This window comes from Aegilops tauschii, chromosome 1, assembly GCF_002575655.3.
Source record: "Aegilops tauschii subsp. strangulata cultivar AL8/78 chromosome 1, Aet v6.0, whole genome shotgun sequence".
Lineage (NCBI taxonomy): Eukaryota > Viridiplantae > Streptophyta > Magnoliopsida > Poales > Poaceae > Aegilops > Aegilops tauschii.
The window spans coordinates 4,636,619-4,708,707 of record NC_053035.3 but is presented as its reverse complement, the minus strand read 5'-3'; the positions used below and the strand labels follow the sequence as shown (position 1 = coordinate 4,708,707).

Below are 72,089 nucleotides of genomic sequence, written 5' to 3'. Positions count from 1 at the left end.
TCGTTAGGTGACCTTGCGGTTTATAATTGATGTAGTCGTACATTTTGATCTTCCATCATATATGAACATTTTACTCCACCATGTGAACATATATATTGTCGTCTACCATATGGACTAAATTTGAATCAATTTTCCTTATTTGAATACGATTGTTGTCAAGTTATACAATAATTTAAATATTATCTTGATAACAAAAAACATACATATAGCAGTAATCATATTTCACTATGAACTACATGTACCATACGCTCTCCAATTCAAATATTTGTATCCATTTTATGTTGAATTCAAATCATAGTACATTATTGGTCTAGGTAGCGAGATGTTTGGGATAATCTAAACCCTGTTTTCATACGTATAATTTTTGGCTGAATTGGGACAAGTTTTGGTATAAGCCTCTTGCAAAACCGGAGATTCTCTCAACAAGCCTCGTGGTTCCGAGTGGGAACATGTCACCTTTGTGTGCGAAACGATATACGATGCCTCCCCCCTGATTTTATTTACAGAGGCAAAATAGAACTATATGAGTGCCCTGTTAAATTTTGGAATTATTTCGGGTTCATTTGCCTTTTTATACATTAATTGAGTTTCTGGACTTTTAATGTGCATAATCTAAATATGAATTGCATGCACATGCTCCGGTGCACCAAAGTGGGTTGAAAAATCACATGTGTGTCCTTGGTTGAATTTCTAGGTCCCATGGAAGAAATGAGAATGAAATTCAAACATCTGGGCGTCATGACTCGGCCGAGAACATCGAGAAACTTTGATTTTAAATTCATGTAAATCCAAAACTTGCCTGGAAATCATGAAACTTGGCATGGTGTCATGGCATGGCACTAACATGTTGTGGTAAAAATTGGGCCGATTTGGAAGCTCGTGGTTCTAAGAGGAAAAGTGCCATCTTTGTGTGTGAAACAATATACGCTGCCCCCCCCTTGAGTTTCTTAACAAAGGCAACATAGAACTACATTAGTGCCCTGTTAAATTTTGGAATTATTCCGGGTTCGTTTGTCGTTTTTTATACATTAATTGAGTTTCTGGTCATTTAATGTGCATAAGTCAAATTTGAACTACAAGCACATGCTCTCGTGCACTAAAGTTGGTTGAAAAATCACATTTGTGTCCTCGGGTGAATTTCTAGGTCCCATGCAAGAAATGAGAATAAAATTAAAACATCTAGGCATCGTGGCTCGGCCGAGAACATTGAGAAACTTGGTTTTAAAATTCTTGTAAATCCAAAACACGTCTGAAAATCATGAAACTTGGCATGGATGTCATGTCATGGTACTACCATGTTGTGGTAAAAAATGGCCGAATAGGAACAGATTTTGGTATAAGCTTCTTGCAAACCGAAGCTTCTCTCAAGAAGACTCGTGGTTCTGAGAGGGCGTGCCACCTTTGAGTGCGAAACGATATACGTTGTCCCCCTTGAGTTTATTTACAAAGGCAACATAGAACTACATGAGTGCCCTGTTAAATTTTGGAATTATTCCGGCTTCGTTTGGCCTTATTTACACACTAATTGAGTTTTTGGTCATTTAATGTGCATAATACAAATTTGAACTACAAGCACATGCTCCCGTGCACCAAAGTTGGTTGAAAAATTACATTTGTGTCCTCGGGTGAATTTCTACTCCCTCCTTCCATCTATATAGGTCCTAATGTGTTTTTCGAGGCTAACTTTGACCAAACGTTAGAGCAATAATATATGACATGCAACTTACACAAAGCATACCTTCAAATTTGTATGTCAAAGGAGCTTCCAATAATATAATTTTCATAGTATACATCTCATGTGCTATTAATCTTGTCAATAGTCAAAGGCTGTCTTGAAAAACACATTAGGCCCTATATAGATAGAAGGAGGGAGTAGGTCCCATGCAAAAAATCAGAATAAAATTCAAACATCTGGGCATCGTGGCTCGGTCGAGAACATTGAGAAACTTGGTTTCAAAATCATGAAACTTGGCATGGTGTCATGTCATGGTAGTACCATGCCGTGGTAAAAAAATTGGCCGAATAGGAACAAATTTTGGTATAAGCTTCTTGCAAATCGGAGCTTCTCTCAACAAGGCTCGTGGTTCTGGGAGAGAACGTGTCACCTTTGTGTGCATAATTCAAATTTGAAATACAAGCACATGTTCCAGTGCACCAAAGTTGGTTGAAAAATCACATGTGTGTCCTCGGGTAAATTTCTAGGTTCCATGCAAGATATGGGAATGAAATTCAAAATTCTGGGCGTCGTGGCTGGGTTGGAAACATTGAGAAACTTAGTTTTTTAATTCCTATAAATCCAAAACACGCATGAAAATAATGAAACTTGGCATGGTGCCATGACATGGCACCAACATGCTGTGGTAAATTTGCAGTCCAATTTGCGAAGGCGCACACATTAACAATCAACAAAGTCATTTTGGAACAAGTGTTGTCACGTTACAATCGGAAACACAAGTATTATTGAAACCGTGGGCGTTCTACTTACTAGTACCATTTACGTGCCGCCACGCGTCCCCATTTTTTATTAGTTAGGAGGCGCCGTGCAGGGCAGCTATTTGAGTACGAGAGGCGTGCGATCAGACCCCTGCGTGTGCTTATCGGGAGGAGAGCCCTTTGACCTCCATCTGCCGTCCACCTCTCTCCCAAGGTCTCCATTAATGGCGCCCGAGCCTCTGTTTAATGGCGTGACTATGTCTCACTCGACTGAGATTTAAGAGAGAAAAAAGAAAATCTGAAAGCACGGATCTTGATGTAAGATCCGACGGACCTATATAGCATCTACTGCGACTTATAGCAAGACTGATGAATATATAAGGACGATTATTTTTTTAACAAAGAAGGGCTTGCCCCTTCCGATCTTCATTACTGAAAACCACCACAATTCACAAGAAGTTCAGCACAACTCCAGCCTAACACGAAGGACTAAAAGCTACCAGATTGAAATCGCAACATCCCAAGAGGCCAACAAAGGCCAAACATCCGTGCCAGAACCCAACATTTCACAACCGACGACACAATCCACATCCTAAACCGATTATTACATCAAAGGAAACCAGGAAACTGAAGGAAGCCTAGCAGCAACGCCAGGGTCGCCACAGCAAGAGTTGTCTTCATTCCAGCCTCGCAACATTGATCTTCCACAGAAAGATAAGGAAGATTAATTGTCTTACATAATTAGAAAGATAATTAAAAAAGCCACATGCGGCTACGCCCGAAATACACAAGGGCAAAAGAAGAAGGAAGACAAGGATCTGGCTCGCTGATCTCTACTTTCTTGATGCGTTGCTGCAGGCCGCGAGAACTAGTCTCCGCGGCGAGCGGTGGTGAGCTCTTTCGTGTCCTCAAGACGCTGCTTGAGAACATCCACGGATTCCTCCACCAGCCTTTGGCGCTCGTTGCGGAGCATGTCATTCTCGTCCATAAGTTTCTTGACGATGACGCCGGTCCTCTTCAACAAGGCACTGGTCTCCTCCTGCTGGTCTGCACATCGGACGATCTTCTCCCTCAGCAGGTCGCGCTCGGCCCGGAGCCTCTCATTGCCCTCCCTTAGTTGCCGGATGACGCCGGTAGCCTGTTCAAACGAGGCTTTCATGTCGTCCTGCAACCTCGCCCAGCCGGAGATCTGATCCATCTGGCTATGGACGATCGCATGCATGGGCCTGTAACAGTCGTCGCCTGCCCGCGAGAAATTTTCCCAGGCCGCCGCGGCGCGGCGGGACATCTCTGCTGCATTCGTGGCGCGGCGGGACATCTCTGCTGCTTCCGCGGCGCGGCCGGACCAGTCTGCTGCATCGACGGCGCGGCGGGACCTCCGTGCTGCTTCAGTGGCGCGGCGGGACCTCTGTGCTGCTACTTCCGCGCGGTGGGACATGTCGGCTGCTCTCGCAGCGAGGCGGGAAATCTCTCGTGCTTCCGCTTCCATGCTCACCTCTCCCTGATGGCAATCTCTCGACCCAGAACTCACGCTGGCCAAGGCAGACGCAAGGGAAGGATGCTGAATGACTTGTTTGTTTTTGTGGATGAGGAGTTGAGGAGGAATGTGCAGTCATCTTGGCATACTAGTATTTATAACTGAGTACTAATACGCTCCTAAGTGGGAAACCGTTTAGGTTGTGATCGGTGTGAACAGGTTTGCAATTCAATATAGCTGGTACTAATACGCTCCTAAGTGTGAAACCGTTTAGGTTGTGATCGGTGTGAACATGTTTGCAATTCAGTATAGCGTGGAGTAATTTGGCATGTGACAAGACACAAGCTCAAAATTTATTGATCGGTGTGGCACTATTCCTGGATGGAGTACTTCTTTTTCTACTCCCTCCTTTCCGGTTCTATAGGACTTATCTCAAAATTTTAGTTTTTCCATTTTATAAGGCTCAATTTGGTTGTTCCCCAACACATGTTCAGATTCCAAGGTGCATTAAATCATTGCATGCAAGTAATAAGAAAATTGACCAATGCATGTATTTTATGCATGCATGCATTGCAATTAATGCATTAATAAACATAATTTTTTGAGAAAAACAAGAGCATTAATTAGGTGCTTTTGCAAACTATAAAAAATATTCCACCACTCACCATCTTGGTTGGTGAGATTTTTGAATTAAGCCCTATAAACCGGAAAGGAAGGAGTACTGCTGTGTACGTGCAATAACTGGCACCGTCGTATACATATCTTACGGTTAATGGGGCGTTCGACAGGAATAGCCGCATGGCGAGCTCTAGGCTAGTCTTTTTTTCAGACGCATTAAACCTATCTCTCGGGACTTCTCGCACGCACCATCGTGCCTCCCACAAAAACTTATACTCTGAGTTTAGTAGTACGTTATACAGGAAGAGAAGAGGTGCACGCACGCACCCGTCCTCTCACACACGCGTCTGTTTTTTCTCGAAAAGGAGGATGATGACCCCCGGCCTCTGCATCTGGGAGTCACACACGCATCTGTAGCTATGAATTGTAGTGTTCTCAACCATCCGATTGGCTCTATCATGGATGTACCTATATACTAAAACATGTCTAGATACATCTATATTTTGACAAATGGAAGGCATGTATTGTGGAACGGAGGGAGTGCTTGTCATCAAAATGGATAAAAAGGGACGTATCTAGAACTAAAATACGTCTACATACATCTCCTTTTATCCATTTTGATGACAAGTAGTACTTCTTACCCAAAGGAACTTTATATCCAACAGACACAAAATATCCGTTCGACTGTTGGAAATTACTGATCTGATGTCGAAGTAATTGCTGCATCGCCACCAAAACCCACCATTTCTTAAGCTAAAGTAGACCAAGGTAATCCCTATATTAGCATATTACTAAGATAAACAGAAGGCAGTGTAGAAACATTTAGGACGTGAGCTTGTCAATATGAATGTGGAGGGACACAAGCTTAGCCCCGGCCAGCAGCTTGGGCGGAACTGTCAAGAAGGTCAGCTCCTGCACGTCGACGTCGCCGGGATCCTTGCTGCTTGTCACGTCCATTTCCACCTTGACGGCGTCGGTCGTTCCTTTGGGCTCCCCCGGCGGGCCGTTCGCACACAGCTTGGCCACGTAGTGTGCAGTGGGGACGCCCCCGCTCTGATGCAGACGACCGACACGGCGATAGGCGCGCCGATGTCGAGCACGCCGTCGACTAAGAAAAACGCGCGGCGGTCCTCCTCCGCGAACAGCAAGAGCCGTAGCTCCCACGGTGGCACTTGCAGCTGGAGCACCTTGCCGTACTGGATCCTGTGCACGGGCATGGGATGCGCGGTGCTGATGTGGTGGTAGAGCGCCGGCGGCGGGCCTTCGTAGCCGCAGACAAGAGCGGGGCATTTGCAGGGGGCGAGCGGACACACGCTCTGGTGATCGGCGAGCTTGTGTTAAGTGACGGAGTCCACCGCGGTGTTCCGCACGTCGAAGCCACCGCCGCGCTCGCACTTCTGGCACTGCCGCTGGTTCCCGGGGCGCTCCACGCGATAGTCCGCGCAGGCCAGGTCCCCTCCCTTGCACTGCAGAAATCAATCGAACAACACATCAATCAAGAAACCTGCACCTTGCTCAATCAGCCGAACGGACGAGGTGTATTCGAACCTCATACACTGGAGGCGTCAAGGGGCGGAGGCACAAGGGGCAGTGGAGCACGGTGAGGTCCATCGAGACCTTAGAGAGCTCCATCGTCGGGTCCTGTTCGGTCTGCATGATCTCGCCCTCCTCGTGCACAACCATCTCTCGACTTGGGCCGGGGTATTACAAAGCTTTACCGTCACATATTTTATACTACTTCAAGGTGCATTAAATCAACACATGCAAGTATCAAAAGGAGAGTCATGGCATGCATGCATGCGTTGTAATTAATGCATCGGTAAACGCAAATTATTGAAATATATCGAGTGCAGTGCTTTGATGTGTCGCGTCAACTCGTACATCAACGAGAAGTTTGATTATCCTCTCCCTCGCGGACTTAACTGCACCTGCCTTTGGCTGTATGATAGTTTGGCCACACACCTGTCGGGCCCACCTGTCATACACGCAAAGGCAGGAGCGTCCCTCCCTCGCCCATGAGCGTGGTGGCTGGCAAGACTAGGAGAAGCTTTCGTTACACGCTCTCCCTCCCGCACGCGGTGGACATGCAGCAGTTCAATCGGTGTCAGATGGCCAGAAGCGTACTGTAGTACTCCTCCAGTGCAGTAGTACTCCATCATTGTTCGACTTCCCGAAGAGGCGAAGAGCCAAGCGCAGCCCGGATGCTCGTGTGGCAGTTTCATGTGTAGAGTAGTCTAGGATAGCGTGTACCGTGCCTGTAAGCTTAAAATCGTTGGGGTCGGCTCCATGCTATGTGGCCGTCTCAAAGTTTTAAAAAAAATTAAAATAGTCTTCTGGCCCTACCTGACACCCTGGTGATTGTAGTTTGCACGCTCATCTGGTCAAGACAGGAATTTATATTTTAATTTGTTTTTTTTCGAAAAGGGGGGACTCCCCGGCCTCTGCATCAGAACGATGCATACGGCCACATATATTTTAATTTATGGTGGGTAAATGTTAGAGGTTGCAGCAAATATATTGTACACTGCGGGTCTTTTAGCCAAGTTTAGAGGCAAGCATGTGGGGCCAGTGCTATGATGTGTCGCGTCAACTCGTACAATGAGGAGAAGCTTGATTTTACTACACGCCTTCTCCCTCACCCATGCGCGCGGTTGCTCGCAAACGAGGACATGCTTTTGCTTAGTAGTACTTCTACAACAAGCTATCCGTCCCGGTCACGGTGGACGGACATGCAGCAGTGGATTCGACACTGTAGAAGCAGTAGTAGTAACATCATTGTTTGTCTTCTCGAAGAGGCGAAGAGCCAAGCGCAAACCGAACATTGCAGTTGCGAACATTGGAGCACACATATAGCCAGGCTCTTGCTTGAGACAAAATTGCTATGTGAGCCCACTATTGTACTAGTACGTACAACTACTTGCTAGTATAGCCATGTAAACCAGAAAGTAGTATCTGTCCTTTTAGAGATTTCAACAAGTGACTAGACTACACCGAGACGGAGTACATATGGAGCAAAATGAGTGAATCTGCACCGTAAATAAATACGTACTAGTTCTATCGTTTTCCTCTCCGAGGTGCAAAATATTGAGTATACTGACTAGTCTCTTTTTGACACGCATTTACTTTTTTTACACAGTACAGACGCAAGCGCTCATATACACGCACATACACTCACCCCTATGAACGCACACACGCACGGCACTATCATCTTGAAATTTACGAAGTCACCATAGGCACCTCGTCATCGACGGGTCCATAGGTGCTTGAATGCCAAGGAGGGAGAGGGTAGCGGTTCCCGAGACGTTGAACGGTCAATGATGCATCCTCAATTACATGCAGAGGAAATTAATTGGAGAAGCAGAATAGAGCCAGCACGATGTGAATGCAACAGAGTTTGGACTCTCATATAATAAAGGCGCCCCACCACTCCAATCCATCTACTCCCAAGTCTCTGCGCAACACTGCTCACTCCAATCCAAGACCAAGTGACCAGAAGCCACAAGCACCTATGGAGGCGATGGACGCGAGCGGCAGTCGGCTGTGCCAAATCATCCAAGGCGCCGGCCTGCGGCCCCGCACCGCGCAGCGTTTCCAGACGGTGCTGGCGACCGCAGGCATCGTAGCCCTCGCCGACGCCGGCTTCGCCTCTCGCATGGACGACATGATGGTCAACTCCATCCGCAAGTTCACCACCGTCAAGAAGCGCGCGGACGACCTTGCCGTACTGCTCCAGCCCGCACGCCCAGGCTCCTCATTGCCTGCCACCCTCATCGGCCTCCATGGTGACGAACTCTTTCAAGCCCTGGTGGCCCTGCAGGTGCCGGAGGTCGCGACGAAGAATGTGCACCTCGAGGCCGCGCTCGCCGCGCAGTGCCTCGCCATGCAAGAAACCGTCGACCTGCACATCCACGTCTACGAAGCACGTCATTGTTCAGAAGCACGTCGACCTGGCCACGAAAGCGCTGCTACTTAGGCGCCGTTCGGTGGGCCGGCGCCCTGAGTCGAGGAGGTGGACGTCGTTGATGGATGCATCTCTTCTTGCCTCCTGTAACCAGCACTGCATCGCCTCGTGGCCTTAATGTTTTATTAGTATAGTACTCCCTCCGTTCCCAAATATAAGTCTTTCTAAAGATTACAGCAAGTGACTACTACATACGGAGCAAATTGAGTGAATCTACACTCTAAACTATGTCTACATACATCTGTATGCTGTATTCCATTTGAAATAGTATCTAAAAAGGCTTATATTTATGAACGGAGGGAGTATATGGCATTTTTATTGCAGTCGTAACGTTTTCATTGTGAGGTGGGGCCGCAGTTGAGCAAACCCACCCCGCCCGCCGGGCGTCGGCCGAGTTTAGAATTACTAGAAGAGAGAAACGAGGGAGGAGAGCTAGCTGTAGCACGGACGCTGTTGTCAGATGGGACTCGTGTTTATAGAATAGGAGTACGGAGCACTCGTGCCTCTTTTTTTTGAGGGAAAAATTAGTCGTATGTCTAGTACCACTAGTTGGGTGCGTGCGACCTATAGCTGTCATCACTTTATGTCTCCTTTTCGAACCGCGGCTACGCTTCACGGTATATATTATTTCACGCATTTATCCTCCTATATGTACTCCTAGCCTATTTCCACGTGCTCCCATTCGCCGACATGTGGGACATAGAGCATCTGGGTCGTAGTGCATGCACGACTCGGAGCATATGCCGGGGTACTTTACATTTCAGACCTCACGAATTACATGCAAACCCCCCGCAGAAGAATAAATAAATGAATGAATTACTACATGAAACCGGATTATTTTCGTGGAAACCGGAGCACGTTCATTAAATTTTGGACATAACACGTTCATAAAAAATGACCGGACCGAAACCAGTCTAAGGGCCTCTTTGATTTTTCCCACAAAAAAAGGGCCTCTTTGATTCGTAGGATACCGAAAACACAGGAATGGGGAAAGTATGATGGCGATGAACCAAGACCAGGAGAACTCTAACTCAGTTAGAGGTTAGAGTTAGATTCTAACCCTGAACTAACTCTAAACCAAAGAGGTGTATGGATGGCAGGGTTAGATTGACAATAAATGCTCTATCTCAATCATTTGACTACTTTGGACCCTATTTGCTGTCGGATTTGGAAGGTGCTTGGATACGTTTTAGTTCCATGACTAAAAGTAGTGGGACTAAAACTTGCTAGCCTCACCCTTGCTTGGATCCAAATACTAAAGAGAATAAAATCAAGTTAATGAGCATTTATTATCCTCCAAACCCTCCAATCCAGAACTCGCTTGTGTTAAAGGAGAGGAGTTAAATGAGGAGAGAGAGGACTAATCCACATTTTAGTAGGGGTACCCCTGACTAAATTTTTTACTTTGTCCATACGAATGAGATATCCCACTTAAACATACAAGTCGTCAATCAAGCTTCACAAAATAAAAAAACACTTCATGAAACAAAGAATGAGCTAACTCATCACGGAAATCATTCACGATTGGGAGGGAGCCCGGAGCCCCTCACGCACCGAGGGAGGAGCTCGCCATCGTCGCTCTGGAGGAAGGCTCTGTAGAGCCCAAGCCCCGGGAACCCCTCCGATGCCGGCCCTTGCGAGTTGAGGTCAACACCGGGATGGGTAGCAGGGCCGCTTGCCGCCGACTGGGAACTTAATCTTTGGGCCTCTAGAAATAATGCAAGCCTGTAACTAAAATACCTAGAAAGGTGAACTGAATCTTTGGGCGTCTAGAAATAATGCAAACCTGAAACTGAAATACCTAGAAAGGTGAACTGAATCTTTGGGCCTCTAGAAATAATGCAAGCCTGAAACTGAAATACCTAGAAAGGTGAACTGAATCTTTGGGCCTCTAGAAATAATGCAAGCTTGAAACTGAAATACCTAGAAAGGTGACCTGAATCTTTGGGCCTCTAGAAATAATGCAAGCCTGAAATTGAAATACCTAGAAAGGTGAACCGAATCTTTGGGCCTCTAGAAATAATGCAAGCCTGAAATTGAAATACCTAGAAAGGTGACCTGAATCTTTGGGCCTCTAGAAAGATTTATTACCTCCTCAAGCAGCATCAAACAATTCCATGCTTGCACCACAAATCTATATCAAGTTTGATCAGGATCTACTTTTCCAAATCAGAATTAGCGCTAGAGCAAGCAAGATCAATGATATGGTCGTGAGACAGAGAAGGAACGAACAAACTCACCCCTCTCGCGACCTCCCTGGTAGATGCGCCGCTGCCGCGCACGACAGAGGGAGAAAAACGACTGGTGAAGGGGGAGCGGGGCGACCTTCGAAGGCCGGAGGGAGAGGGCGGCCTGAGTAGGGCGGCGGAGGCCAGAAGGAGAGGGCGGCCGGAGGAGACAGAGGGCGAGCGGCCCTATGGGGAACAGAGAGGAGTCGTGCGAGAGGGGGGGAGCGATCTGGTGCGGGCAGGGGAGATTTTTTTAGTTCTCTTTTAGTGGGCCCGAGGATAACTAACCCAATTAGAACCTCTCCACCGGGCTAGTTTTTTTAGCTGGGTTAGAGAAAACTAGCTCAAACTAACCCCTCTTGTTTCGATAATTTGAGGCTATTTCAACCCAAACTAGCTCTAACTCAGGGATCCAAACAAAGAGGAGTGTTACTGTACATGCTATAGTGTGGACCGTAGCACATTGTTTTTTATGGCCATATCACCACATTGTTTTCTACTACTAGTTCACTGGGCTACCGTGGTTCGCTATGCTGGTTCACTGGGCTGCCGTGGTTCGCACTCCTCCGACCTGAGTAGTACTGTAGTATGGTAGTAGTATATACCGCATCATTCTTTGCTCCTTCTTACTACTCCGACATGTGGGAGAGCCAGCATCCGGGTCGACGTGTCATGCACCAGATTAGAGTGCGGAACGGAAGGGGGGCATCACCCCGGTCGGAGCGCCAGTAATTCATGACTATAGTGAGTGGTCATATCACAAGTCTTTCCAGCAGTAACGCGCCGTCAAATCGCACATCCCCACTCGCTCACCCTCCTTGCCTCTCTGTCAAACCGCCTACCCGAAAACTGCCGCGCGTACTGCCCGGGAAAAGCCCCGCCCTCAACTTTTAACTATGCGAAAATAGTTCGAGCTTGTTCGTTGTATATAAATACAGTACTTCCTGTATGTTTATTCACCCGTGGGGTTGTTCAATGAATGGAGGGGCGGGGAGCACAAGTGAACAATACTGTAGTACTACTAGTAGTAAGTAGGAGTCATACAGTAGTCACCTTAAATAGAGAGTTTCTTTTCTTTAATGCCACGTACACAAATTGAAACGCTTGTTGTGGAGAGAAAAAAGATAATCACTCCACTATATATGGACGCAGGGGCCTGAGCGCTTGCTTTACTAGGGTTGCTCTCTTCATTCTCTCGTCCTCTCCAGATATAAACAAGACAGCGGTAGCGTCATTTTCTCTCTGCTCACCGCTGGTCACAGATCCGGCCGGATCCCTTCGACCGGTGTGTGTAGAGGACTAAAAGGTTCATCGTTCACATGGTCATCGCCGCCGAGGGAGGAAACCCACAGCTGCCGGAGGGGCCCGATCCTCTGCCCGTGTCGTTCTCTCCGACACAGCGCTGACTCGGGAGGTCCTCCGACCCTTCTTCCTCCCTGCCATATTGTCCGTAGATCCGACCTGCCGCCGCCGACATCCCGGCGACCCTCAGGTATAAGTTCTTCGAAAGCGGCCTTGCTCTACTGCCCCAGCTCCCCACGTGTCTGCATGTGCATCTTTTTCTACTCCCATCAGCTCTTCCAAAGCCACCTAAATTTTTAGTATTATTAGAGGCAAAGCTACTTCATGCATTCGAATCTAGAGCTTTGTTCAAACAACGAAGAAAGGGGAAGAAAGTTGTAGCATGAATCTAGGACTTGATTCAAAGAGGAAATAATATGGTGAAAGTAGTAGAGACCGGATACCCAACCGGTCTCTTGGTTGAAAAGGGAAATAATGGGAAAACGCAGTACAAACTGGATAAGGAACAGATCTATTATTGGTTGAAAAAAGGATAGAAAGTGGCGGCTGGTGGACAAGTCAACAGAGTATGTCCAGGATTAGATTTGCTGCCATCACATAGTAAAAGGTCTTCATGATTAGATTTGCTGCCCTCACATAGTAAAAGGTCTCAGGATTAGATTTGCTGCCCTGACATAGTAAAAGGTCTCAGGATTAGATTTGCTGCCCTCACATAGTAAAAGGTCTCCAGGATTAGATTTGCTGCCCTCACATAGTAAAAGGTCTGCAGGATTAGATTTGCTGCCCTCACATAGTAAAAGGTCTCCAGGATTAGATTTGCTGCCCTCACATAGTACAAGGTCTCCAGGATTAGGTTTGCTGCCCTCACATAGCATGAACAAACTCGGCATCACCACTTTATGCCTCCTTGTAGGTACATTGTGCTGATGCGTCCACTGTCGCATGTCCTTATACCAACCTTTTGATGTTGTTAATGTAAGGGCGCATGTAAAATGAAGCGATCACACTGTTACCTTAGGGACATGTCTAACCAGTGTTATTGTTAATCTAATGCCTCCAGTGATAAGATGCAATTAAACTGTGTTACAAATGGCACTCCTGCTGTTTCCCCCAGTATGATAAGTAAGTTGCTCCTTTACGCTGCTGAGTGTCCTGGTGTCCCCACGGTCCCATGCCCTTAAACCAACTCTTTAGCTGCTGTTGATTTACTATGTCTGGTAAACAAGCAATGCCACCATTAAAGTAATCCCATATTTGAGGAATCTCATTGTTGATCGTAATGCTTCTGGTAACATGAAGCATTGCTGACGTTTTAAAATTTCTACTGTCCTTGTGTGCTTGCCATGAACATAATTAAGATGCTTCTTTTCATTTTGTATATGTTTTGTATATTTTTATTGACCAGCAACTGTTTACTTTCTATCTTTTTGTGCAGATAGGGATATCCATTTCACCTTGTTGCTATTGTGACCTTTTGGTGAACTGCACAAAATACTTTTTTTGGAATGAGTGTCTTGCGCAGTTCAACTAAAATGTCACGTGGGCAACATCTCTCAATTTTGGTGGAACTGCACAAATGGTGATTGGAGTTTCCAAAATCTCCGTCAAGTTATGCTGGTAATCTCGTGCAACATTTTATTAGCCTTTGCAAGATGGAGCCGTCACTGTCACCACAATGGCACTTTATTTTAGTGGAACTGCACAAAAGGATAAGAAAATTATAGTTGCACCTTACATGAGCCGGACAGCCAACCTTAATGTTCCTCAATTTTAGTGCAACTACTAAAGAAGAACCTGCCAGCTCACAAGAGCAAGTACTTCTTGCTAGCTGAATGATGCAATCTTTGCTTCATTTTAGGTGAACTGCAGAAAAAGGCGCATGAATTGAATCATGGAACTCTAGGCAGACCTCATCCAAGTAGAGCTGGAGGTTGAGTTCAAGGAGGCCGCTATTAAAGCGAAATCATGCTCTCCTATCTCCTTGTTTGTGCTGTGCAAACATGTTGTGCAAACAGGAATACTCAACTACAGATGTTGTGACAGTCAAGAGCATTCGCTAAGTTCTTCGATTGTATGACATGGCTAGCCAAGATGGATTTAATCCCGATATTCACTTTATCAAAAGGCTCTAATGGGTTGGTTCTGAATCTTGCAAGCTGGGAATCAGTGAGATGTGTAGGCATCTTTGTTGTACTTATTATTTGAGTCTTATTTGTTGGTTCTGAATCTTGCAAGCTGGGAATCAATAAGATGTGTAGGCATCTTTGTTGTACTTATTATTTGGATCTTATTTGTTGGTTCTGAATCTTGCAAGCTGGGAATCAATGAGATGTGTAGGCATCTTTGTTGTACTTATTATTTGGATCTTATTTGTTGGTTCTGAATCTTGCAAGCTGGGAAACACGGCATGATGATGAAGAGGACAACAACCATAACAAACAGTTCAAACTTGGTACTATTATCTTTGTGAAAGTGCGACAAATGTGCTGATCGTGTGCGTCCTGAGAATAATAATTCTAATTGTTGTGCATGTTGATCCTATGGCACTGATAGAATGAGCGAATGCATTGCTTGTTTTAAGTATAAATTTCTATAAAAGCTAATTAAATTTAAGTAAAGTGACCACTAACCCCTGTTATTATAGTACCAATACAGACCCGCTCGTGAACCGACGTGTGGCCGAGGGTGCATCTTCTGCCGGGCATGCAGCGGACGAGGGAGGGGTAGTAACTGTTGTCGCCTGTACACACTCAGCTTACTGTTGAATCCAGTTCCCCAAGAGCTGAAAAACGAACTGCTGCCGCCGCCTACACACTCTTTCACTCGAAGAGACTCCAATGGCGAACCGAGGGGTGAGCCTGCTGGATATGGACTTCAACAAGGAGTTCCCCTTTGAGTTCGCCGTTCAGTCCTATGGCTGCACCAAGTTGAATGTGATGTACACCAACGATACGGACTCGGTGAAGCTCTGCCTCGCCTCAGTCCTATGGCTGCACCAGGTTCTGGAGCATTTGCCCGTTTCATCGGCAGCGCCGACTGCACCTTCGCTAAGGTGGAGAGAAGGAAGAACGCGACGATTCGGCCATCTGGTGCAACAAGCTTGTCGACATCCAGAAGCAATACAAGATCATCAGCAACGGGCAGGAGAAGGACTCCATGGTTGACCTCGCTGAGACCATCATCGACCCCTGATACGCCAACATGAAAGAAGACGACCTGAACACGTGGGAGGTACCTCTGAATCTAGCCTACATAACCTACGAGGCCAAGGACGCATACGCATGCTACGACATGTACAGGCAGAGGGCGTGTCTGCTTCCCGTAACCGACGAGTACACGGACAGCCGCAGCGTCATGATCAAGCGTGCCAGGAAGGTCTAGATGTTGTACTTTATCTGTTTATAAGCACCTTTATCATCTGAGTGTTTCATGCATTAGCCTATGTGTCGTAATTATCTGTTTTGTCCGAAATATTTCTTTTAAGAACCCATTAACCTGATTGCTTTTTTAGTGGCTATTTGCTTATGTATGTAAACTAGTTCACTTGTCCGTAAAAAAAACTAGTTCACTCGGCTGCCGTGCTTTGAATCTCCTTCCTCCCAACATATTCCCCTCCTCAGGTGGACCCAGCAGGTCTATGAATTTTCTCCCACTTTCTTTTTCGATGTAAACTGAGTTTTCTCCTAGTACTTTCCCCTAGAACCAACTCAACTGTCCCACGTCTAGCCTAAAAAATAATAATACCCCACGTACTATTAACTCATCAAATTAAAATGATATTTTATTTCGTAAGTTGAAAGTTCTTACAAAATAATAATAATTGTTTATGTATAACTTGGCAAGTTAACTCCTAGTGATTGCGTACATAAACTTGCAAAGATTTTACTGACGTGCAATCATGTGTTTATGTTTTTATAACATTTCTCCGTCTATCCCAACATGATATTTTCACCCAGCCCAGCAAGTCCGCGGATTTCGAGAAAAATGCAAATGGGATTTAAATGGGCTGCATAGATGCTACATCATTGTTTCACCCAGCCCACCAAATGGACTAAAAACACAAATGGACTAGCTGACATGTGGGCCAGTAGGTCGAAGCCTAAGAAGGCGTTGGATTAACATCCAACGGCCGGCATGTTGGGAATCGTAGCATAATTTAAAATTTCCTACGCTCACCAAGATGCATCTATGGAGTGTACTAGCAATAAAGGGAAGGGATTGCATCTACATACCCTTGTAGATCGCGAGCGGAAGCGTTCCAATGAACGTGGATGACGGAGTCGTACTCGCCGTGATCCAAATCACCGATGACCGAGTGCCGAACGGACGGCACCTCCGCGTTCAACACACGTACGGTGCAGCGACGTCTCCTCCTTCTTGATCCAGCAAGGGGGAAGGAGAGGTTGATGGAGATCCAACAGCACGACGGCGTTGTCGTGGATGTAGCGGTTCTCCGGCAGGGCTTCGCCGAGCTTCTGCGAGAGAGAGAGAGAGAGAGAGGTGTTGCAGGGGAGGAGGGAGGCGCCCAAGGCTGTAGCGTGCTGCCCTCCCTCCCCCCCCTTTATATAGGCCCCCTGGGGGGCGCCGGCCCAAGGAGATGGGATCTCCAAGGGGGGGCGGCGGCCAAAGGGGGGGAAGGGGTGCCTTGCCCCCCAAGGCAAGGGGGGAGCTCCCCCGCTAGGGTTCCCAACCCTAGGCGCATGGGGGGAGGCCCAAGGGGGGCGCCCCAGCCCACTAAGGGCTGGTTCCCTTCCACTTTCAGCCCACGGGGCCCTCCGGGATAGGTGGCCCCACCCGGTGGACCCCCGGGACCCTTTCGGTGCCGGTACAATACCGGTAACCCCCGAAACTTTCCCGGTGGCCGAAACTGGACTTCCTATATATAATTCTTCACCTCTGGACCATTCCGGAACCTCTCGTGACATCCGGGATCTCATTCGAGACTCCGAACAACTTTTGGGTTTCCGCATACATATATCTCTACAACCCTAGCGTCACCGGACCTTAAGTGTGTAGACCCTACGGGTTCGGGAGACATGCAGACATGACCGAGACGCCTCTCCGGTCAATAACCAACAGCGGGATCTGGATACCCATGTTGGCTCCCACATGCTCCACGATGATCTCATCGGATGAACCACGGTGTCGAGGATTCAATCAATCCGTATGCAATTCCCTTTGTCAATCGGTATGTTACTTGCCCGAGATTCGATCGTCGGTATCGCAATACCTTGTTCAATCTCGTTACCGGCAAGTCTCTTTACTCGTACCGCAATGCATGATCCCGTGACTAACGCCTTAGTCACATTGAGCTCATTATGATGATGCATTACCGAGTGGGCCCAGAGATACCTCTCCGTCACACGGAGTGACAAATCCAAGTCTCGATCCGTGCCAACCCAACAGACACTTTCGGAGATACCCGTAATGCACCTTTATAGTCACCCAGTTACGTTGTGACGTTTGGCACACCCAAAGCACTCCTACGGTATCCGGGAGTTGCACGATCTCATGGTCTAAGGAAAAGATACTTGACATTGGAAAAGCTCTAGCAAACGAAACTACACGATCTTTTATGCTATGCTTAGGATTGGGTCTTGTCCATCACATCAGTCTCCTAATGATGTGATCCCGTTATCAATGACATCCAATGTCCATAGTCAGGAAACCATGACTATCTGTTGATCAACGAGCTAGTCAACTAGAGGCTTACTAGGGACACGTTGTGGTCTATGTATTCACACATGTATTACGATTTCCGGACAATACAATTATAGCATGAACAATAGACAATTACCATGAACAAAGAAATATAATAATAACCATTTATTATTGCCTCTAGGGCATATTTCCAACACGGCATTCTTCTTCAATCTCTCGTCTTCTTCCCCCAGCGCTGCCGGAACCGCCTGCTCCAGCCTTCGGCGTCCAGCGGCGTTGTTTTGCGCACCTCAGCGAAACGGTACCCCGCCGACGGCCAGGCCATCCCTCCACTCCGCACCTCCTGTTATTCTCTGCCGAGTGTAGGCCCACCCCGCACCCGAACCAGTCAAGTTTCCCACTCCTCTCCGTCTGCGACTCCACTGCCGCGTCTTCCCCATCTCCGGGTCGTTCCAGTCTGGGGCCTCGCCGTCGTCCACCGCCTCGGTGCGCTCGGCGCGGCGTGGTCAACATACGAGAGTCATCGGAAGAGGACTGTACATGGAGAGCCTGACGGCTGGGACCCACGAGGTCCATGGTCGCACGCAAGGAATGTTCCTCCTTATTACGCACTGTACGTGCACTGTACGTGGGAAGGGCTTCTGTATTTCGCGAAAAAAATGTCCCCCCCGCTGACAGGTCGGACCCACCAGCTATATCTTCGCACGCAAGGAAGTGCCTCCTTATTACGCACCAAAAAATGAATACCCCCTGCTAGCTGGGACCCACCATAGTGGGTGGCTGACTTGTGGGCCTACTAAGTTGACGAGGACGGAGGGCTTTGTCAACTTAGTCAATATGAACGATTCTAGCTCCAGTGACCGTACGATGTCCATCCAACGGCCATAGTGCTTCTTCAACCTCTGGTCTTCTTGCTCCAACCGCCCAAAGCAGCGCCGGTCGTGCCGCGTGCTCCTGCCTCTCGTGGCCGGCTGTGATGCCGCAGAGGCCTCATCGCCCCCTACTACTCCCACCGCTGGCCCAGGGTATCCCTCTACTCACCCACACCCCCTGTTATTCTGCGGCGATGGCAGCCTTACGCCGCAGCCGAACCAGTGAACCCTCGTACTCCTCTCCGCGTGGGCATCCACTGCCGCGTCTTCCCCGGCTCCGCGTCGTCCCCTTCCTAGGCCTCGCCGTCGTCCACCGCCTTGGTGCTCTCGGCGCGGCGTGGTCAATGTGGTCAACGACCGACTTCCATTGGAAGAGTACTGTACGTGGAGAGGCTGACAGCTGGGTCCACGGCCACAGCCCAGTTTTTTTGTGATTGGCCAAGTAAGTCGCTTTGTCAGGCCTGTTGGGTTGCAAATCTTTCAAGACGAGGAGAGCTTCATTCGGCTGGCCGAGAAAATGGCCTATCAGTAATGAGCAATGGGTTGTACATTTTTAAAACACATCAAACCGGCAATTAGTTTCAAATATCTTTTTTCATTTCGAGATTTTAAATTACATTAACTTTTATGCGTGGAGAATTTGTTGGATTTTATATTGATATACATTTATTTTTAAAATCAGTTTGAATGTGAGTCGAAATTTCGGGATTAAAAACAGTTCGGACCGCACTGAAATATGCAAAATTTCGTATAATTTTTTAACCGTGGCCACAATATGGGCGGTAACACTAACAAAAAGAATATGGGCTCCAAAAAGACCTTAAGAATTAGAAAATGGGCTGTAAATTATTAGAAATAATGGCAGATGGGATGTATTCTGTTTTCCACAGATTTGAGGCTTTTCTAAAAAAAGGTTGACGCACAAGCAGTGACTGTTGGATGTCCATCGAACGACCGTCATGCTTCTTCAATCTCTGCTCTTCCTGCTCCAGCCGCTCAAACAAGCGCCGGCGGGACTGCCTGCTCCCTCCTCCCCGCGGCCGGCTGTGCTGCCGCGCTGGCCTCACCGCCCCACCGTACTCCCATCGCTGGCCTGGCCATCCCTCTACTCACCCACACCTGCCGTTATTCTCCGGCGACGGCAGACGAACCAGTAAACCCTCGTACAGTCGTACTCCCCTCCGCGTGGGAAACAACTGCCGAGTCTTCCCTGCCTCTGTGTCGTTCCCTTCCTAGGCCTCACCGTCGTCCACCGCCCTGGTGCTCTCGGCGCGGCCTGGTCAACGTGGTCAACGACCGACATGCATATCTTCGCACGCAAAGGAAGTGCCTCCTTATTACGCACACAAAAAATGAATACTCCCCCTGTTAGCTGGGACCCAGTATAGTGGCAGGCTGACTTGTGGGCCTACTAAGTTGACCGGGACGGAGGGCTTTGTCAACTTAGTCAATATGCACGATTCTAGCTCCAGTGACCGTACGATGTCCATCCAACGGCCGTAGTGCTTCTTCAACCTCTAGTCTTCTTGCTCCAGCCGCCCAAACCAGCGCCGGTCGTGCCTCGTGCTCCTGCCTCCCGTGGCCGGCTGTGATGCGGCGGAGGCCTCACCGGCCCCTACTACTCCCACCGCTGGCCAGGCCATCCCTCTACTCAGCCACACCCCCTGTTATTCTGCGGCGACGGCAGCCTCACATCGCAGCGAACCAGTGAACCCTCATACTCCTCTACGCGTGGGCATCCACTGCCGCATCTTCCCCGGCTCAGCGTCGTCCCCTTCCTAGGCCTCGCCGTCGTCCACCGCCCTGGTGCTCTCAGCGCGGCGTGGTCAACATGGTCAAGGAACGGCTTCCATCGGACGTGGACTGTACGTGGAGAGGCTGACAGCTGGGTCCAGGGCCGCAGCAAGGAAGTGCCTCCTTATTACGTGCAAAATAATTATTCCTCCACCTGACAGGGGGGACCCACCGGACGGGCCACCGTATTTCGCGAAAAAAATGTTTGCCCCTGACTGCTGGGACCCACCAGCTACATCTTCGCACGCAAGGAAGTGCGTCCGGGCAAAAAAAACTATTCTCCCCCCTGACTGCTGGGACCCACCAGCTACATCTTCGCAGGCAAGGAAGTGCCTGATAGTCGGGACCAACCTGGTCGAAGCGTACGTAGCGTTGTCATTCTGGTCGCGAACGTGTATGTACATATATACTGGTGGATGTAGAGGCGCGCACGTGTCGTAGTAGAGGCGCGTACGTGTCGTAGTAGAGGCACGCACGTAGCATGTACACGTACGTACAGCGGCCAGGGTGCAAGAAAGAAAATACGGCCACGTATGTGTACATACGGGCGGGGTCTCGAACGCCTACTCGCGCATACGTACGGCCAGGGCTCGTGTACATGGCTGGGTCGGAACAGAGAAACAACGTCGTCGTCGTGTTCATGGGGAGGCAACGGAATGCGTCGTGTTCATGGGAAAGGGTGTGGCGTACCGCAAAACGGAGGAAACGGACCTCCTACGGTCGAAACGGGGGTCCTGTTGATCGGGAGGAGCGTGGCGTACCGCAAAACGGAGGAAACGGACCTCCTACGGTCGAAACGGGGGTCCTGTTGATCGGGAGGGGTGTAGGGGAACGCAGCAAAAAACAAAAAATTTCCGACCTACGCACCTGCCCAGGACCACTATGGAGACTGCATACATGGTTTGATCTTTTTCGTTACCGACTCGTAGCGCAGCGGGAAGTAGAGTCGATGACGATCGGCGGTGCAGATCCCCGCAGCTAGGATTTACAACCTCCCAACCGCGAGGATGTATACCCTCATCTGCTCCTCAGACAGCCCTCCGGGAGGCGGTCGAACAGCCCCCGGGACGGTGTCGCGGATAGCCCTTCGGGAGGACCTTCGAAACTCGAACGGTCACTCGGACAGCCCTTCGGGAGGACCTTCAAAACTCGGATGGTCACACGGACAGCCCTTCGGGAGGCACTCACGAACTAAGACTGAAACTACGATCTCTCTACAGAGTTGCACACATACGGTGTCATCTATCCGGCAGGGCTTCGCCGTCCAGAACTAGTTCCTGCCGGAACCCAGACAGCCTTACGGCTCTACGAAACTCTTTTCGTGGGAGGGAGAGAAGAAGCCAGATAATGCATGGCATGTGTATGAGAGCAAGGGATGATCCTTTAGGCAGCCCCCTCCACCCGTATTTATAGGCCAAGCCCAAGGGTGGCTTCTCCAAGAAGCCAAGCAAAAAGCACTTTCACTATTCATGACGACATTTTTCAGCGTCCGTTCGAACTGAAAATATTTATGTGGGCTCAGAACATTTCCAGTACACACTAAAATAATTTTCAACGCGTTCCGAAACAATTTCGGTTTAGTGATTTTCATCTGCGAAAAGCAAACAAGAATGCGTTTTCACTATTCATGAAGACAATTTTTTCCGTCCACTAAATCCGAAAATATTTCTGTTGGTCTTAGAATAATTCTAGTACCCACTAAAATGATTTTTGATTCGTTCTGAAACAATTTCAGATTAGTGAATTTCATCTTTGAAAAACAGCCAAAGCGGTACCGGCAACTCCGAAACATTTTCAGTATTTATTTCTGAAAATTCCAAAAAGTTTCTAGAATAATTCTGGCACCCTCCAAGAATTATCAGGCATGTGCCGAAACCATTTTGACTTAATGGCATACCCCGAAACAACTTTTTCGGTTTCACCGAAACTCATCCGCTGACCTCTCTCTGCGGTCGATTCCGCTATCCGAAACTTTTTCGGTGATTTTCTCTCAGACTCGCTGTCTAGTATTCAGCAGATAGATGACCCTTAAGCGTGTGACCCTATAGGTTCGGTGAAGTATAGACATGACCTGGAACCCCTTCCGATCAATGATCAACATCGGAGCCGTGGACACTCATATTGACCCCTATACCCACACGAATGAATATTCGAGTGAACCTCCAGTTGAGGTGAGCTATTCATGTTGCTTCACGATATATAACAAACACCTGAGGTGAGATTTATTGCATCCCCATGGGCCAACACTTTGTCCACTATGCAAGTTACCTCGTTACCGGTTTTGTTCTCTTTTATCATTTCGTGTTCCGGCATCCCCGTGATCAAATCACAAAGTGTCTGGCCAGACGATGATGGACACCGTAACACCGAGAGGGCCCGAGTATATCTCTCCATCGTCGGAGGAGCAAATCCCAATCTCGAGCTATCAAGTTACTTAACATACTTTCCCATGAACCCGTAAGCCGCCGTAATAGCCATCCAGTTACGGATGACGTTTAACAAACCACAAAGTTCATAAAGCAAGCATGAAGAAACTCGATACTCTCATGGTCTAAGGAACTATGCAAACATTAACCATCTCTGTGTTATGTACCAATAAACTTGTGATGAATGAATCTCATAGCATAACATCAATCCGGGTCGATTCAACAGAAATGTTCTCTTAACATTGTTCCCTCAAAGTTGCTGGCATAGACATGCCCATGACCAGGAAAACAGAATCATCATGCAACACTTGAGCTAATCTTAGAGGCCAGACTAGGAATACTTCTTACCGTTTATTATTCCACACGTGCATATGAGTCTTCCTCCGAGCCTCGTGGATATTGCAGAATCAAGAATCATTGCAGTTATAGCATGGAACATAAACATAATTGTGAACTCGGAGATAAATAATATCATTTATTATTGCCTCTAGGGCATATCTCCTACAAGGGGTGTGGCGTACCGCAAAACGGAGGAAACGGACCTCCTACGGTCGAAACGGGTGTCCTGTTGATCGGGACGGGTGTGGCGTACCGCAAAACGGACGAAACGGACCTCCCACGGTCGAAACGGGGGTCCTGTTGATTGGGAGGGGTGTGGCGTACCGCAAAACGGACGAAACGGACCTCCTACCGTTGAAACGGGGGTCCTGTTGATCGGGAGGGGTGTGGCGTACCGCAAAACGGACGAAACGGACCTCCTACGGTCGAAACGAGGGTCCTGTTCATCGAGAGGGGTGTGGCGTATCGCAAAATGGGACTCCACGGGATACTGTTCATCTCCACCGTCGACCTCCTCCAGCCTCCACGGGCTACCGTCGACCTCCTCCAGCCTCCACGGGCTCCTGTTCATCCAGCCTCCACCACGCGCTACTCCACCGGCTACTGTTCAACCACCCCTCCACGGGCACCCCTCCACCGTCTACTGTTCATCCAGCCCTCCACACCACGGGGTCCTGTTCAACCACCCCTCCACGGGCACCCCTCCACCGTCTACTATTCATCCAGCCCTCCACCACACCACGGGGTCCTGTTCATCCAGAGGCAACGCCACCGCTCACTGTTCATCCAAACCCCACGGCAACACTCACTGTTCATCCCAGAGGCAGCATCGGTCGGCTTCAGTTAGCAGCAGTAGCGAAGGAATCGCTCGATCGGGTTCAGTTAACAGCCATCGATCGATCGCTCGGGTTCAGTAACGCGTAGCCTGCAGTGCAATCGCTCGGGTTCAGTTAGAGCCCAACGCCTCGCTCGGGTTCAGTTAGATCCAACGCCTCGCACACACGCGCGTACGTGTACGAGAGAAACGCGCATCGCTCGGCCCCCGACCTCCCACCGAAACCGGGAACTCGCCGAAATTTTCCTCGCCCTCGCTTCTACCACGGTTTTTTCCGTCATGGACGGCCCAAAGAATGTCATGTAGCTGCGTCTCCAGCCCGCCCAGGACGAAAAGCCCATTTTCTGTCATGATTTTTTGTCATAGAAGTAGGAGCCCACCACATCTATGATGATACCGGGTTTTGTCACAATTATCGTCATAGAAGTGTCATATGTATGACAGAAAAAAATTTCGTTCGACCCAAAATGTCACGGATGTGTCTTTTTTTTGTAGTGATCCTAATTTTCGTCCTACTTTGTCATTCAGTTTTTTTCCAACGATCAACATACCGCCTCAAATGCAACGTGTTCAAATTTGACATTTTCCCGGGCTCATTTACAATATTTAGGGGATTATGTGCATTTTCTAGGCATTAATGGACATAATTCAAATTCTAACAATCGGTGCATGAAAAGGTGCACAAGAACGGTCTGGAAAACCATGCTCGTGTTATTTAGCACACACTACAAGGATCCGGGTCTATTGCAACAAAATCGATCGTCGTAATACATGTCGGTTTGTGGCGATAAGTACCTATTGCCACGAAACAACATTCGTTGGCAGCCGTTGCGACTGGACACATAATAATAGGTTATTGCCACAAAAAAAGCAACCGTTGCAATAAAGTCTGCTATTGCAACAACCATGTGCGAAGTTGCCAAATGCTTTTCCATGGCAACACTCACCTGATGCCACAATTTACTTTGTGGAGATAGCTTTAATGCAACATGTAACGAATCATGGCGACTAATAGCTCATGGCGATAGGACCTTTGTGGCAACAACCTATGCCAACGACGCTCGTTTTGTGGCGCATACTCTTCCGTGGCAATAGTCAATTGTGGCAATAAAGTATGGCAACAACCCTTGTTTTCGTGGTATTAGGCATTTTGCCATGAACCGCTACACTTGTGGCATTAACTTATGGCAAAAATATTCTGGTCGTCGTAACAAGAAATTGCAACATACTAGTTTTGATGGTGATAAATAGATATCACAACGGGTGAAATGCTTGTTGCGAGAAACAATTGCGACAATTTAAACTTTTCGTGGTGCTAACATGTGGCAACCAAAAGTGGGTTGTGGTAATAGCCTATTGCAACCATAAAAAAAAATACAAGTATTCAATTACAATATTCAAAACCATATGTATAATATGTCGATTCGTAAAATTCATAATTCTCATAGCAAATATCCATCAAATGATACTCAAATGTAATTTAGCCATCCTAATTAAGGGCCAAGACTAAACTGTCCGTGATCTAGAGTCCAATGGAGCTAGACCTTTGGATCCTGCAATCAAGAAATAAAAAAAACTGTTCTAGTTAATGAGTCCAACATAACATACGCCATACAATTATTCTAGCCCCATTGTTAAAAATAACTATCGCCAAACTAACTGTAGTAATACTATGTCAACAAGCATGTAACTGAGGTATCAAAACAGTTTTACAAGTGTAAATGTCTAAAGCATAAGCACAAGTACATGTACTTAAAGCATTCACCATCGTACTTGATCCAACCTCGATGTTCACGAGCGTATCGGCCTGCCACTCCGCGGTGCGCAGCTCGAAGCTGAACCAAACCAGCCAGGTCACAACGGTTAAGCGATGCTGGACCAGACCGCCGACGAGCGGGAGCAGCCTAATGCAAACCGCACTTCATGCACTTATGCACCTCACATATTAGAAGTTTGCATATTAGAAAAGGAAGGAGGATATTAAGCTGCCATGTAAAAAAACACTAGAACAATTGTAGATTAAAAATTTGACAAGAACCCATATTCATTTATATGAGACGTGTCATATGATTGCATACCAGAAATAAGCAAGTTCAGGTTTCTTAAGGATGAGAAATCTGCTCCTAAAATAACAATGCTATGTGCAGACTTGGAGAATGACATGACAGGTTATTTACTACTCCATAAGTATGATTGTACCTAAGCAAAAATACCATTCTACTACCACAACCATCCATTCAACTGGCAAAATTCAACAATACTAGTCAGCGCACACATACTAACATCACAAAGGCAGGAGAGAATAAAGGAAACCAAGAGAGATACATGTGGATGATAACATCAACGGTGATCTGGATTGAGTTAGCATCGGTGAGGAGATGGATGATCTCCATGCATGGTGTGATTGATGATACGCACGGCCATGATCTTCTTGCTGTTGTTGCATCCGTGCACTCGATGATGGGGCGCCAATGCCTCCAAATAGAACAAAATCATCATCATTAACCCATAGCTTCAAATACAAGCTAAGTATATATCAAGTGACAATGAAAACAAGTTGAGAAAAACACTAAAAATAATTATTTCATATCATGCAGAGTCCAAACAGAATAAATATGTGCATGCTGCTGCTCCACATCGTCCACAGAGGATGCCTGCTACTCCGAAGTGAACAAACAGGTAATAGCTAGTGTTCTTGAGCTAGTATGGAATTGAATCGAGCTAGTATAGGAGACATGTAGTTACAGCTGCTAGCATATATAGAAATCAATCAAGCTGCCTGTGCTTGAGCTAACTTGATGGTGGCATTTATAGTAGGTACAGATTTCACACAAGAAATGAAAGTTTCATGAACCAAATGATTATTAATATTAATAATTTGAAAGGAAGCTCGCTGTTTCCCTCTTCTATTAATAATTTGAAGCAAGCATCATCAAACAGCACAATCACAATCGAATTGCACATAGAAATTAAACCAATATTTGTGGTTATGTTGTGTTCATAACAATTGCAATTGATGTCCACTTCAGATCAGATGTTCAAGGGGTGGAAAGAGAGGTTGGAGCTCACCACGTGTGGGGGTAGGAGATAGTAGCAGTTTCTCCTCATCGGAGCAGCACCTGCAAAAAACAGAGCCTTCAACATGTCTAGATCGGGAAGAGAAACGAAAAAATTAAAAGAACAGAACAAAAAAGGACAACCTTCCATGGCGTCCTATACTAGGAGCAGATCCTCTCTCTCTGGTCTGCAGCGACTCGGGCACAAGCCACATCAACGCACCATCGCTGCTTATATGGACGAGCCAATCATCGAGGCGGCAAGCGCCTTGCATCGACACGGGCACCGGTCGCATCTGAACGGGAAGACATCCCGTTGGCGCCGTAGACCCCGTCTGCCAACGCTGGGGAAGTGGAGGCCGTCGCACCGTTCGGCCGTGCGTCCTCCACGGTGCTGCTCCCCGTCGACCGGTGGATGGAGACCCCTCGGCGGCCCAGCGTGGTACCCGCAAAGGGTTCGATGTCGGCCTTGGCGTCGTAGACTTGACGGGGCTGTGCTTGCCTTCGGTGAGAGCCGGGGATGGTGGAAGGGAGATGCTGGGAGAAGGAAGATGTGGATTAGGGGAAGGAGGAAGGAAGGCGCTGCGAGGATCTGGACGATCGGCGGATACGTCTCCTCGTGGATGGAGGATATGGGAACCAGTCTGCCACCGTTGGATTGGAGAGGATCTGACGGCTGTGACCGGCTATCCGTGTGAGGGTAGAGTGAACCAATCATCGGATACATGCATAGTAAGCTAGGAACCTAATGGGCTCTTGTTGACTCTCGGCCAGCAGCGAGCAAGGTAGTCCAGATTTTCAAAAAAAAATCTGTTTTGCAAACAACTAAGTAAGGCACCGTTCTAAAATAATTTGCAAAAAAATTACCATATTACTCCAGCACACTTTTTACATCCACATACCACATATATTTTATTTTTAGAAGTTTCAATATTTTTCAAGATGATTTAATACATTGTTATCATTTGATTGGAGTTTCAATAAACTTAGAATTTGTTTAATACTTGTTATAGTTTAAATGAATTTATGTCTCCTTATTGAATAAGTTAATTTGAGCTGCATGTAAATCAAATAAGGTTAACATAAAATCACAAACCAATAATTAGGAACATATGTGTTGTTCTTTCTCGTAGCTTAAAATAGTTGAAACATCTCCCCTGTCATAACTTAAAATTATGTTGGGGATAATTCAAAGTTCTGTTCGCAACCAATAAAGGAAAAAAATAGCTAAATGTGGTCATATACTGAAAGCTATATTTCCAATCAGTACATCTTTTTAAAACAAATGAATAAAAAATATCTAATTGTGTTTTTTCCACAATTAAAGTAGACCATTATAACTAGCAAATATTTTCATATATTACTCATATTTTTAGTGAATATTTATGTAATGTATGGACTTTATTAAATCAATAAAAAATCCAACTCACTGGTGACCTAGGCATTGTCAATGATGTGCGGTGGTAGGAAACACTTGCTAGAAATTTAGCAATTTTTGTGTATACTGCTTGTGTGTTATTACGTGAGAGTGGAAGGTACTAAATGTACTAAGTTCTATGAAAATAATTAATTCAAGGCTAGTGGATGAAGCATCTGTCGTTTCGCAAACATGGCTCGTTCCCTCTCGAAACATAGATTCTTCTTTGGAGATGGCCTGGTTTCTAAGCACCGGACGTCATAGCTTTTGCAAAACCTTTTCAAATCTTTTCCGCGACCTCTAGGTGTCATATGAGGGTACCAGGCCAAATTTCATGTTTCCTAGACTTCGTTTGCATGTTCAGAATTAAAATTAAAATCAACAAACTCTATGATCGGGGTCAAGTCTAGGCAGCCTCAGGTTTTGAACCCCTTTTCTTTTCTTTTATATGACCTCAAATATAGACTCTTTAACACAAATAGGATTTTTTTTAAACAATTTTTGCCAATCTTTTCATGCACGGCCGCTTCGCCTTCAAATCAAACTCATTCCCTCCTGAAACCTAGATTCTTACTCAAAGATGGCCTGGTTTCGAAGAAGGTTAAGTCACAACTATTATGAAACCATATCAAATTTTTATCACAACCTCCTGGTGTTATACGAGGGCACCATGCAAGTTCCATTTTTTCCTAATTTCGTTTGCATTTTGTAGAATTAAAAAATCAATAAACTCCATGTTCAAGGTCGAGTCTGCCACCCTCATGTGTGTAACTCCTTCTATTTTGTTGGATAAGACGCAAATATACACTCAGTAAGACAAGTAGGGTTTTTCAAACCAAATTGGCCAACTTTTTCATGCACTTGCAATTCAAAAATGAATTGTATTCATTAAATGCCAAGAAATGCATGAAATGACTTAAATATGGCAAATGAACCCTGAAAAATCTACAAATTTTGACATGGATCATACAACGGTGTATATTAAGTGTACGAAACATTTTAAGGTCGACATATGACGCAATGACCGCTTTACCTTCACAACTGACCCGTTCCTTCAAGTAACATAGATTCTTCCTCAAAGATGACCAATTTCTAAGCAGCGCATGCCACCGCTATTGTTTTTCTTTATCTTCTTTCTTTTTCTTCATTTTTACTCGGTTTTCATTAGGTTTTTTCTTTTTCCCCTTTTCTTTTTTTTGTTTGGTTTTATTTTTTCTTCTCATTTTTTGTTTAGTTTTCTTTTTTCTTCTCCATTTTTTCTTTTTTCTTATGTTTGTTTTCGTTTTCACTCTATATTTTTGTATATGTGAAAAACATTTTCTTAATAAGCGATCAACATTTATTGTATACACATTAAAATTGTCCGAGCGCTTATTCAATATTTTTTTAAATACTTGTTCATCATTTTAAATACTTATTCGACATTTTCCATATGCTTGTTCAACATTTTTCTAAAACTAATTCAACATTTTAAATACTTATTCAACATTTTTCAAATACTCGTTCAACATTTTCAATACTTATTCAACTTTTTTTTAATACCCGTTCAACATTTTTCAAATGTGGTTTTGGAAATGTTGGACAAGTATTTGAAAAATGTTGAATAAGTATTAAAAAATGTTGAACAAGTATTTGAAAAATGTGAACATGTATTTGAAAAATGTTGACACACGTATTATATGTTGAAAAAATATTTAAAAAATGTTGAGTAACTGTTGGGACAATGTTGAACATCTATAAAAAAATGTTGATCACTTATTAAGAAAATGTCATTGACATATAAGAAAATGTAGAATGAAAAAGAAAAAGAAAGGAAAATGTTGAACAAGTATTTAAAAAATGTTGATCATGTATATAAAACTGTTGAACAAATATTTGAAGAAATGTTGAACATGTATATAAAAGTGTAGAATAAAAAACGAAAAGAAAGAAAAAATTAAACAAAATGGAGAATAAAAAAGAAAAGAATGAAAAAACCAGAGAAGGAGAAAAAAACAAGAAAACAAAGAAAACAAGAGAAGACCTCCTCCAGTCGCATCTAGTAGGCCGCGATCCTAATTCGAACAAGTAACTACTTTTGGGGACTGCTTAGTAGTGGCGTAGGTTATTATGTTGGCGACCTGTGTTCGATACCTGGTGTGCTCTCATTATTCTTGATTTTTTCAGCCTCCTCGCGCAAATATGGGCCGGCCCGACACTGCTTCTCCTCGACGCGAGACTACCTTGTAGAATCGCTTAATGCGATAAATAGTCTTTGCGGCGACGGAAGGCCCAACTAAAAAACTGGCCCATTTAAGGCTGAACTTCTATTGTACTAATAAAAGCGAGGTGTAGGCTCATCACACATCTACTGTTGTAGCTTAGTGGCAAGGACTGCGCACCCCATTCTTGAGGTCGTGGGTTCGAGTGCCTCCCCGCGCCATCCAATTTTTGTTATAAATTTCACAGGACCGTCAGTGTGACCGAGTTGGTTCACCAAGTGACCCAAAACAAAAGCAACTATAAATCCAATTATGTCGCTTTTTTTAACAAAAATCATTGAGATTCGACCATGTAAAGTATCAACCAAACCAATTTAGTTTTGAGATTTACTTATTGGCATATCACAAATTTGTCAAAAACAACCTATTCTTTCATTTTCTATAAGAAAGAAAAAATGTATTGGCGTGCGGTTCCAGATGACTTGGCGATAAGTGGACCTATTATTGTTGTATTCCATCTGGATATGACTGTTGTAGGATCCTACAATGTGCTCTCTGTGGGCTGGAAAGCGAAAACTAAGATCGTGATGTTGTTCTGCCGTCGTGATGACATGACCTGGCTGTTTGTTGACAGAATTTATTCAGAGTTTAGCAAACCATATGATTCAGCCTTTTTAAATCAACTTAATGACACAAACCACTAAAGGGACAAGAGACACTAGTCATCGGTGGTTGAATTCTTGATGGGGCGGCAACTCTGAAGTTTCGTGCAGTTAACCTCGCCGGTACAACATATTTAAAATGTGACCCCTAAAATTTAACAAACACATGCACAACCCAGTTGTCTGAACCTTGATCTGCAACATGGTGGACGGGCGTTCGAATTCCTGCCCAAGCGAAAGCCTCCAAAAAATTTTAGGTTTACTGCACGCTGGCCGGCCCCACTTGTCATCGCCCCTAGAGGTCGCTGTGGATGCCACCCGCGTCAGTCAGCTCCAGCGAGGCCCCGGGCCCGCAGGTCTGTGGCTGCAGCTAAAGAAGTCCTTGATCAGATTCAGCTCCAGATCTGGATCTGGCAATTTTCACACCAGGGACCCTCTATTTTCGAGTTCCATTTGACAAGTCCCTATTTTTGGCAGAAAACACCGTAGTTTTAAAATGGCAACAACTTGCCCATTTCAAATCCAAATTTAACAAATTAAATATGTATTCCTATCAAGAAAGTGTGTTCTCTCCATTTATAAACTTTTTCCACTGTTTTGGTAAATTAAAAGGGAAAATTTTGTTTTCGCCACTCTAGATTTTGCCGATTTTCCTTATGCCACTCTAGATTTTAACATTTCACTTTTGCCACTCTTAGTTTTTGGCAATTGTGATACATTGCAAAAGCTAAGAGTGGCAAAAATGAAATAAAGTTTTTTTGTTTTTGCCACAGAATGGCAATTGTGATAATTGTCAAAAGCTAAGAGTGGCAAAAGTGAAATGTCAAAATCTAGAATGGTATAAGGAAAATTGGCAAAATCTAGAGTGGCAAGAACAAAAAATTTCCTAATTGAAATTGGCAAAATTAAAAATATTTAATTACTCCTTAAAGCTGGCAATAGCCATAACTTAATATCTCTAAATTCAAATAATATATTTTCCCACTGTTTTACTTGTAACTAATGCAATGTCACACTGATGTTGCAATATCTTCCCTTTGTTACCACAAATAGTTATTCCGTTGAAATACCTAGTCTCTATTACAACAAAATGACTGCCTCGCGCAACAGAATTTGTTTGTTGCAATATCGCTGCCATATTACAACGCCGATACATTTTGTTGAAATAGGTAGCCACTTTCTTGCAACAGTATGTGTAACTAATGCAATGTCACGCTGATGTTGCAATATCTTTCTGAATATTGCCACAAATAGTAATTCTGTTGAAATATATAGTCTCTATCACAACAGAATAACTGCCCTCGCGCCACGGATTTTTTTGTCGCAATACCGCTACCATATTGCAACTCCGACACATTTCGTTGCAGTATGAGGCCTCTATTGCAACAAATTTAGTATTTATTATGACCAAACTAAATTATGGCAATATGTGCGGCCTATTACCACAACCGGAGAATTTGTGGTAATATTGTGTTTTATTGCAACAAAACGTAGCTGTAGCAATAAATTTTGTTCCAATAGACCGGAATCGTTGTAGTGACATTCTCATGCCTTTTACAAGGAATGGGCAGATATTTCAAGGAAATGTGTGGCAATAGTCAACCATAAACGCGTCGTTTACTCGGTTAACAACTATATAAAAAATGAAACACATGGTTGGAAAACATGACGCCTGGCTCGGTGCCATGGTATGGCTTCACCATGCCCTGGTAAAAATTGGAGAATGTTTTCCTTATGTCGTGATGTGTGCCTTTCATAAATCGAACGATCACCAAGGAAGTTTCATGGTTTCAAGGGGGAAATCACCAAGATTGAAGGGGGGTCCAAATTTCCTTTGTCCTTTGTCCACGAGTTTTTTCTATGATGAACATACAACCTGCAAATCACCGTGTTCAAATTTGGCGCTTTTCCGGGTTCATTTGCCATATTTAGGGGATTATGTGCATTTCCTAGGCATTAATGCGCACAATTCAAGTTCAAACAATCGATGCATGAAAGGGTCCACAAGAACGGCCTTGAAAACTATGCTCATGCCATTTAGTAAATTCTCATGCCTTTTACAAGGAATGGACAGATATTTCGATGAAATGTGTGGCAATAGTCAACCACAAATGTCGGTTTGTTGGGTTTTAAACTATAAAAATGAAATAAATGCTTAAAAATATGACGCCTGGCATGGTGCCATGGTATGACCTCACCATGGCTTGGTAAAAAATTGAGAAGGTTTGGCTTATCTTGTCATGCACGCCCTTCATAAATCGAACCATCACCGAGGAAGTTCCATGTTTTCGAAAGGGAAATCCTCAAGATTGAAGGGGAATCCAAATTTTCTTCGTTCCTTGCCCTGGAGATTTTTTCTATGACGAACATACACCCTGCAAATCACCGTGTTCAAATTTGGCATTTTTCGGGCTTATTTACCATATTTAGGGTATTATGTGCATTTTCTAGGCATTAATGGACATAATTCAAATTGGAACAATCGGTGCTTGAAAAGGTGCACAAGAACGGTCTGGAAAACCATGCTCGTGTTATTTATCACATTCTCATGCCTTTTACAAGGAATGGGCTGATATTTAAAGGAAATGTGTGGCAATAGTCAACCATAAACGCGTCGTTTACTCGGTTAACAACTATACAAAAAATGAAACACATGGTTGGAAAACATGACGCCTGGCTTGGTGCCATGGTATGGCCTCACCATGCCCTGGTAAAAATTGGAGAATGTTTTCCTTATGTCGTGATGCGTGCCTTTCATAAATCGAACCATCACCGAGGAAGTTTCATGGTTTCAAGGGGGAAATCACCAAGATTAAAGGGGGTCCAAATTTCCTTTGTCCTTTGTCCACGAGTTTTTTCTATGATGAACATACAACCTGCAAATCACCGTGATCAAATTTGGCACTTTTCCGGGTTCATTTGCCATATTTAGGGGATTATGTGCATTTCCTAGGCATTAATGCGCATAATTCAAGTTCAAACAATCGATGCATGAAAGGGTCCACAAGAACGGCCTAGAAAACTATGCTCGTGCCATTTAGTAAATTCTCATGCCTTTTACAAGGAATGAACATATATTTCGATGATATGTGTGGCAATAGTCAACCACAAATGTCTGTTTTTTGGGTTTTAAACTATAAAAAATGAAATAAATGCTTAAAAAAATGACGCCTGGCATGGTGCCATGGTATGACCTCACCATGCCTTGGTAAAAATTTGAGAAGGTTTGGCTTATTTTGTCATGCACGCCCTTCATCAATCGAACCATCACCGTGGAAGTTCCATGTTTTCGAAAGGGAAATCCTCAAGATTAAAGGGGAATCCAAATTTTCTTCGTTCCTTGCCCTGGAGTTTTATTCTATGACGAACATACACCCTGCAAATCACCGTGTTCAAATTTGGCATTTTTCGGGCTTATTTACCATATTTAGGGTATTATGTGCATTTTCTAGGCATTAATTGACATAATTCAAATTCAAACAATCGGTGCATGAAAAGGTGCACAAGAATGGTCTGGAAAACCATGCTCGTGTTATTTATCACATTCTCAAGCCTTTTACGAGGAATGGGCAGATATTTCAAGGAAATGTGTGGCAATAGTCAACCATAAACTCGTCGTTTACTCGGTTAACAACTATACAAAAAATGAAACACATCGTTGGAAAACATGACGCCTGGCTTGGTGCCATGGTATGGCCTCACCATGCCCTGGTAAAAATTGGAGAATGTTTTCCTTATGTCGTGATGCGTGCCTTTCATAAATCGAACCATCACCGAGGAAGTTTCATGGTTTCAAGGGGGAAATCACCAAGATTGAAGGGGGGTCCAAATTTCCTTTGTCCTTTGTCCACGAGTTTTTTCTACGATGAACATACAACCTGCAAATCACCGTGTTCAAATTTGGCACTTTTCCGGGTTCATTTGCCATATTTAGGGGATTATGTGCATTTCCTAGGCATTAATGCGCATAATTCAAGTTCAAACAATCGATGCATGAAAGGGTCCACAAGAACGGCCTAGAAAACCATGCTCGTGCCATTTAGTAAATTCTCATGCCTTTTACAAGGAATGGACAGATATTTCGATGAAATGTGTGGCAATAGTCAACCACAAATGTCTGTTTGTTGGGTTTTCAACTATAAAAAATGAAATAAATGCATAAGAAACATGACGCCTGGCATGGTGCCATGGTATGACCTCACCATGCCTTGGTAAAAATTTGAGAAGCTTTGGCTTATGTTGTCATGCACGCCTGATACGTCTCCGTCGTATCTACTTTTCCAAACACTTTTGCCCTTGTTTTGGACTCTAACTTGCATGATTTGAATGGAACTAACCCGGACTGACGCTGCTTTCAGCAGAATTGCCATGGTGTTATTTTTGTGCAGAAATAAAAGTTCTCGGAATGACCTGAAACTTCACGGAGAATAATTTTGGAATATATAAAAAATACTGGCGAAAGAATCAACGTCAGGGGGCCCACACCCTGTCCACGAGGGTGGGGGCGCGCCTACCTCCCCTGGGCGCGCCCCCCTGTCTCGTGGGCCCCCTGGTGCTCCACTGACCTCAACTCCAACTCGTGGGCCCCCTTTCACGTTCGGGGAGAAAAAAAATCAGAGAGAAGGATTCATCGCGTTTTACGATACGGAGCCGCCGCCAAGCCCTAATCTCTCTTGGGAGGGCTGATCTAGAGTCTGTTCGGGGCTCCGGAGAGGGGAATCCGTCGCCATCGTTATCATCAACCTTCCTCCATCACCAATTTCATGATGCTCACCACCGTGCGTGAGTAATTCCATCGTAGGCTTGCTGGACGGTGATGGGTTGGATGAGATTTATCATGTAATCGAGTTAGTTTTGTATCCCTAGTATCCATTATGTTCTGAGATTGATGTTGCTATGACTTTGCTATGCTTAATGCTTGTCACTAGGGCCCGAGTGCCATGATTTCAGATCTGAACCTATTATGTTATCATGAATATATGTGAGTTCTTGATCCTATCTTGCAAGTCTATAGTCACCTATTATGTGTTATGATCTGTTAACCCCGAAGTGACAATAATGGGGATACTTACCGGTGATGATCATAGTTTGAGGAGCTCATGTATTCACTAAGTGTTAATGCTTTGGTCCGGTACTCTATTAAAAGGAGGCCTTAATATCCCTTAGTTTCCAATAGGATCCCGCTGCCACGGGAGGGTAGGACAAAAGATGTCATGCAAGTTCTTTTCCATAAGCACGTATGACTATATTCGGAATACATGCCTACATTACATTGATGAACTGGAGCTAGTTCTGTGTCACCCTAGGTTATAACCATTGCCTACGAGCTTTTCACATATTGAACTTTGCTTAGTTACTTTTCCGTTGCCACTGTTACAATTACTACAAAGCTGCTACTGTTACTTTTGCTACCGTTATCATTACTATCATATTACTTTGCTACTAAATACTTTGCTGCAGATATTGAGTCTTTCAGGTGCGGTTGAATTGACAACTCATCTATTAATACTTGAGAATATTCTTTGGCTCCCCTTGTGTCGAATCAATAAATTTGGGTTGAATACTCTACCCTCGAAAACTGTTGCAATCCCCTATACTTGTGGGTTATCAAGACTATTTTCTGGCGCCGTTGCCGGGGAGCATAGCTTTATTCTTTGAGTCACTTGGGATTTATATCTGCTGATCACTATGAGGAACTTGAAAGATGAAAGAACCAAGATTTGTCCCTCAACTACGAGGGGAGGTAAGGAACTGCCATCTAGCTCTGCACTTGATTCAACTTCGGTTATGAGTAAATTTGCGACACCTACACATGCTATTGATTTTGATAGGTCGCATGTCATTGATGATGGCACTTCTGCTTTGCATGATATTTATGATGAAACTACTTCTATGCTTGATACTACTATGCCACTAGGTGAATTTCTTGATGAACAACTTGCTAGGGTTAGAGAGAATAAAATTATTGAAACTGATAATATTGATGAAAGTGATGATGAAGATTATCCCCCTAGATATGAATTGCCTGTTGTGCCTGAGGGTTATGTTATGGATGAAGAAACTGCTAGAGATTTTCTTGCTTGCAATGATAGATATGATCTTAAGAAATTATTAGCTAAGCTGAAAGAAAAATCTTTGAATGCTAGAATGAAATATGACCCTGCTTTTTCTACTTCACCTATCTGTATTTCCGATAAGGATTATGATTTCTCTGTCGATCCTGAGATAATTACTTTGGTTGAATCTGATCCTTTTTATGGCTACGAATCTGAAACTGTTGTGGCATATCCTTAAGTTATTTCCGTTATCATTAAAGGGTGAAGCTAAAACATGGTTTAATTCTCTTGATCCTGGTTGTGTGCGTAGTCCCTAGGATATGATTTATTACTTCTCTACTAAATATTTCCCTGCTCATAAAGAAACAAGCTGCTTTAAGGAAATATATAATTTTGTGCAAATTGAAGAAGAGAGTCTCCCACAAGCTTGGGGGAGGCTTATCCAATTACTTAATGCTTTGCCTGATCATCCTCTCAAGAAATGAAATACTTGATATATTTTATAATGGACTAACCGGTGCTTCCAGAGACCACCTGGATAGTTGTGCTGGTTGTGTTTTCAGGGAAAGAACAAGTGATCAAGCTGAATTGCTATTGAATAATATGTTGACTAATGAAAATAATTGGACACTTCCTGAACCAACTCCTAAGCCAACTCCGAAGAAAAGGGGTATTCTATTTCTCAGTCCTGAAGATATGCAAGAGGCAATGAAACCTATGAAGGAAAAGGGTATTAAAGCTGAAGGTGTTAAGAATTTACCACCTATTGAAGAAATGCATGTTGGGGAACGTAGTAATTTCAAAAAAATTCCTACGTACACGCAAGATCATGGTAATGCATAGCAACGAGAGGGAGAGTGTCATCCACGTACCCTCGTAGACCGTAAGCGGAAGCGTTATGACAACGCGGTTGATGTAGTCGTACGTCTTCACGATCGACCGATCCTAGTACCGAACGTACGACACCTCTGCGATCTACACACGTTCACCTCCCACGAACTCACGATCCAGTAGATCTTCAAGGGAGAGTTCCGTCAGCACGACGGCGTGATGATGGTGATGATGAAGCTACCGTCGCAGGGCTTTTCCTAAGCACCGCTACGATATGACCGAGGTGGAATATGGTGGAGGGGGGCACCGCACACGGCTTGAAACAATCAACTTGTGTGTTCTAGGGTGCCCCCTACCCCCGTATATAAAGGAGCAAGGGGGGAGGCCGGCCGGCCCTTGGGGCGCCCAAGGAGAGGAGGAATCCTCCTCCTAGTAGGAGTAGGATTCATCCTTTCCTAGTCCTACTAGGAAGGGGGAAGGGGGAAGGAAGGAGAGGGAGAGAGGGAGGAAAAGAGGGGGCGCCGCCCCCCTTCCTTGTCCAATTCGGACTCCCAAAGGGGGGCACGCGGCCAGCCCTAGTCCCTCTCCTCTCTCTCCCACAAGGCCCATGTTGGCCCATTATATCCCCCAGGGGTTCCGATAACCCCCCGGCACACCGATAAATATCCGGTGACCCCCGGAACTCATCCGGTGTCCGAATATAGTCGTCCAATATATCAATCTTTATGTCTCGACCATTTCGAGCCTCCTCGTCATGTCCGTGATCACATCCGGGACTCCGAACTACCTTTGGTACATCAAAACACATAAACTCATAATACCGATCGTCACCAAACGTTAAGCGTGCGGACCCTACGGGTTCGAGAACTATGTAGACATGACCGAGACTCGTCTCCAGTCAATAACCAATAGCGGAACCTGGATGCTCATATTGGTTCCTACATATTCTACAAAGATCTTTATCGGTCAAACCGCATAACAACATACGTTGTTCCCTTAGTCATCGGTATGTTACTTGCCCGAGATTCGATCGTCGGTATCTCAATACCTAGTTCAATCTCATTACCGGCAAGTCACTTTACTCGTTCCGTAATGCATCATCCCGCAACTAACTCATTAGTTACAATGCTTGCAAGGCTTATAGTGACGTGCATTACCGAGAGGGCCCAGAGATACCTCTCCGACAATCAGAGTGACAAATCCTAATCTCGATCTATGCTAACTCAACAAGTACCATCGGAGACACCTGTAGAGCACCTTTATGATCACCCAGTTACGTTGTGACGTTTGGTAGCACACAAAGTGTTCCTCTGGTATTCGGGAGTTGCATAATCTCATAGTCATAGGAACATGTATAAGTCATGAAGAAAGCAATAGCAAATAGACTAAACGATCAAGTGATAAGCTAACGGAATGGGTCAAGTCAATCACATCATTCTCTAATGATGTGATCCCGTTAATCAAATGACAACTCATGTCTATGGCTAGGAAACTTAACCATCTTTGATTCAACGAGCTAGTCAAGTAGAGGCACACTAGTGACACTCTGTTTGTCTATGTATTCACACATTTACTATGTTTCTGGTTAATACACTTCTAGCATGAATAATAAACATTTATCATGATATAAGGAAATATAAATAACAACTTTATTATTGCCTCTAGGGCATATTTCCTTCAGTCTCCCACTTGCACTAGAGTCAATAATCTAGATTACACAGTAATGATTCTAACACCCATGGAGTGTTGGTGCTGATCATGTTTTGCTCATGAGAGAGGCTTAGTCAACGGGTCTGCAACATTCAAATCCGTATGTATCTTGCAAATCTCTATGTCTCCTCCTTGACTTGATCGCGGATGGAATTGAAGCGTCTCTTGATGTGTTCTATGAAGAAGATACAAGTTCGTCAAGAATCACATAGTTACTATTTCATGAAAATAACACAATTACCTATACAAATGGGAGGTGATTATGTTGTCATATCGGTCTTACTATGCTTTTTGTGTATAACTTTCCACCTCACCTTTGTTGAATCGATAGACGTAGATGTCAATCTCCAGACAAATGAGAAGGTAACCAATAGTTTACTTTTAGATTTTGATATATACAACTTTTTATCAATTGCTTTATGTATTATCCCATTGTTGCATCTACTTGACCACTTAATCTTGATAATTACTATTGGTGTTAATATTCATAACTACTTTATGTTACTTATATGCCCAACTAAAATTTAGGACACATATGTGAAACAAATACTTATCTTTCAAAGACTCTGTACATCAATTATATATGCTAACTAGTCATGAACTATTATTTCCCTCTGCAGAACACCACTCTTTTAAGACCTAAACCTTTGCATTTTCCTTAGAGAGCTGATATCATGAATGAAGGAAGCGGCATTGTTTCTCATGTACACACACTCAACCCCATTCTCTGTATATATCTCTCTTTACTTTTTCATGTGTTAGATTTGGGATATTTTGTTAATTTCTTGTTGGGTATTGATCACAAAAAACATCACAATGTATATGCCAGAGTGACATGTGACAAATATAAAAGGCAAAGTCAAGGTATTTCCAATATAAGCATCGCATATTTAAACCATAGAGAAAAAATAGTAGAAATCTAATTCATTCATGATGTATCTAAATCATTGTTGGTCAATCTAAATTATGGCCAATGGTCCAAGAGAAAAGGTGGTACATAAAGACCATATAAAAGGCATACACCTAAATGAACTTATCTTGATCCCCTATATACCGCGAAAGCTATGATCATTACATACAAAACATGCTACCAAAATACTATGAACAACAGATTCAGAAAGGCATTTAAGACATACTCTATTGGAGACTTATGCTGACATACCAACTTTATTGGCAATACACTTCACACCTATTAGAGAGAGAATCAAATCTTGTTTCACCCATGCCACAAGGAGAGAAGATGTTGTGAGCCCAAACACGTAAGTAAGACCATCGAAAATGCACATGAACTAAAGCATTGCATGCATCACCACAAAAGGTCTAACTGCGTTGGATTGATACCACACCCCATGGAGGAAGCTAAATCCAGTATGATATACTCAACAAGGCCAATGAAAACTAATCTAGACTAACTCCAAGATAGCATGAAAAATTCCTCATTGTAAATGTCTGGTAGGTGAACCTCATACCAAGGCCAAGAACGCACACCCTCACTTGTTTATTATGTCGTTCTCTATAGATTTTTATGGTTATTTACTAATTTGAGCTATAATCTTCTATCACTAGTATGCAATGTGGCACACAGAGCCAGGACAATTCTACGGCCTTCGAGCTGACATGAGTATATGGGCTTCACCAAATCAAGGAACTTCTCAGGAATCCGGAGCATCCTTACAGATCTATTGTCAAGATGGAGGAAACTGCAACTTAATTCAAGTTGGATTTCATGTACAAACATATCACCCATTATGATAAAGTCAAAATGCTTTTGAATAAACAACTATTTCATAATTTGCTTCTGCTTGCAGATTTCCCCCTCTTTGTACCATAACAGAGATATTCGCTTCTTTACATATTGGACCGTAAGTATAATCAATGTCATTTTAACAAGTTATATATTATTGTGGTCCCCATATAGTTTTCTGGTATTTCGTAGGAGTTAGAGGCACTATTGGACTAAGTAAAGGTCTCTTTACATCCAAAATAATACATGTTTCCTTTTTTTGTTGCTCAGAAGGACTTGAAATCGAAGGGGTGCTACAACTTGCAGTGCCCAGGATTTGTTCCTGCAAGTCGAGCTAATCTGGTGCCTGGACAAGCCATGGCTCCTCCATCAATTTATGGCGAACAAGACCACTACGTTAGGCTTAGCCTCAACAAGGTGCACCATTTGTCCCATTCTGGAGATTACTATATCTATACAAATTCACAAATATGCTACTATTTCTACAATAAGTAGATGATACATGCGCGTTCCTGCAGCAACCTCATCGAATGAATCACGTAAATAGATGCTATAAGAGCAACTACAAAAGAGAAAAGGTTGGATTGTAGTTAACAGAATTCCATTTTTCTAACAAAATGTGAAATATGAACTGCATAGGTACCCTTAGAGTGCCCAACATATAATCAATTCATGACAACAAAAAATAAATGCAAAAACAGTAATTTATGATGAACATGCATGACTTGCTGGCCTGGCAAGACTGCATGGATAGGAAAAACAAGCACATATGGAAAATATAACTTACGGGGAACATGCATGACTTGTTGATGTGGTATGGATGCACACATAGAAAGAAAAGTAAACTTATAACTAACATGTATGACTTGTTGACGTGGCATGGCTGCTTGAATAGGAAAAATAGGTAGTGGATTGCAACTATTTAAGAATAGAGGATTAAATTAACAAAGATATATTTTATTAATGTTAAAATTAGTTAGGCATAAATTCACATGGTTATTAAGTACCATGCTTTGTATTTTATTAAGAAAATATGGAACATTGGAATCTAGGAAATTGTACGCCACCCAAGATTCTTGCAAATAACAACATGTTTTCTACTCTTCTTGTACATTAAATTTATTGTTCATTGATGTCATCAATCCCTTGACTACAGGATCCAAATTCCGGAGATTGGGTGGTGTACCGTCACGATTTACAAAAACCATCGTTCTTGGGACATTTTCCAAATAAGCTTTGCCCCGGAACACGACGTATACAAGCCTTGACTGGATTCATGAATTACTTGAAGAATGCACATGGTCCTCCAATGGGTAGCGGCCACTTCCCTGATTATGACGATAAGAGATCTGCGTACTTCAAGCACATTCAGAATTACAATCCAAATGGTCATTCTTCAGACCTCTTGGGCATTCCCATGATCAAGTTAGTTGATAGGCCAGATTGCTATAGAGCAAATAATTTATTTCTCGAATATAAGAACGGTTATATGTTCAACTATGGTGGACCAAGTGGTTGTGTTGGTTGATAAAAAAAGTTGTACTGCCATTTGCATTCAATAAATAAATAATGTTACTTAATTGTCAAAGACTGTACCTTATTTCATTTATTTTGTTCCAACTTGATCTTGATGTTGATTATCACCATCTTCCCTACTTTATTATTAGTTTTCATCGCGCACATAAGCCATTCCCAACATGTGCACTTGTGACAGGAGCCAGGTAATTCATGTTTAAGAAACTGGCTAGGAGCATAGGCCCCCACTCGGCCTAATGTAGGTTCGCCCTGTGGGTCTAGGCCTTACCGCTAGGCTTGGAGCGGCTACGAGCATCCTTTGTCCGAGTGCAGCCTTCACCGCGAGGAGAGGGAGACAAGAGCCACTCATTGGGCTCCAAGACACTGCATCCAAGGCCATATACCATATACTCGTTGGGCCTACGATCACCCACTCATTGCTAGGAAATGCATGCAAGGGTAAATCTGAAACATTGGAGTTCGCTTTATTTTATTCACTATGCATATTAGCATTCTCCTAAGTCAAACTTTTAGTTTGATCAAGTTTATAGAAAATAATATAAACATTTATAATAATAAAAATATGTGATGTGGAAATATATTCAATGGTGAATCCAATAGTATTGATTTGGTATTATAGTTGTTAACAAAATTTTCTACTAAATTTGGTCAAAATTTACAAAGTTTGACTTGAGAAAAAGCTAATATGCGAAGTAAATACAGACGTAAGGAGTATTTGGCAGCAGGTGAGCAAGTAGATGGTCTTTTACTTTGAGGAAGAGGTATATACAGTTTTTTGAGATTTTTCGTCGAACTGAAGTGTGTGTGTGTGCGCACTTCTTTTTATTAAAGAGACAGATGTGTGTGCACTCTTTCCTTCCGGCACAAAGCTGAGCAGTCTTCCTTTCTCAGCCACTCTGTTGCATCTCTCGTCTCAGCCAAACCACCAGCCTTAGGAATTTGATACCAATTCAACCTAAAAACTACATCGAAATTCAACTCAACTTGTGCCATCACAGACATGATAACAACAGGGTGTACAGCGAATCGTTGTGTTATATACTCCATCCGTTCCTAAATATAAGCTTTTTTAGAGATTCCAATACAGACTACATACGGAGCAAAATGAGTGAATCTACACTTTAAATATGTCTATATACCTCCGTATGTAGTCCGTATTGAAATCTCTAAAAGGGCTTATATTTAGAAAGGGAGGGAGTACGAGGAAAGACACAACGAATCTGCTCTGTCCATGCACAAACCAAGGCGTCGGCCATTTACGTCAAGATCAAACCAACACTGTGGGATATAGATTTGAATCTATGTGTGTGCTACTGTATTCTAGGTAGTCCCACTTCACCCTCCTGTCCTGCACAAGCAGAAAAAAAACAAGCACAATGTCAGACAAAAGCAATTAGCTGAGCACATCATTCTACTAGTCTAGAGACAAGCTTAATTAGGCATCTACAGAGACTGGAATCAATCAAGCAAATGGAACTTGGTTAAGTGCTGTCTGAGATGACGGGCAGAGGTTTCAAAGTTAAGATAATGTTCGTCGTATAACAAGATGATAGGCAAACAGACGCTTAACGAAAGGCAATTGTTTCCAAACCTTATCATGGCATTGAGCCTCAAATACACCATTTGTGGGTTCAGAATTACATTCATGATGATCTCAAGTATCCAGCCTCTCAGTTAGATCATGTGACAAGATAACGAAACCACACTACTACTACAGAAAATGCTATATCAGACGTCGCACTCGGAGCGGCCCTAAGAAAGCCTTCTCGGATAGCTTAGTCCAGCTGAAACTTACTGTGTGTACAAGTGTTTACTGCCCGTTTCTGCCATTTTGTATTATAGTACATCTCTATGTACTGCTATGAGCTACCAAATTATGTATGCAGGCGACAGTAAGAATTCGCACGCTTTTGATTACTACTCGTAAATTACAAAGGGCATACCTGGGAATATTGGCGTGTTGGATGTTACACGTCAATCAACGCGTACAGAAATAGTAGAGACAGTACAAGTTTACCAAGTCAAGCACTTGAACTTGGAACTTTTCTTCAGTCAATGTTGTCATGAGGCTGCTTGGTTGTTTACTTGTTTAGTCCTTATAAATTCCAGAAGTAGCAGCCACCGCCTCATTTTACAAAGGACTGCTAACAAGACTTGGGGTCTAGGATCTTTATTCACCAAAATTCAATACTGACACCTTTTATTTTTTAACATCAATAGAATTCCAGCAAGACTTGGGGCTCCAGAATCTGTATTGACCAAATACAAGATGCAAACACTAGGCAGCAAGATACCATCTTTGTCCTGCCTCTGCCTACTGCTGGTGCCATGCCACCTTCTCAACCGCTGTGTGTTGGTTGACTTAGAACCTCATAACAATGGACAACATGCTGGTTTAATATAAATAGAGTTGCAGCGTATACTGAAACACATCCCCCAGCCAAACACAAGATGCAAACACTACGGAGCAAAATGCCATCTTGCTCAACACCTTTGTTCTACCTCTACCTACTGTTTGTGCTGTGCCTTCTTCTCTTGAAAGAAGCGCATGTGGCACGCCATGGAGGGATCTCACTGAGGTCTCAACACATGGCCCTCCTCCACTGGAAGGCTACACTTGCAAACCCACATCTACAAATGAGCTCTTAGCAGGAAAACACCAGCCCCTGCAACTGGACGGGCATCATGTGTTCGACCATTTGCCATGGCCGCCGCATGCCCCGAGTGGTGACCAACATCTCTCTGCCGGATGCCGGCATCCATGGCCAGCTCGGTGAGCTCAACTTCTCGGCACTTCCATTCCTTACATATATTGACCTTCGGAACAACAGTCTCCATGGTGCGCTACCAGCTAGTATCAGCTCCGTTTCAGCACTTTCGGAACTTCACCTTCACTACAACCAGCTCACCGGGAAAATTCCTTATGAGATTTGTGCCCTGCAAAGGCTCATGTTGCTTGATCTCTCATTCAATGGACTCACAGGACATATCCCTGCGTCTCTGGGCAACCTAACTATGTTAACTTATCTTTACATTCACCAAACCATGGTATCAGGTCCCATTCCTGAGGAGATTGGAAGGCTTGTCAACCTACAATTTCTACAGCTAAGCAACAGCACCTTAAATGGCATGATACCAAAAACCCTTGGAAATCTAACCCAATTAAATACTTTGTTGCTCTATGGTAATCAACTTTCAGGGCCTATACCTGAAGACCTAAGCAGGCTAGTCCATTTGCAAAGTCTTGGACTTGAGTCAAATGATTTTTCAGGTACAATTCCAATATTCATAGCAAATCTCACTAGGATGAACCAACTTTTTCTCTTTGAAAATCAGATCACAGGTCCAATACCTCCAGAACTAGGCAACCTCAGTATGCTCAGTGAACTTTATCTCCATAAAAATCAAATAACAGGTCCAATACCTTTAGAATTGTGTACCTTGGCGAATCTCCGTCTTTTAGACTTGTCCGACAACCAATTAACTGGTTCCATTCCCCAAGAGATTGGCAATTTGATGAACCTCGAATATATTGGCTTGTTTCAGAACCAAATATCTGGCTCTATTCCTGGCAGCTTAGGAAATATAACCAAGCTAACAGAATTATCCCTCTATGTAAATCAGATAAGTGGTTCCATTCCCCAAGAGATTGGCAATCTCACGAACCTTGAATATTTAGGCTTGTTTCAGAACCAGATTATGGGCTCAATACCAAAAACTTTTGATAAGTTGCAAAGCATCCAAGAAATTCAAATCTTTGGCAACAAATTATCAGGTTCTCTTCCACAAGAATTAGGAGATCTCATCAGCCTTGTTGCAATTGGGTTGTCTAGAAACTCACTTTCAGGACCTTTACCCGCAAATATATGTTCAAATGGCAGGCTTCAATATCTCGTTGTCTCTGCTAATATGTTCAGTGGCCCCATTCCAAGGAGTTTAAAGACATGTACGAGTTTGGTTAAAATTGGCCTTGAGTTGAACCAACTAACAGGAGATATATCTCACCATTTTGGTGTGTATCCACATCTCATAGGGATGCGCTTGACATCAAATAGATTCTCTGGGCGAATCTCACCAAATCTAGGTGCATCTACCCAGCTAACCGTACATCTCCAAAAAAATATGATCACGGGTTCCATACCTCCAATCCTTTCTAAATTGTCCAACCTAATAGAACTAAGACTCGATTCCAATCATCTCAGCGGTGAGATTCCAGCAGAAATATGCACTTTAGCAAAACTATATAGACTGAACTTATCATCGAACCAATTATCTGGGGCCATACCTACACAGATAGAAAATCTAAACAAACTAGGATAACTAGGAACAGACTAAGTGGATTAATACCTGAGGAACTAGGGGCATGCATGAAACTACAGTCCTTGAAGATCAACAACAACAACTTCAATGGAGGTTTGCCTGGTGCAATTGGAAATATAGCAGGCCTGCAGATCATGTTAGATGTTAGCAACAACAAACTCAGTGGTGTGTTGCCGCAACAACTTGGGAGGTTGAAGATACTAGAATTTCTGAATTTATCGCATAATCAGTTCAGTGGCAGCATTCCATCCTCCTTTGCAAGCATGGTGAGCCTTTCAACACTCGATGTGTCCTACAACGACTTGGAAGGACTGGTCCCAACAGCACGGCTACTGCAAAATGCTTCAGCAAGTTGGTTTCTTCCCAATAAAGGTCTGTGTGGTAACCTCTCTGGCCTGCGACCTTGTTATTCAACCGCAGTGGCTGCTCACAAAAACGGGAAGATACTTGGTTTGCTTTTGCCAATTGTTCTTGTGATGGGTTTCGTCATTGTTGCTGCAATTGTTGTCACAATAATACTTACTAGTAAGAAGAGAAATCCACAAGAAAGTGTTACCGCTGAAGCAAGGGACCTATTCTCTGTTTGGAATTTTGATGGAAGATTAGCATTTGATGATATTGTAAGGGCAACAGAAGACTTTGATGATAAGTACATCACTGGAACAGGGGGGTACGCCAAAGTCTACAAGGCACAACTCCAAGACGAGCAGCTGGTTGCTGTGAAGAAGCTTCATCAGACCGAAGAAGAGTTGGATGATGAAAGAAGATTTCGTAGTGAAATGGAAATATTAACGCAGATCCGACAACGAAGCATTGTCAAAATGTATGGATTCTGCTCCCATCCAGCATATAAATTTCTCGTCTACGACTGCATTCAGCAGGGAAGCCTCCATGGAATATTGGAAAATGAGGAGCTATCAAAGGAATTAGATTGGAAGAAGAGAATTGCCCTGGCAACTGATGTGGCTCAAGCAATATCTTATTTGCACCACGAATGCAGTCCACCTATAATCCATCGAGATATCACAAGCAACAACATCTTACTTGATACATCCTTCAAGGCCTTTGTCTCGGATTTCGGCACGGCAAGGATTCTTAAGCCCGATTCATCAAACTGGAGTGCACTAGCAGGAACGTATGGCTACATAGCTCCTGGTATGTACTAGAATAGCCTTGTTTCTCACATCAGAAGCATTCATATCTATCCATTTATTCCTAATTCTAATATTATCGACGCTTTTGTGCAGAACTGTCATACACATCTGTTGCGACAGAGAAATGTGATGTTTATAGCTTTGGGTGGTTGCGTTAGAGCTAGTGATGGGCAAGCATCCAAGGGAATTATTAGATGGTACTCTTTCTAACGGCGAACAATCAATGATGGTGAAAGATATTCTGGACCAACGGCCAACAACACCAATATCAACTGAAGAGAATAGCTTAGCTCTGCTCATCAAGCTGGCCTTATCTTGTCTGGAATCTTCTCCCCAAGCAAGGCCAACCATGCAGGAGGCATACCAAACACTCATCCAGCCATCTTCTAGTTCAACTACCGTGCCTTTCAGTGCACTTACATTACAGCAAGGGAGGCATGTTGACATAAGGTCTGAATCCTAGTGAGAAACCAGGGTCTACCGAAGCAGAGGCCGATTCAGATTTCTGATTTTTTACTCAAGTCACTCATACACCACCTATATATACCTCTTGTATGCCATGCCATGCCACACAGGCTGAGTTGACGACTCACTGCAAGTTTATGTATTTGTAGATTCTCTTGATACAGCAAAAGATCACCGTTGTGTGCCCATAGTTTTTCCCGCAAGGGTTTTCCACGTAAAAATGTGTGTCCAGTCCCGTGTTCATGGTATTTCTCTGTTTGCTTGCTGATTTCTAACAAATGCATAAATATAATTTGGTTTGCAGGTCGCTTATATTTGCTAAAGACCATAGTGTAGACATAGTATCCACATGTGACAATTTCTTTCGGCTGTTGTCTTTAGGGTACTTATTAAATGTGTCCTAGTATTTGTCTCTTTTTATCTACTATTGCTTGCATAACCTAATAAAGATTGAAAAAAATGAAATCCAAAACTGGCGCAGTACCATGTTGTCCTGCTTTATTTATTCCATATGGGAATCAAGATCAAATATCTTGGACCAAGCAGGAACAATCACAATGCATAAACGGAAAGAAATGAATGTAAGCACATTGGAGATAGGTGCATAAAAAAGAGCAACTACCGCATATACTAAGTAAAAGCACCTACAGAGGGTTGTAGGGCAGGAGTATGTAGTACTTTTTCCTTATTATTGCTCCCATGAACCTGAAGGTGAAAAACTGGAATCCAAAACTGACACGTTATCATGTCATCCCACTTTATTGTTCTCTGGGTATCAAAGTAAAATACCTTGGACCAAGCAGGAACGATCACAATGATCAAGTGTTCGAACAGACCAAATGAATGTGAACACACGGATATAGGTGCATAAAACAACAAAAAGTACACCAGTACTACGTAAAAGGGCTTGCGGAGGGTTGTAGGGCACGCATACATAGTCCTTGTCCTCATGATGGAGCATATGTGGTCCTTGTTCTTAGGATGGAGCAATAGATAATTTACTAATACACTTAATTTCAAGCACTGGTAATGAGAATTTCATGGAACAAAGATACAACCAGGGGGAATTGATGCGTGTGGCACGGTAGGCAGTCCCAGTTCATCCTCCTGCATTAACAGAGAAACGGTAGCAGAGTAAATTAGTCTATTGGTTGACAAGTGTTGACATTGCAATCAGGGGGAATCAAGCAAATTAAAGTATGTGGTGTCTGAGATGTTCAACGGAGACTTCGAAGTTCATGATGAAATCCATCACATACCACATGTTTGGCATGAAGATGATTTCCATGTTCTCCTTCTGTTTGTTTCTTTTACTATTAAGATCAAGCTATTATAAGCTCAAATTGTTCACACCAACAACGTATGTATGCATGCATCATGAAGTTGAGCCAAAAATACAAGATTTATGAGTTCAGCAATACATTCATAATGATCTCAAGCATGTAGCCTGTCAAATTAGATCATGTCACAAGATAAAAGGAACTCGTTTACAACATCAAACACTGTGATTGCATGGGAAATGACATGAACCATTGATTTCTTCCTAGGGATATCAGCATCAGAATCAATGTGAACAGAAACTGAACTAAGGACATACCTGTTGCCGGTTCGCCGGGATTGTTGCATGACCACTTGGTGCAGCAGGTAAGTTAAGCTCCGAATCAAGATCAGTCTCCTTGTCTGGTTGGAGGTACGATGGGACTGAATTCGATTCAAAGTCCATATCGGCTTCCAAAGCATCAAGCTCTGCATTTTCCAAAATACAGAATGAGGACAGCAAACGGAGAACCGTCTTGTCTGTAAATTAACACATGCATGACGCAAAACCAGTCTTACAACAAAAGGGCCAAAGAAATGTTTCAGATGAAACCTAAGACCGATATAAACTGGAGTGTGCTGAATCAAATTCAACTAAAAAACTTTAAACTGAGGAGTGGTTCCTAGCTGGTAACCACTGTAAGGAAGACTAGTTGACTCACTAAGTCTTTGAAATATTCAATAACAACCAACTAGAAATAAGAGCCATACCGCCCATAAGTTGCTCCTCATCGATGTCATCTGGGACATTGTAGCTTCTACCAAGAGTTTCTTGTATTTCATTGCTCGCATCCATAAGATCCATCATCTCGTCGTGCATGCTCTACGGATTATAACAACAGGTATGGATTCAGATGTAATTCAAAAAAAATAGACAGGAAAAATAAGCAAGCAAATGACGAGTCTGGTACACAACAGGTGTTGCATACATCTATATCTTCAATCCTGACAGTCTTCATCATCCCTTTCAGCTCTTTATTGGCAGCCTTCTTTGCAGTCATCTGTTAAATGAAAGACACTTGAGCACAAGTCTAGGAGCTAGAATCAGAATCTACATTGAACTAGATAGGAAACTAATTCAACGTACAGAAAGCATGTGCAGCATAAAGATTAGAGACTAGAACTAGATTAATATGTTGCTGCCACGAAAAGAATGATTAATTCCTACAGGATAATGAGGTCCATATTTAACTAAAGCCAGGAGCATGGAGCAGCAATAGCATTCCCACTTATGTCTTGTCCATGTGAAGAACTTGCTAGCGTTTGAAATCAGCAGTTTCTATTATAGCAAGTAACCGAAACTACAGAAAAATTACCTATTATTGTAAAGAAGTAAAAAAATCTAAAGGTGTATGAGAGCACATCAACTAGATTCAGGCTATACCTTCTGGGACAACCTTTTAGACGGTGACTTGTCAACATTTATGGGTGGCAGCGTGGACCGGCGAGCGCCCGCGAAGAGAGGAGAAGAAGACGTCGCTGCAGCGTGCTGCGGGCATTTCATCAAACAGGTGGTGTGCGGTAACTAATCTTTATGAATCCAAACCATCTTCCTGCCCCTGAAATCGACTCTCAAACCACAAGAGTGTCAGGCCCGAGTGGATCTATGGGTTGGAGTAAGCGAGTATGGCAAGGAAAATTGGTAATCTCGCGGGATCTGACGTATATTGAGAGTATTCGGAGCAAGAGTATTAGGGTTCTAGCCCATGATGCATAATTGGGGAATTCAGAATGGCCTCTCCAGCCACAGCCCGGCTGGTTATAAGGCTGGCACTGACAGCTAGCGCACAGGTGAAAACGGGAAATGCTACAGTACAACGGTTCCTACGGTGGGGATTCTACTGAGAGCCATCGTAGTCGTCCATTGTCTGAAGCGGTATGTTGCCGGAATCGCTACACCTAACTGAATCTTCATCAGGACTGACTGAATATGCCTGATATTGCCCTCTCCTTGAGAAACGACGTGTCCTCACGGCGGTTGCTGATTTGCACGCCATGCTTGCGTAGTGGTCTTGAAAAAGGCTGGGAATGTGTACTTGATGAAATCTGCATCTTCCCAAGTCGCTTCTTCAGGAGATAAATCTTCCCACTGTATATACCACTGGACCACAGGTAGATTATGCCTGGGAATTTGCCTCACTTGCAACGCTGCTGCAGGTCCTGTTTTAATAGTGCCATCAGCTGCTACCATTGGCAGATTGGGGCTGGGAATGGATTTACTGCCAATGTGCTTTTTCAATTGGCTGGCATGAAAAAAGGGTGAATCTGCACATGATTTGGAAACTGCAATTTGTAAGCCAACTTGCCCACTTTTTGGATAATTAAGAATGGCCCATAATACTTGTTTTGCAACTTCAGAGCTCCTCTGAAACCAAAAGCTGCTAATCTGTAGGGAGCCATTTTCAAATATACCATATCTCCAACTTCAAACACTCTTTCACTTCTCTTAAGGTCAGCATATCTTTTCATTCTGTTTTGAGCTTGCTGTAAATTTTCCCTCAGCTGTTCTACCATTTGTTGTTTAGCAGATAGGAAGTTGTGAGCTTCCTCCTCTTCAGGTCCTGGTATTGCTAGCTCAGAGATCAAGGGTGGAGGAAAACCATACAGGGCTTGGAAGGGAGACATTTTCAAAGCAGTATGATAAGTGGTATTGTACCAAAACTCTGCTAGTGGTAGCCATGAACACCACTTGTTTGGATGAGAGGTGGTCATGCACCTGAGGTATGTTTCCACACATTGATTCACTCTTTCTGTTTGACCATCAGTCTGTGGATGATAAGCTGTGCTATATCTCAATTCACTTTTCATCCCTGCAAAGATATCCTTCCACAACTTGCTGGTAAAGATTTTGTCCCTGTCAGATATAATGACTTTAGGAGGACCATGCAACCTTATAATGTTGTCCAAGAAAGCTTGGGCTACTGTCATCACATTGTATGGATGTGACAGAGCTATGAAATGAGCATATTTGGTAAATCTGTCCACCACAACCAATATGACTTCCTTGCCTTGAGAATTTGGTAATCCTTCTATAAAGTCCATAGAGACATGCTGCCAAGCCATGTCAGCTATTGGCAGGGGTTCCAAAAGACCAGGCTGTAAACAGCTCTCATGTTTAGCTCTTTGGCATATCGGACAGGCTGCAATAAATGATTCCACAGCTGCTTTAAGGCCAGGCCAATAGAAGATATTTTTGATTCTGTGATAGGTTGCCCTTGTACCAGAATGACCCCTAATTGGAGAACTGTGCAAAGCAGTTATCAGTCTGTGCCTCAGGTTAGAAGAATCTCCCACTAGGATTTTTCCTTTGTATCTGATGATGCCAGCTGTTAAGCTGTAGTCAGACATAATATGATCTGTTTGCAACAGTAGTTGCTCCAAAATTTCCTTAGAGATTGGATCTTTATGATACCCTTCTACCAGTTCTTGTGCCCAAACTGGAGTGGCTACAGATATAGCTAAACAAGAGGGCAGAACCCTGGACAAAGCATCAGCCACTCTGTTGGCTATTCCTTTTTTGTATTGTATCTGAAAATCGAACTCCAGAAGTTTCATCATCAGTTTGTGCTGAACTCCTTTAGTGATTTTCTGATAAGTGATAAATTTTAAAGATTGCTGATCTGTTTTGATGATCAGTTCATGTCCAATGAGATAATGTCTCCATCTTTTCAATGCTTCCAAAATAGCCAGAGCTTCTTTCTCATAGGTGGACAATGCTGCATTTCTAGGGCACAAGGAAGAGCTATAATATGCCAAAGGTCTCCCTTGCTGCATGAGTACTGCTCCTATTCCTTTCCCTGAAGCATCAGTCTCCAATACAAAAGGCAGGGAAAATTGGGCAGAGCAAGAACTGGGGCAGTAATAAGTGCTTGTTGTAACTGAGAGAATGCTGCATCATGTGCACTTGTCCATTTGAACTGCCCTTTTTTAAGTAAATCATGCAAAGGTCTACAGATCACCCCATAGCCCTTGATAAATCTTCTGTAATACCCAGATAATCCCAAGAAACTTCTCAATTTAGTTACATTATCAGGTGTTGGACACTCTGCAATAGCTTTGATTTTCTGTGGGTCAGTAGCTACTCCCTCAGCAGATATCACATGGCCCAGGTACTCCACTTGTGGAACAACAAAAACACACTTGGAAAGTTTTGCACACAACTGATTTTCTTTCAATATTTTGAAAACAACCTCAATATGCTCCATATGCTCCTCTAGTGTCTTGCTGTAAATGAGTATATCATCAAAGAACACTAGCTCAAACTTTCTCAGATGAGGCCCAAAGATCTTGTTCATCAGAGCTTGGAAAGCACCAGGGGCATTAGATAAGCCAAAGGGCATCACTAAGTACTCAAAGTGGCCTAAGAATGTTCTAAAAGCTGTTTTCTGTATGTCATCTGGGTGCATCCTGATCTGATGGTAGCCTGCTCTTAGATCTAGTTTGGAAAAATACTTTGCCCCTTGTAATTCATCCAGTAAATCTTCTATGACAGGAATGGGAAATTTGTTTTTGATTGTTACTGAATTCAATTTCCTGAAATTAGTACACAGCCTCATTGAGTTGTCTTTCTTCTTAACCAAGATCACAGGTGCAGCATAAGGGCTTTGACTGTGTCTTATAAAATGAGCTGCCAACAATTTCTTGATTTGCTCTTCCATTTCTTTCTTCTGGTGTAGAGGAACTCTGTAGGGCCTGGAATGGGGAGGTTCAGTGCCAGGTTTCAAAGGAATTGTGTGGTCACACTCCCTGTTTGGGGGTAAGGTATTGGGTTCCTGAAACAAATCTGCATAAGCCATTAGCAATTTCTGTAATTGGGGAGGGGTTTTGAAACCAGCAGGTGCTTGCAGAATTATATTGTGCACTTGCAATAGAAAAGCCTCAGCTCCTTTCTCTAATAACTTTCCCATTTGTTCAGCTTGCACTTCTTTAATTTTCTCTGGAGTATTGAAAATAGCAGCAGTCACTGTTGTTTTACCTTGCAGTGTAAAACTGAAAGTATTGTCTAGAATATTGAAAGCTACTGGGCTCATTTGTGTGAACCAGTCATAACCCAGTATAACATCATATCCAGGCAGGGGCAAAACTCTGAAGTTATATTGCAATGACTGCTTGGCTAACTGAAAGTCACAGTTAGGAACTACTGCCTTGGATATTAGTTTACCACCTCCAGCAACTGCAATCATTCGAGGTTTCACTGATATTAAATGACAATTTGCTTTTACAGCAAATTCTTGGCTCATAAATGAGGAACTACTGCCTGAATCTAGCAAAGCTGTTGCTCTTTTGCCATTGATGTGAATAGACACAGTTGATGTAGGCACTGCAATTTGTTGGCCTATTGCATGAGCAGTGATAAACATTGCTTGCTCTCCCTCATCTACAATTTCCTCCTGCTCTTGTTCAATACTTTCTTCTGCTACAGTATCTTGTTCAACTCCATCCTGTTGCATTAAGTGCACATTAGGTATTAATTTGCACTTGTGGCCAGGTATCCATTTATCTCCACATCTCCAACACTCTCCTGCTTTCCTAATCTTGTGAAATGTATTGTTATTGGTCTCTGTTTGCTTGCTGGAGTATTTTGCTGTCCAGCAGGTAAGACAGTGTTGTTCCTGTTCTGAACACCACCAGTATTTTTCTGGTAGTAATTCACAAAAGTAGTGTTTGTTTTCTTCGGAACTGCACTGATGTGTGGATAATTGGGTCCCACTTCCTTAGCTAAACAGTATGCATCTGTTAGAGTTTGTGGTCTCAATGGTCTCAGTTGGAACTTGATTCCTTCTCTAAGGCCATTCACATAACACCTAACAAACCAAGCTTCTCCTAGTTCAGGGTTTTCTTCCATGATTTCTGCCATCAAATCTTCAAACTGTTCTGTATAGACAGTAACTGTATTGCTGGCTTGTTTCAGTGAGTTGAATTTTTCAGTAAGGTCATAAGATCCCTGTTCAGAGAACCTTTTCACTACTTCTGCTCCAAATTGTTTCCATGTTAACTGTTTCTTTAGCAGGCCTGACCTCCTTAACCAAATATCAGCCTCATCAATGATATACATTTGGGCTAATGACACTTTATACTCCTCAGGAGCAGCAGCCATCTGGAAGTACTTATTACATTGTCTAATCCACCCCACTGGGTCTTCTCCTGAAAATCTAGGGAAATCCATTTTAGGGCCCTTGGTTAGTGATCGCATGAACTGTGTTTGCATGTCCTGTTCATATGTCCTGTGGTATCCTTGCCACAGTTGCCTGTCCCTGTTTTGCTGATAAAACTGATTAAAAGCAGGTGTCTGAGCATTTTGTCTTGCTGTCACAGGGGTACCTACATTGCTATTAGTTTCCTGTCTTCCTTGGGGCACAAAACCAGGGGGTCCATTAGTTCTGTTGGTTCTGATTGGTGGTAGGTTCTGCAGTTGAAGTTCCTCCAACTGCTTGGATTTCTCCTTCTCTGCTGCTAATTGTTTTCTCAGGTTCTCCACTCTAGCTTCTTGCTCTTGAGATTGGCCTTGGTTCAATGTAGGCGACTTGGGAACTCCTTGAGAACTGGAAGGACGCTCATCCTGTTGCACTGGCTGTGTTGTTTTCACCAGGGTTTGCAAAATAGTACTGATTGCTGATAATTGCTTGCCCAAATCCAACACCACTCGCTCTACTTCCCCAACAGTCACAGAGATTTCTCCTTGTTTGGAGCCGATTGCTTTCACTTCCTCCTGAAGTTTTGATACCTGTGTCTGCATCTGACTGATGTCTTTCTGTAGAATACCGAATTCGTCACGCATCGCCAAAATTTCTTGGAGATCCGTGTCATCGACGACCTTGGAACGCCCCATCGCCTCGATCTGGAGTATGGGTACGGAATTTTACCACTGAAAACTCAGCAACCCTCCCCAAAACTTCAGATCCTGCCACCGCCAACAAATTCGCCTCCCTGGCACATGGATCGGAGCGTAGAACACGGGATTTTACCGATCGAACAGGTGTGTTCGAACAACCGCTTCTGCTCGGCCGATCTGTGCCCGAATTTCACCGCCGCCTACGCCGCCACACCGGACCCCGCCGCCAGCCGCCTAACCTTGCCCGGACGAAGAGCTCAAGAAGAAGGGTGGGAAAAAGGGTGGGAATCGTCGATCGGAGAAAAATTTTCACTCCCAGAGCGCGTTTCTGCCGAAGAACGATGGCTCATGATACCAATTTGTCAGGCCCGAGTGGATCTATGGGTTGGAGTAAGCGAGTATGGCAAGGAAAATTGGTAATCTCGCGGGATCTGACGTATATTGAGAGTATTCGGAGCAAGAGTATTAGGGTTCTAGCCCATGATGCATAATTGGGGAATTCAGAATGGCCTCTCCAGCCACAGCCCGGCTGGTTATAAAGCTGGCAGTGACAGCTAGCGCACAGGTGAAAACGGGAAACGCTACAGTACAACGGTTCCTACGGTGGGGATTCTACTGAGAGCCATCGTAGCCGTCCATTGTCTGAAGCGGTATGTTGCCGGAATCGCTACACCTAACTGAATCTTCATCAGGACTGACTGAACATGCCTGACACAGAGGCAGAAGCAACAACTCGATTCTCTTCATACATCGCATAAATCACCAAGAGAAGTTGAGAAGAGTAGCTAGCTTGTCATAGCAGAGCTCGCAGGTGTGGTCGGTGGCGTTATCGTGGAGCTAGCCGGCGAGCGGGCACGACAGTCGCTGCAATTGGCGCTGACGCGGCCTGAAGCTCGGTGGTGGGGGTCGTGGCGTGGCGGGGACGCAGCTCGGGGTCGGCCGCCGGGAGCTCAGCCGGCATGGCTTGGAGGACGGACGACGGCGACGGCGCTGCCAGAGGCAGACCAAACCGAAAAAATACGTGCGGCCCAAGTGAGAGAGAGGGGCCTACTCTTGTTTGCCGCTCACTGGTATGGGCCGGGCCATTTGCCAGTTTCCCCTGTTTTTATTTGTAGTTCTTTATACTGATTTCCTTTGGTTCAGGGTGGCTTTTTTTTTTTGGTTCTCGGAATTTTCCTTTTGTTCGATTTTTATTTTTATTTTTATTTTTATCTTCATTTATAATTATAACTCTGGTGTATATATGAACATTTTTAAAAATATATTAGCTTTTGTATAATAATTTTTATGTATATAAACTTGTTTTGGCAATATTTTAAGGACATGTTTTTGAAATATACTATCTTCTAACAAAATCCGCATTTGCCTATTGTAACTCCTAATTTTTTTTATAAAGCATGGATTTTATTAACTCACAATAAAGCATCAAGGAGATATAAACACAATGAGTACACATCTGGCCTCTGCATAACTCCTAACTAGGGTCTAAATAGGATCTCCGCACATTGCCACCTCGATCTCTCCCTTCTAGCAGTACCGGCGGTGGCCAAAGATGTGGGGACTCAGCTCGTTCGTAGTTCTTAGTTATTTTTCAGTGGACATGTTGTGTCATGTTGTCTTTTTCTTTGTGCCGGCTACTGTTTTCCATGATGAATATCAAATATGATACGCTTTTGGGTGTCTGCATTGAGCTTGAGAGCTGGAAAAATATAAATTGACTAGGAGCATAGGCCCCCACCCGACCTAATGTAGGTTTGCCCTGGTACCTGGTCAAGGCCTTACCGCTAGGCTCGCAGTGGCCGCGAGCGTCGTCTGCCTGAGCGCAACCTTCACGGCAAGGAGAGGGAGACGAGACGCGCAACATTGGAGTTGGCTCAGTGAAAACAAACGTCTGAGGTAGAAAAAAAATACTCCCTCTGTTTTCATGCTCTACATATTTGCTTTGTCCTAAGTCAAACTGTACAATGTTTGATCAAGTTCATAGGAAATAATATAAACATTTATAATAACAATATATATGATGTGGAAATATATTCAATGATGAATCCAATAGTATTGATTTGGTATTTCAGATGTTAACAATTTTGTCTACAAATTTGGTCAAAAATTATAAAGTTTGACTTAAGAAAAAGCTAATATGCGGAGTAAATACAAATGTAGGGAGTACTTAGTGCACATTAATCTTGCCATTTGGCAGCGGGTGAGCAGCAAGATGTTCTTTTACTTTTAAGACAAGCTAGGTATACATGTACTTACTGCACTTTCCGAGATTGTTAGTCCAACTGAATGAATGCATATGCTTAGTTGCAGTAGATGCATGGTCTTCCACTTTCAAGAAGAGGTATACACTGACTGAAGTTTTTCTGAGATCTTTAGTCGAACTGAATGCATATGTGGAAGAGAAGTTTCTCTGCGTACATCAGAGTGGTGCAGGATGTACAGCGAATTGTAATGGTACACGAAGAAAGACACAACGAGTATGTTCTGTCCATGTGCAAACCTAGGCGTCGACCATTTACATTCACGTCGGGATCAAACAAACACCGCATTATGGATCGATGCATGCAGCACTGTACTGTAGGTTCAGCCTCCTGCACAATAAGAAAAAAGCAAGCACCATTTCAGACAAAAGCAAGTTGAACAAACTGTTCCACTGGTTGAGAGACAAGCTTAAGCATTCACAGCTACTGGAATCAACCGAGTAAACGGAACTTGTTCATGTGTTGTATGGGATGCTGAGTAGAGGTTTCAAACCTCAAGATAATGTCCATCATACAACAAGATGATACAGATACCAAACAAGGGTTATTGTTTCCTAAGTTCATGACATGACCCATCATTATCAAGGCATTGAGCCCCAAATACACAATTTACGAGTTAAGAAATACATTCATAATGATCTCAAATATCTAGCATATCAATTAGATCATGTGACGAGATAACGAAACCACACTACTACAGAAAATGCTATATCAGACGTCGTACTCCGAGCGGCCCTAAAAAACCGTCTCGGAGCTATCAAAGTATGCGCAAGCGATAGTAAGAAACTTACTGGGCGTACAAGTGTTTCAGTGTTGGAATTCTATTGATGTTATTAAAAAAATAAATGTTTCAGTGTTTTAAGTTTAGTCCAGCTGAAACTTACTGCTGTTTCTGCCATCTTGTACAGTATTATAGTACATCTCTATGTACTGCTCTGAGCTACCAAAGTATACAATTGGTAGTAAGAATTTGCACACTTCTGATTACTACTCGTAAATTACAAAGGGCGTGCCTGGATGTTACACGTCAATCAACGCGTACAGAAATAGTAGTACAAGTTTACCAAGTCAAGCACTTGAACTTGGAACTTTTCTTCAGTCAGTGTGGTCATGAGGCTGCTGGGTTGTTTAGTCCTTATTAATTCCATAAGTAGCAGCCGCTGCCTCATTTTACAAAAGACTTCTAACAAGACTAGAGGTCCAGGATCTGTATTGACCAAAATTAAACACTGACACCTTTATTTTTAACATCAAATAGAATTCCAACAAGACTCGGGGCTCCAGGATCTGTATTGACCAAAGACAAGATGCAAACACTAGGCAGCAAGATGCCATCTTTGTCCTGCCTCTACCTCCTGCTGGTGCCATGCCTTCTTCTCAACCGCTGTGTGTTGGTTGACTTAGAACCTCATAACAATGGACGACATGCTGGTTTAATATAAATAGAGTTGTTGTGCACATGGAATAACATCTCCCAACCAAACACAAGATGCAAACACTACGGAGCAAAATGCCATCTTGCTCAACACCTTGGTTCTACCTACTGCTTGTATTGTGCCTTCTTCTCTTGAAAGAAGCGCATGCGGCGCACCATGGAGGGATCTCACTGAGGTCTCAACACGCGGCCCTCCTCCACTGGAAAGCTACACTTGCGAGCACACCGCTGCAGATGAGCTATTGGAAGGAGAACATCAGCCCATGCAACTGGACGGGCATCATGTGCACGGCTGTTCGCCATGGCCGCCGCAGGCCCTGGGTGGTCACCAACATATCCCTGCCTGATGCTGGCATCCATGGTCAGCTTGGTGAGCTCAACTTCTCAGCCCTTCCATTCCTCACATATATTGACCTTCGGAACAACACTCTCCGTGGTGCACTGCCCCCCAGTATCAACTCCCTGTCAGCACTTTCGGTACTTAACCTTACCTACAACCAGCTCACAGGGAAAATTCCTAGTGAGATTGGTGACCTGCAAAGTCTCAAGCTGCTCGATCTCTCATTCAACAAACTCGCAGGGCATATCCCTACGTCGTTGGGCAACCTCACAATGTTAACTGATCTTCTCATTCACCAAACCATGGTATCAGGTCCCATTCCTGAGGAGATTGGAAGGCTTGTCAACCTACAACTTTTACAGCTAAGCAACAGCACCTTAAGCGGCACGATACCAAAAACCCTTGGAAACCTAACCCAACTAAATACTTTGTTGCTCTATAGTAATCAACTTTCAGGGCCTATACCCCAAGAGCTAGGCAGGCTAGTCCATTTGCAAACTCTTGATCTTTGTTCAAATAATTTTTCAGGCCCAATTCCAATCCCAATAACCAATCTAACTGGGATAAACCAACTTTTTCTCTTTGAAAACCGGATAACAGGTCCAATACCCCGAGAAATAGGCAACCTCGCTATGCTAAACGAACTTTGGCTCGATAGAAATCAAATCACAGGTTCAATACCCCCAGAACTAGGCAACCTCACTATGCTCAATGATCTTTATCTCTATACAAATCAAATCACAGGTCCGATACCTTTAGAATTGGGAAACTTGCTGAACCTCCGGATTTTAGACTTGTTCGACAACCAAATATCTGGATCTATTCCTGATAGCCTAGGAAATATAACCAAGCTAGTAGAACTGCATCTCCCTCAAAATCAGATAACCGGTTCCATACCCAAGGAAATTGGCAATCTGATGAACCTTGAATATTTAGGCTTGTATCAGAACCAAATTACGGGATCAATGCCAAAAACTTTGGGGAGGCTGCAAAGCATCCAAGACCTGCAAATCTTTGACAACAAATTATCAGGCACTCTTCCTCAAGAATTTGGAGATCTCATAAGCCTTGTTCGTCTTGGACTATCTAGAAACTCACTTTCAGGACCTTTACCCGCAAATATATGTTCAGGTGACAGATTTCAATATCTTGATGTCTCTTTTAATATGTTCAATGGCCCCATTCCAAGCAGTTTGAAGACATGTACTAGTTTGGTTCGAATTGACATTCAGTCAAACAAACTAACAGGAGATATATCTCAGCATTTTGGTGTGTATCCACAACTCACAAAGATGCGCTTGGCATCGAATAGACTCTCTGGGCACATCTCACCAAATATAGGTGCATGCACCCAACTAACAGTGCTAAATCTAGCACAAAATATGATCACGGGTTCCATACCACCAATCCTTTCTAAATTGTCCAACCTAATAGAACTAAGACTCGATTCCAATCATCTCAGCGGTGAGATTCCAGCAGAAATATGCACTTTAGCAAACCTATATAGACTGAACTTATCATCGAACCAATTATCTGGGGCCATACCTACACAGATAGAAAAGCTAAACAAACTAGGATACCTTGATATATCTAGGAACAGACTAAGTGGATTAATACCCGAGGAACTAGGGGCATGCATGAAACTACAGTCCTTGAAGATCAACAACAACAACTTCAATGGAAGTTTGCCTGGTGCTATTGGAAATATAGCAGGCCTGCAGATCATGTTAGATGTTAGCAACAACAAACTCAGTGGTGTGTTGCCGCAACAACTTGGGAGGTTGCAGATACTAGAATTTCTGAATTTATCGCATAATCAGTTCAGTGGCAGCATTCCATCCTCCTTTGCAAGCATGGTGAGCCTTTCAACACTCGATGTGTCCTACAACGACTTGGAAGGACTGGTCCCAACAGCACGGCTACTCCAAAATGCTTCAGCAAGTTGGTTTCTTCCCAATAAAGGTCTGTGTGGTAACCTCTCTGGCCTGCGACCTTGTTATGCAACCACAGTGGCTGCTCACAAAAAGGGGAAGATACTTGGTTTGCTTTTGCCAATTGTTCTTGTGATGGGTTTCATCATTGTTGCTGCAATTGTTGTCACAATAATACTTACTCGTAAGAAGAGAAATCCGCAAGAAACTGTTACCGCTGAAGCAAGGGACCTATTCTCTGTTTGGAATTTCAATGGAAGATTAGCATTTGATGATATTGTAAGGGCAACAGAAGACTTTGATGATAAGTACATCATTGGAACAGGGGGGTACGGCAAAGTCTACAAGGCACAACTCCAAGACGGGCAGCTGGTTGCTGTGAAGAAGCTTCATCAGACCGAAGAAGAGTTGGATGATGAAAGAAGATTTCGTAGTGAAATGGAAATCTTAACACAGATCCGACAACGAAGCATTGTCAGAATGTATGGATTCTGCTCCCATCCAGTGTATAAATTTCTCGTCTATGACTACATTAAACAGGGAAGCCTCCACAGAATATTGGAAAATCAAGAGCTAGCAAAGGAATTAGATTGGAACAAGAGAATTGCTCTTGCAACTGATGTGGCTCAAGCAATATCTTATTTGCACCACGAATGCAGTCCACCTATAATCCATCGAGATATCACAAGCAACAATATCTTACTTGATACATCCTTCAAGGGTTTTGTCTCGGACTTCGGCACAGCAAGGATTCTTAAACCCGATTCATCAAACTCGAGTGCACTAGCAGGAACGTACGGCTACATAGCTCCTGGTATGTACTAGCATAACCTCCCTTCTCACATCAGAAGCATTCATCTCCATCCATTTGTTCATGATTCTAATATTCTCGACACTTTTCTGCAGAACTGTCGTACACATCTGTTGCGACAGAGAAATGTGATGTTTATAGCTTTGGAGTGGTTGTGTTAGAGCTAGTGATGGGCAAGCATCCAAGGGATTTATTAGATGGTAGTCTTTCTAACGGCGAACAATCAATGATGGTGAAAGATATTCTGGACCAACGACCAACAACACCAATATCAACTGAAGAGAATAGCTTAGCTCTGCTCATCAAGCTGGCCTTATCTTGTTTGGAATCTTCTCCCCAAGCAAGGCCAACCATGCGGGAGGCATACCAAACACTCATCCAGCCATCTTCTAGTTCAACTACTGTGCCTTTCAGTGCACTTACATTACAGCAAGGGATGCATGTTTGACATAAGGTCTGAATCCTAGTGAGAAACCAGGGTCTACCGAAGCAGAGGCCGATTCAGATTTATATTTTTTTTAACTTACGTCACTCATACACCACCTATATATACCTCTTGACACACAGGATGAGTTGAAGACTCATTGTAAGTCTATGTATTTGTAGACTCTCCTGATACAACAAAGATCACCGTTGTGTGTTCGTGGTTTTTCCCGCAAGGGTTAACACGTAAAAATGTGTGTCTTGTCATGTGTTCTTGATATTTCTCTGTTTGTTCGCTTGCTGATTTCTAACAGTGCATAAGTATAATTTGGTTTGCGGGTTGCTTATATTTGTTATAAGACTGAACTGTACACATAGTATCCACATGTGACACTTTCTTTCGGCTGTTGTCTGCAGGGTAATTAAAATGTGTCCTAATATTTGTCTCTTTTATCTACTATTGCTCCCATAACCTAAAGCATTGTTCAAGAAGGCGATATTAGGCGCTCGCCTAGGCGCGCATAAGCGTTGGGCATTGGCATAACGCCTCGCTTTGGCCCTAGGCGCTTAAAAAAGCGGCCGGTGAGGTTCTCCGGCGAGGAATCACGTTCCTCAAGCGAGAAAGCAATCTCCCCTGCGAGGATTCATCCTTGCCGGCGAGGATTCAACCACTCTAATGACGAATCGAGATTCTCCGACGAGGGATCGAGCTTCTCCGGCGAGATATCGATGGAGGGGTAGAGGAAGAAGGAGAGAGGCCGCATCATGCAGAAGGGAGAGAGGACGAGGGGAAGAGGCGGCGTGAGGAGGAAACCTAGCTTTCTGTCGACTGTGCACATACTAGAGGTTTAGTAGGAGAATAGGAAGATGGGCCTGTGGTTTAATGGGTTAGGCCAGTCCATCAAGCTTATGTCTTCAAGCTACAGTACTAAACGCCTAATTGCGCCTAATTTCGCCTAATCACGCCTAAGCTAGAAAAGCGCAAGTAGGTGGCCAAACGCATAATTAACGCCTAGCGCTTTTTTGAACTTTGACCTGAAGATTGAAAAAAATGGAATCCAAAACTGGCGCAGTACCATGTAGTCCTGCTTTATTTGTTCCATATGAGAATCGAGATGAAATATCTTGGACCAAGCAGGAACAATCGCAATGCATAAACGGGAAGAAATGAATGTAAGCACATTGGAAGTAGGTGCATAAAAAAGAGAAGTAGCACACAATATACTAAGTAAAAGGACTTACAAAGGGTTATAGGGCAGAAGTATCTAGTCCTTATTATTGGTCCCATGAATCTGAAGGTAAAAAAATGGAATCCAAAACTGACACGTTATCATGTCATCCCGCTTTATTGTTCTCTGGGTATCAAAGTAAAATACCCTGTACCAAGCAGGAACAATCACAATGATCAAGTGTTCGATGCGTAAATGGAACAAATGAATGTGAACACACGGATATAGGTGCATAAAACAAGAAAAGTACAACAGTACTAGGTAAAAAGAGCTTACGGAGGATTGTAGGGCACGCATATGTAGTCCTTGTCCTTAGGATGCAGCATATGTACTCCTTGTCCTTGGGATGGAGCAATAGATAATTTACTACTACACTTAATTTCAAGCACTGGTTGGCGAGATTTTCATGGAACAAAGATACAACCTTCTTTTTCTTCATGCCTAATACAAACTTAACAAAGGATGAGTTGAAATGATAGGAAAAAGGCGTGACTGACAGCACGAGAGCCAACAATGTCCCATAATTTCATTATCAGAAAACCAGATACCAATTCAACTCAACAAAGACATACTAGCCACAGGATGTACAACCATATAGAGAACACTCCCTTTATCACTCACTACTATTCCAACACAATGGGGAAGAGACATTTCATCGTGACAAATTGCTGTGGTATATGATGAAAGATACAATGAATGTGTCCGTGCATAATCAAAGTGTCGACTATTTACAACGAGATCAAACCTATAACTTAGTTTTTTTTGGTTAGTTTTGAGGTACAAATTGAGGCGTGTGGCACTGTAGACAGTCCCACTTCATCCTCCTGCACCAACAGACAAAAGTAGCACAGCAAATTAGTCTACCGGCTGACAAGTGTAGACAATCAGGGGGGATCAATCAAGCAAATTAAAGTATGTGCCGTTTGAGATGTTCAACAGAGAGTTCAAAGTTCAAGATCAAATCCCCCTTCTGTGTGTTTATGTTGCTAGTAAGATCAAGATAGGATAAGCTCACTTGTTCACACCAACAGTACATGTATGTAGCATGAAATTAAGCCTGAACTTCATGATTTATGAGTCAAGAAATACCTGTCAATTAGATCATGTGACAAGATAAAATACACCCGTTTATAGCTACAAGCACTGTGATTGCATGGGAAAATGACACGAGTCATGGATTTCTTCCTTGGGATATCATCACGATGATCAATGTGAATAGAAACTAAGTCAGTCTCGCAATTGACATACCTGCTGCCGGTTTGCCGGGACTGCTGCATGACCAGTTGGTGCAGCAGGTTAGTTAAGCTGAGAATAAAGATCAGTCTCCTTGTCTGGTTGGAGGTACGGTGGGACTGAGTTTGATTCGAAGTCCATATCAGCTTCCAAAGCATCATTCTCTGCATGCATTTTTCAACCTAAAAATGAGAACAACATACAGAGAACTGTGTTAGTCTCTAAAGTAACATGTGCATGACACAAAACTACTGAACTTTTGGCAAAAGTGCCAAAGAAATGTTTCACAAGAAATCTAAGATTGATATAAATTGGAGAGTTTGCTGGATCAGACTCAACTATGAAATTAAAATAGAAGTGGTTCCTCGTCATCGATGGACATTGCTCACATCCATAAGATCCATCATCTTGTCTTGCATGCTCTGCAGAATTGAAGAGCAGGCATGGATTCAGATGTAATTCAAACAAAATTAGAAAGGAAAAATAAAGAATCAAATGAGAAAGCATGTGGATTAGAGCACTGGACTAATAGGCTGCTGCATTGATGGGCGGCAGCATGGGTCGGGTCAGCTCCTTGGTGGGCATTTCATCGAACATGTGGTGTGCGGGAACTTGCCCTTATGGCCCAGCTCGCCTCCCTCCTCTGAATCCTCTTCCTGCCCCTGAAATGGGTGCTCAAACCAGCAAAATCAGCAGCAGCCACCGAATTCTCCTCGTCCATGGCATCAACCACCAGAAGTTGTAGGATCCATTAGATCGGGAGAGCACCTACTGACCACCTGAGGCACGGTGAGCACTGGGAGACGAGGGAGTTGTGGGTGGCATGGCGACCTCGATGGACGTAGAGCAGCGGGGAGAAGAACACCATGCCATAGAAGAGCTCGTGGACGTGGTCGGTGGCGCTGCCGACGAGTGGACACCGTGGTTGCTGCACTTGATGGCCCGGAGCTCGGCCCAGCGCTCGGTGGTGGGGCTTCAAGACGGGGAGGAGGACGCCGGGGGTACGGCCTCCGCGGCGTGGAGTCTTTTCTCCCTCTCGATTTTTCTCTAAGTCATATTATTTTTGCAGTATGTGCACCTGTTCAACGCATCATAACTCTCTGCATATAGCTCCGTATCATGCGTGTAATATATCGAAATGTTTGTCTCGTGATGATATTAATTTTGTTCCATTATGCCATGTTCATTAGAGTCCATCTTGATGCCCAAATCTCTGGTGCAAGAGTGCTACTTGCTGTTATATATATATATATATATATATATATATATATATATATATATATATATATATATATATATATATATATATATATATATATCATTCTTGTCATCTTTGGTTTTTTGGTAGCAACACAGAAAGCACTTGTCATTCACAGGGCATATCCCTGCATCTCTGGGTAACCTAACAATGTTAACTGATCTTCTCATTCACCAAAACATGGTATCAGGTCCCATTCCCGAGGAGATTGGAAGACTTGTCAACCTACAAAATCTACAACTAAGCAACAGCACCTTAAGCGGTTTGATACCGAAAACCCTTGGAAATCTGAGCCAACTAAATGCATTATGCCTGTTTGGTAATCAACTTTCAGGGCCTATACCCCAAGAACTAGGCAGGCTAGTCCATATGCAAATTCTTGAGCTTAATTCAAATGATTTTTAAGGTCCAATTCCAATCTCCAATACCTCACTACGATGAACACACTTTATCTCTTTGAGAATGAAATCACAGGTCCAATACCGCCAGAACTAGGCAACCTCGCTATGCTAAACCAACTTGGTCTCTACAAAAATAAAATAACAGGTTCAATACCCCCAGGACTAGGCAACCTCACTATGCTCAATGAACTTTTTCTCTATACAAATCAAATCATAGGTCCAATACCTTTAGAATTGGGCATCTTGCTGAATCTCCAGTATTTAGACTTCGGCGACAACAAAACATCTGGCTCTATCCCTGACAGCTTAGGAAATATAACCAAGCTAGTGGTACTACACCTCTATGAAAATCAGATAACGGGTCCAATACCTCTAGAATTAGGCCTCTTGCTAAATCTGGAGGATTTAACCTTGGCCGACAACCAAATATCCGGTTCAATTCCTAGCAACTTAGGAAATATTACCAAGCTAGTACAACTATCCCTCTTCAAAAATCAGATAACCGGTTCCATTCCCCAAGAGATTGGCAATCTGGTGAACCTCGAAATTTTAGACTTGTATCAGAACAAAATTTCAGGATCAATACCGAAAACTTTTGGGAAGTTGCAAAGCATCCAAAGAATGCAAATCTACGATAACAAATTATCAGGTTCTCTTCCCCGAGAATTCGGAGATCTCATCAGCCTTGTTGAACTTGCGCTGTCTAACAACTCACTTTCTGGACCTTTACCGGCAAATATTTGTTTAGGTGGCAGACTTCAATATTTCCAGATCTCTTCTAATATGTTTAGTGGCCCCATTCCAAGGAGTTTAAAGACATGTACGAGTTTGGTTCGACTTCGCCTTGAGTCGAACCAACTAACATGAGATCTCTCTCAGCATTTTGGTGTCTATCCACAACTTGTACAGATGCGGTTAGCATCGAATAGACTGTCTGGGCAGATCTCACCAAATCTAGGTGCATGTACCCAGCTAACGGTACTACATCTAGCACAAAATAAGATCACAGGTTCCATACCTCCAATCCTTTCTAAATTGTCCAACCTAGAAGAACTAACACTCGATTCTAATTATCTAAGTGGTGAGATTCCACCGGAGATCTGCACTTTAGCAAACCTATCTAGCCTGAACTTGTCATCAAACCAATTATCTGGATCCATACCTACACACATAAAAAAGCTACACAATCTAGCATACCTTGATACATCTGGGAACAGACTGAGTGGATTAATACCTGAGGAACTAGGGACCTGCATGAAACTACTGTCCTTGAAGATCAACAACAACAACTTCAGTGGAAGTTTGCCAGGTGTGATTGGAAATTTGGCAGGCCTGCAGATCATGTTAGATGTGAGCAAAATAACTTCACTGGTGTGTTGCCGCAGCAACTTGGGAAGTTGGAGATGCTAGAATTTTTTAATTTATCACACAATCAGTTCAGTGGCAGCATTCCGTCGTCCTTTGCAAGCATGGTGAGCCTTTCAACACTTGATGTGTCCTACAATGACTTGGAAGGACCAGTCCCAACAATACGGCTACTCCAAAATGCTTCAACAAGTTGGTTTCTTCCCAGTAAAGGTTTGTGTGGTGACCTCTCTGTCCTGCCACCTTGTTATTCAACTTTAGTACCTGGTCAACATAGACGAAAGACACTTGGTTTGATTGTGCCAATTGTTCTTCTGGTGGGTTTCGGCTTTGTTGTTGCGATTCTTGCCATAATAATGCTTCTCTTTAACAAAACAAAACCACAAGAAAGTGTTGCTGCTGAAGGAAGGGACATATTCTCTGTTTGGAATTTTGATGGAAGGTTAGCATTTGATGATATTGTAAGGGCAACTGAAGACTTCGACGATAATACATCATTGGAATAGGAGGATACGGCAGAGTCTATAAGGCACAACTCCAAGACGGGCAACTAATTGCTGTGAAGAAGCTTCATCGGACCGAAGATGAGTTGGATGATGAAAGAAGATCTCGTAGTGAAATGGAAATCTTATCACATATCCGACAACGAAGCATTGTCAAAATGTATGGATTCTGCTCCCATCCAACATATAAATTCCTCGTCCACGTCTTCATTCATCGGGGCAGCCTCCATGGGACATTGGAAAATGAGGAGTTCGCAAAGGAATTAGATTGGCAGAAGAGAATTGCTCTTGCAATTGATGTGGCTCAAGCAATATCTTATTTGCACCACGAATCCAACCCCCCTATAATACATCGAGATATCACAAGCAACAACATCTTACTTGATACAACCTTCAGCGCTTTTGTCTCGGATTTCGGCACGGCAAGGATTCTGAAGCCTGATTCATCAAATTGGAGTGCACTAGCTGGGACATATGGTTACATAGCTCCTGGTATGTACTAGTGTAACCTCCCTTTTCACATCCCAAGCATTCATTCGATAGATTTGTTCCTAGTTCTAATGTTTTGATTTTGTGCAGAACTCTCATACACATCTGTTGTGACGGAGAAATGTGATGTTTATAGCTTTGGTGTTGTTGTGCTAGAGCTAGTGATGGGGAAGCATCCAAGGGATCTTTTAGATGGTAGTTCATCGAGCGGGGAACAAGCTATCCTGGTGAAAGATATTCTAGACCAACGGCCGACAACACCAACAACAACAGAAGAGAATAGCTTATCTCTGCTCATCAAGCTAGCCTTTTCGTGTTTGGAATCTTCTCCACAAGTAAGGCCAACCATGCGGGAGGCATACCAAACACTCATCCAGTGACCCTCTTCTAGGTCATATTCCGTGCCTTTCAGCGCACTTACATTACATCAAGTGGTGCTTGTTGACATATGATCTCAATTCTAGTGAGAAGCCAGGGTCTATCGCTTCGGAGGCCTATTTAGGTTTCCACTCTTGACTCGAGTCACTCATATGAAACTTATATATACCCCTGTATTCCAACACGGGATGAGTTGATGACTTATTGTGAGTCCATGTATTTGTAGACACGCTCCTGATATGGTGAAAGATCACCATCATGTGCCCATGGTTTTTCCCGCAAGGGTTTTCCACATAAAAATTTGTGTCACATGTTCTTGATATTTCTCTGTTTGTTCGCTTACCGATTTCTAACAATGCATAAATATAATTTATTTTGCAGTTGCGTGTACAATGTATTCGATGTCTTTTTTTTGCGAGAAAATGTATTCGATGTCTATGCTTATATTTATTTAGACGTAGGACCCACACGTGACACTTTCTCTCGGTTGTTGTCTGCAAGGGTACTAGAAATGGTGTACTAATATTTCTATACTTATATACTATTTCTCCCATGAACCTTAAGTTGAAAAAACATGCAATCCAAAACTAAGAGATGTCATGTAGTCGCGCTTCCTTGTCCTCTGGGAATAAAAGTAAAATACCAAGGACTAAGCAGGAACAATCACAATGATCAAGTTGTCGATGCATAAACATGAACAAATGAATGTCAACTTGTGCTAAGTAAAAGGACATACGGAAGGTTGTAGGGTGGGAGCATGTAGTCCTTGTCCTTATGATTGAACA

At 43.6% G+C, this 72,089-nt stretch overlaps 2 protein-coding genes, 1 long non-coding RNA gene and 3 pseudogenes across 5 annotated transcripts; 4 read left to right on the top strand and 2 right to left on the bottom strand.

The window, feature by feature from the left end:
- Window positions 1-25,282: 25,282 nt before the first annotated feature.
- Window positions 25,283-27,612, bottom strand: LOC109750485 (uncharacterized). 2 transcript variants are annotated; one of them, XR_006668973.2, is made up of 5 exons: window positions 27,147-27,612; window positions 27,016-27,065; window positions 26,272-26,421; window positions 25,720-25,874; window positions 25,283-25,499 (listed from the first exon to the last, which is right to left on the bottom strand). It is a non-coding gene; the product is annotated as an uncharacterized lncRNA (long non-coding RNA). The 2 variants fall into 2 exon arrangements; XR_005763120.3 differs by having other exon boundaries at window positions 25,720-26,421.
- A 12,516-nt stretch (window positions 27,613-40,128) lies between these two features.
- On the top strand, window positions 40,129-43,211 carry LOC109750472 (protein neprosin-like; annotated as a pseudogene).
- A 560-nt stretch (window positions 43,212-43,771) lies between these two features.
- LOC109750458 (vacuolar protein sorting-associated protein 60.2-like) lies at window positions 43,772-51,952 on the bottom strand. Of its 2 annotated transcripts, none has more exons than XM_045232109.2 (6): window positions 51,800-51,952; window positions 51,345-51,416; window positions 51,127-51,238; window positions 50,696-50,844; window positions 50,157-50,205; window positions 43,772-44,507 (listed from the first exon to the last, which is right to left on the bottom strand). In XM_045232109.2, exons 1-6 carry the CDS (start codon window positions 51,917-51,919, stop codon window positions 44,470-44,472), a joined length of 540 nt encoding a protein of 179 aa, XP_045088044.1. In that variant the 5' UTR covers window positions 51,920-51,952; the 3' UTR covers window positions 43,772-44,469. The 2 variants fall into 2 exon arrangements, with proteins under 2 accessions (XP_045088044.1, XP_040250469.2); XM_040394535.3 differs by lacking the exon at window positions 43,772-44,507 and adding an exon at window positions 47,506-47,604.
- Window positions 45,611-50,138, top strand: LOC123495135 (uncharacterized; annotated as a pseudogene).
- An 8,863-nt stretch (window positions 51,953-60,815) lies between the features above and the next one.
- On the top strand, window positions 60,816-64,473 carry LOC120966688 (uncharacterized). The gene is made up of 3 exons (XM_040393097.2): window positions 60,816-60,894; window positions 61,086-64,028; window positions 64,121-64,473. The coding sequence occupies exons 1-3, from the start codon at window positions 60,816-60,818 to the stop codon at window positions 64,471-64,473; spliced, it is 3,375 nt and encodes a 1,124-aa protein (XP_040249031.2).
- A 4,132-nt stretch (window positions 64,474-68,605) lies between these two features.
- Window positions 68,606-71,306, top strand: LOC141042237 (uncharacterized; annotated as a pseudogene).
- Window positions 71,307-72,089: the final 783 nt, after the last annotated feature.

What these genes read in the sequence shown, in the direction of transcription:
- LOC120966688 (XM_040393097.2), top strand. Translation starts at nt 60,816, where the DNA reads ATGCAAACACTAGGCAGCAAGATGCCATCTTTGTCCTGCCTCTACCTC. An exon ending in ATGCCTTCTTCTCAACCGCT is followed by an intron (nt 60,895 to 61,085) that starts GTGTGTTGGTTG and finishes TCTTGAAAGAAG; the next exon opens with CGCATGCGGCGCACCATGGA. An exon ending in GTACGGCTACATAGCTCCTG is followed by an intron (nt 64,029 to 64,120) that starts GTATGTACTAGC and finishes ACTTTTCTGCAG; the next exon opens with AACTGTCGTACACATCTGTT.
- LOC109750458 (XM_040394535.3), bottom strand. Translation starts at nt 51,919, where the DNA reads ATGAAATGCCCGCAGCACGCTGCAGCGACGTCTTCTTCTCCTCTCTTC. An exon ending in TGAGGAGCAACTTATGGGCG is followed by an intron (nt 50,845 to 51,126) that starts GTATGGCTCTTA and finishes TGGAAAATGCAG; the next exon opens with AGCTTGATGCTTTGGAAGCC. An exon ending in ACACGCATCAATTCCCCCTG is followed by an intron (nt 47,605 to 50,156) that starts GTTGTATCTTTG and finishes CATGATCTGCAG; the next exon opens with GCCTGCTATATTTCCAATTG.